The sequence below is a fragment of the Ophidiomyces ophidiicola genome, assembly GCF_022830035.1.
Source record: "Ophidiomyces ophidiicola strain CBS 122913 chromosome Unknown scaffold_5, whole genome shotgun sequence".
NCBI lineage: Eukaryota > Fungi > Ascomycota > Eurotiomycetes > Onygenales > Onygenaceae > Ophidiomyces > Ophidiomyces ophidiicola.
The window spans coordinates 550,270-611,217 of record NW_026054645.1 but is presented as its reverse complement, the minus strand read 5'-3'; the positions used below and the strand labels follow the sequence as shown (position 1 = coordinate 611,217).

Genomic DNA, 60,948 nt, shown 5'->3' with positions numbered 1-60,948 from the left:
CGGGCTGCATGCATGGTCTATGGGATGGATGTGTACTGTACAGTGTCTCTACTACACGCCTACCGCCGCATCGCATCGCACCGCTTCGCATTGCATTATTGTCGTTCCGGGCGACGACAGCTGCGCGGGCCAAACGGATCCTCCTCTCACGCCCCCTGCATGACGTCCGTTGCATCGGGGTACCGCAGGTCGGCGTTTTCTTCGAGGAAGTCCATCCACCGTTTGAGGAACGAACTGCCGCTGTCTCGAGCGTCAGCGCCATCCCTGCTAGTCACGTAGCTAACGTAGAGTCCTCGCGTTCGAGGCTCGTCTGGCGCCCGGCGTGGCAGAGACGACCCTGGCGTGGAGAGGGGGAACGGAGGGGAGGGCATGGGAGGGCATGGCCACGTTACATACCGGCGGATTGTTTCAGAATCCCCGCACACGCATAAGTGTCTTCGCGGACGTGTCATCGCAACTAATTATAGCAGGCCAAATTTCAGCATGTCGCAGAAGAGAAGAGAAGTCGCCAATTCGAAGCCGAAGAGCACGGCGAGACATGCGCGGGGGTACCAAACCATTTAATCTCCTTTTCTCGCTCAGGAACCCGACCTCGCGCTCGGCGTTGCTTCGCACCAGGCTCACCACGATCGCTTCTTTCTCGCGACCCTGAAAGCCGTCCACGCTTCCGATCTCCAGCTTGGGGTACTTTTCCTTCAGGAGCTGTGACAGGAGTGCAACCTGCGCATTGTACGGTGTGATGACGGCCACATCTTCTTCCGCCAGGCCTGCCGTGATGAGCCTCTCAACATGCTGTGCTACGATGGCCGCCTCAAGATCATTGCTTTTGCTGTCCGCTAATAGCAACTCGGCGTCTTCTGTGCGTTCAGGGAACTCTCCCCCCTGGGTGTCATAGAAGATAAGTGGTTCGCGAGTGTCGTCCGTGTCCTGGACAGTATAAGACAAGTCTGTGAGTAGACGAGTTTTGACATGTTCTGCAGCTATCAGATTCGACTCATAGAGTTCCTGAGAAGGAAACTTCATGATCTTTTCATGCATGCGGTATTGGGTGGTCAGCATTCGCTTGATGGTAGAGCCATGAAGAGCCAGAAGGCGGTCAAATAACGTCGTATCAAGGCGTGTGGTTAAACTGTTGGAACCTTCCTTGTCTTTGTGATTTTTCACGCTTTTTTGTTGGCTTACTGCACTAATAGACTTGATCGTCGGAGGCAACTGGAGATGGTCACCGGCAAGGATTGCCTTAGACGCCGACAACAACGGCACCCAACATTGTGCTTCCAGTGCCTGACTGGCCTCGTCAATAATAACAATATCGAATTTCTGGTTCCGGAGCTGATATCCACCTGCTCCGTGCAATGTAGTCAAAACAACCCTGCTCCCACCCACGAGGGTGTCAACACACTTGGACTCTCGTTCTCGAAACTCTTTGCGAAGCTCCTTTAGGTCTTTGTATATATCTCTTCTTTCCCTCCCACTCCTTGTTTTCCAAATACTTGCCTGTTTCTGTTCGATCTCTCGCCTCACGTCTTGAACAATAGCAGCGGCATCAGATGTCTGCGTGAGTGCCTCCAGAGACCGGTCAACCACCGATGATAGTAGACGTGCGGGATGGCCAATTCGTACGAGTGGGATTTTATGTGGGGCTAATCGTTCGACGATATTGTCGACTGAGATGTTGGACGGTCCGCAAACGAGGATGCGTAGGTTTTGGCGGAGAAGCTGAAGTATCAATTCAATGAGCGTGTGGGTCTTCCCGGTGCCCGGTGGCCCGTGGATGAGCGCTATTTCACGACACGCAAGAGCAAACCGAATTGCTTCCTTCTGCGAATCATTCAGATTTGGATTGATGAAGTCAATTGTAGATACAGAATCCCAGTCTGGACTGGAAGGAGAACTATGCCCAAAAAGAACTCTCATAAAGGATGTGTAGTCGGAATCGGTCATTTTCTCCATCTTAGTCATGACTTGTCGCATTCTATAGCCGTTCTAGCTTAGCCTTAGCTCAAACGTTCGCGAACGTTGATAGGACTCACCGGCGATATGTGATATCATTTGCCAGCTTTACCCTGAGAAAGCGTGTCAGAAACTATGGCAACTATAATTAACAAGGCAATCCTCACAACCATAGCTTTTGTGCCCATAAGCCATCAATTCCCTCGTCGTCTTGCGCCCCAGGCCGATTACGATCATCAAACGCAATCCATAGACTTTTTTCTCCAACTCTCGTCACAACACCTTCAAACCCTTTCACTCCGTTCCCATCTTCTTTGCCTACCTTTCGTTTTGAGCTCTTGCTTGCGGTACCACCCCTTGCCCCGGATACAGTAGCCTCGACTCTTACAACATCTCCTACGCGCACCCCATGTGCTGGCAGGCTAGCCCGATCGGAATCTGCACTCCGCGAGTCACTTGCACCCTTTTTGCCCTTGCCACTATTCAATGCAGCGTCAACTCCAAATTCGCCGACCTCTCGTCCGCCCAACCCTGTGCGGCAATTGGTGAGGACCAATCCAGTTAGGGCATGTCCCGCAGCCTGGAGGGCACGACGCGTGGCTGGCGACGCGAAGGATAGCGCGGCATTGCCTCCGCTGGATGAGAAAGTTAGGGCCGATGAGGCTATTTCCGCTTCGTGCTCAGCTAGGAGTTGCGCCTGTTGGGATTGGGCAAAAGATGTGATGGAGACGGATGGCATGGCACTGGAGCGGGAAGTCGGGGTTTCGCGGAACCAGTTCACGGAATCCAAAAGGAGCATTGCGCGTTCATGCGGGGATGCTGGGATAGTTTCACTGCAAAAATTCCACCTGGTAGCGACTGGCTGGGAATAGTTAGCTGAAGTGGGGGGCAGGACGGCTCGTCATTGAGTCAAGTGATTTGTTCCCAGTCATAAAAGCACAAAGATAGGCACACTATTTGCTGCACTATGGAGTAGCCGATCGCTGAGGTCCAAGCAGCACGCTCAATAATGGCGATGTAGTCGGCTTCTGTTGTGCGTGAGGGCGAGACTGTGCGACGTCGGTCCAACTTGAGCGGAAAAAGCAGCGGAACGGAACATTGTAACACCGATAAAAACACTGCAAACCGAACGGTCTTGGCCAATCGGGGGCAGCTGCCGCTGCGTCGGGCCATCACGCCGGTACGAAGTACACAAAACAGAAGTTTGTACGCCAAGCAGGCTTGAACGCGGTGAGTAACTATCGCACGCACGAAATCCGAAAGGGGTGGGCGAAACGGCGGTGAGCGCTGGGTTTCGAAACACCGCTCCAGTCTCCACGCCTAAGCAGCAAGAGGGCTACCGGAGCCGTTGTGGATGATGTCAATCGTTGACTAGCGGGCGCTTGACCTGAATGTTCGCGGGGAACTATGCAGATACGGGGGGCAAGCAGCCGTTGATATGCACACAATCCTTCGACAGCCATGGCGTCGCGATATGCTATCTTCCGGTACGCTTGGGCTAGAGGGTACACAGCGAAGAAGACGTACCGTCTCTCTCGTACCGCAGCCTCTCACAGCCGGCAGCGCGACTGGACGAGGGTGATACCGGAGATGCGCCGGCCCGGCCCCGATGCAGGTTAGCGCCCATGAGTCAGCCGTGGGTGGGATGCCACCGTCCAACCCAGAGCGCCAGTCACCCGCTAGCGTTTTCTTATTTCAACCTTTGCGCGCCGCTGCTCCACGCCTGGCCCCTCGCTGCCCCAGCCGGTCGCTTTTTCTACCCCCCTCGCCCAGCGCGTCTTAGTGTGCGTGACGACTCCCCCTTCTGCGTCTTCCTGCTCTCGAGGACTGTTCCATAAACCATGCTCCGATGTCCGAAGATCGCCAGTCTCTGAATTCGAACGAGCGGGATGGTAGGACCGGCTGCAATCACTACACCGACCTTTTGATTCCCAAAGAACCGCTGGCCCCAGGCGCACAGTCGCAGCCGCCAACAGAGCAGGCTCACAACCAGGCACAGGCACAAGCCCGGCTACGTGAATGTGAGCAGGATCAGACATCCGACGAGCTCTCTCTAGATACCAGCGACAAGGTCTCAGCCACTATTCAGGCACAACTGGCAGATATCCGGATCCGCAACGCCACGGATTCATCGCCAGAGTACCAGACTCCCTGCCAGGAATCGTGCAACGCGCAACGACAGGCCACAGCGGAACCACTGGGTATCACGGCAGTTAACAACGCAGAGTTGGACAGACCCAAAGCGGAAGACTTGGCGAAAATTCTTGTCGCAACCCCTATTCCCACGATCATTCTCAACTCTGACCTACATATCATCCACCTGTCGGACAGCTACCTCGCGATTTTCGAACCGCACAAGCCCGAGTATCTTGGTCGACACATCGCCAGCGTGGAGCCCACAACAGTCCCAATACCAGATATCAAAACTCTCCTTGATGTGATTCAGACTGCTATTTCAACTCACAATATCCAGATGATACCCGATACTGGAGACAGTGGGTCTCCCTTGAATTGTAAATTGCGGGTTACTCCGATATTCGAGGCCAACAGTCTCCTTTACGTGATTCTTGAAGCCCTCAACGTGTCCAGTCCGGAGCTACGGTCCAAAATCCACGAGCATGCCTACGCCACTGAAACGTATCGCGTGCTTGTTGACACGGTGAGCGATTACGCAATCTTTATGTTGGATACCAAAGGCATTGTTACCACTTGGAATGCAGGCGCGGCTATTCTTAAAGGTTATTCTGCCGTTGAAGCCATTGGCAAACATTTTTCTCTGTTCTATGGTGAAGAGGATCGTCAAAAGGATAAGCCGGGGAAAGAATTGGTTTTTTCATTACGTAACGGCAAAGTGGAAGATGAAGGCTGGCGTTATCGTAAGAATGGTTCTAAATTCTGGGCGAACGTCACTATCACCCCGGTATATGAAGCTGGCCACCACATTGGCTTCGTCAAGATTACCAGAGACCTGACTGAGAGAAGGACTGCTGAGGCTCGCCTAATTGCCGCATACGAGGAAACTTCAAAACTGAAGAATGACTTCCTCGCCCACATGAGCCATGAGATACGCACCCCCATGAACGGAGTCCTTGGAGCCCTGTCGGTATTAAATAGCACAGATCTCTCCGAGCAGCAACGTGAATGTACGGAGATTATTGAAAATTCGACATCGATTCTATTACAGATAATTAACGATATTCTTGATTATTCAAAATTGTCCTCGGGCTCTTTCTCTCTGACTACTGACGTCTTCAATGTTGAAGAGACAGTCGATGCTGTTATTCGGAAATACAAATCTAGCAATTCAGAAATCGAGTTAAAGAGTATAATTGACCCGTCCTTCCCTCGACACGTCCGAGGAGACCCCTTACGCTTCCGCCAAGTCCTTCAACACCTAGTTGACAATGCAGTCAAGTTCACAGAACGAGGTTACGTCCACGTCAAGACGAAATTCGAAGAAGACAGTGATGATTTTTTGGTGACAGTGGAAGTTATCGATTCTGGCATCGGCGTTACGGAAGAAGCTATGAGCACCTTGTTCTCTCCATTTACTCGTTCGGCAGATTCCACCACAAAACGATACCAAGGCACTGGACTTGGACTATCAATCTGCAAAAGCTTGGCAGAACTCATGGGCGGTACGGTAGGGTATGCCGTGAATCCTGATGGTCAAGGCAGTGTATTTTGGCTTAAAATTCATCTTGGTCGCATCGATCCTCCTGCGATCAGAACAGCCATTTTCCCATCATCCAACCCATGTGAGGACATCAAAAAAGTTGCTCGAAGTAAACATCTTCTGGTTGTGGAGGATAATATAGTAAACCAGGTGATACTGATGAAGATGCTCAAAACTCTCAACTTCCAGCGCATTGACGCCGCTTGGGATGGAGTGGAAGCTGTGAGCCTGGTACGGAAGAAACCCCTTGCGTACGACGTCATACTCATGGACATCAGTATGCCAATGATGGATGGACTTGAAGCCACCAGGATCATTCGTGGGATGAAAAACGAAGCTCCTATTATCGCGGTGACATGCAATACTCTCAGGGAGAATTTTGACTCGTATATTGCAAAAGGGATGAATGACTACCTTCCTAAGCCCATTCACCGAAAGGATCTCGCCCGGGCACTATTACAGTGGATCAGCGTACCAGAAATCGATAATCAGAAAAGAAGTTTGGTCTCTAGAGGGGGCCAAGAGTCGACGTGATACCGAGTCTCATTTGATGTTCAACTGGCACTTTGGATAAGGGGAATTGGAATTTTCTCACCATCCTATTTCCCAAGTTCGATTTCTTTCACGGGTGCCTTTTCAGAAAGAAACGTGCATGGCGGAGTTTTAAAATTTCTCGCTATTACCTACTTTCCTTGCTTGCCGCCTTATGTGGTCAACTCGAAATTTTCTCTTTAAAAAAAAGGGTCCATTCCAGACCATTAGGCTTGGTTCCCCGATTCCACATGTGTAGCGCAACAAAATTCCGTAAAAAGAAGACGCGGCATGGCACTATTGATAAGAAGCCGAAATGGCCTAATGCGGCCCTGAGATCTAGGCAGGTCTAAATCCCCGCCTAACCGCGGCCTGAAAAACAAATACCAGCAACAGCAATTGGATTAGCCCCAATATAACTATCCACAGCCAAATATTTCCGGATGCCCTGTATTAAGTTGCACCTACTATCCAGTTTACGAACACGATGTGCCGGAATCATCCATACATCTGCTTGTATTCAACAGGTCCTGGATGCTTGGTATGAATCGGGATGCTACCCTAGCTTTGGGGCTCTTACTGCCTTGTTGAATGATGGAATAAGGTGCGGAAGAAGGTTTTTGAAGGGGCCATGGGTATGTGTGGTATCTTGTGCATAAATGTATGCATGTGTGCGTGTTCAGTGTGCTTAAGTGGACATGACAATGCAGCCAACAAAGCTTAATACGGTTAGACAACGGCGTTCAAGCAGTTTGTTCAGAAGAAGAGCCCCATAATTTGCCTATTTTTTCGCCTTTTCTGTTGTGCCACATGGCTACCAGAATCAGGGGCATACTTGAAGGTGCTCGGGTGGTACAGGAAGAGTAAGATGCGTAATAGTCGGGGCCAACAGGGAATGTTGGAAAGCTGACCTGGGCCGTTTGCCAATAGACATAGAGTGCGTGTGGCAGAACACCTGGCAGCACCAGGAATACGGTGGCCTCGTCCCATTCGGTTGCTGTATTGGTGTTACACGCTATACAAGGGTCGCAAATGTCCAGTGGAGTCCTGTTCCCACCATTTGCCATGGCATGGAGCCAGTGTACACCACTCTCGTGCAGGGTGCCTAGACAGACGGTCAGCTGGAGCATGTCTGGCTGGTACTTATATGACCAAGAAAAAAGAGAGACCAAAGAGCCGGAAGACGACACAGGACAGGATGTCCACATTCCAGGACAGGTCATGCTCTTTTGGTCGTGGGCATAATCCCGCGTGTGGCGAAAAACTGGAAGTTGTTGGACAAACCAGGACATGGGCCTCTCCCTCTTTTCTTTTTTCTAATTTTTTGCCTGCGCACCATGGCCACCCTCATAAATGGCCCATATTCCCAGCACCCGCCACTGTAGATATCTCCATATCTACGGTCTGTTTGCCAGGTGAGCGTCGTGGGCTCCATCCATAACAACGATGATATTAAGCGGCCTGAGCTAAGTCGGTGAGAAAACCGCCTTTGTGTGTCTTGGAAAATGGCAAGCGGACAGCTATTCTCGTCTTTCTTTTCACCTTAACCTCTCTGAATATGGAATCTTGGCGGGCTGACGTTCTTTGCGTTCTCTTAAGGTCTTGTTTCTCAGTCGAGCTCTCGTTTTCTTTAGATAAGTCACACATACTGTCTGTTTAGTTTCTCGAGTCCTCTGTCGCATCATCCTATCGAGCTTTGAGAATGGATGTCGGTCCTGTTAGTTGGTTACGATAGAAACGCGCGGCTTTGAATGGCGTTTGAACGGTTTCATTTGGTCTATCAGGACATAGAGACTGTCTTGCGACCGGAGTCCGATTAACACAATGTGCTCTGCATAAGTTTTGGCCTTTGTACTCTGTATTGCCCTGTGCTTTATTTCGTGGACCGACACAAGCCATACGCCACGAGAAATTGGAAGCTATAAGGCAGAGAATATTGGGATTCTTTCAACAGCATTTAATCGGGTGATTGTGGTAAGCCACAAGGGAGCCTATTACCACTACTTTTCTTAAAAATAATTTTATGCAAATTTCTAGCAATTTTGGGCCACGTTTGGTGCTATATTGAGCGTGGGTTTGCATATCTTGGGGCTATGTGCTACTGACAGAGGCTTAAGAGCAGAAGGAGGCAAATATCCAAGGGGAAAAACAAGGAAACGCAAATTTAAAAACCTGGGATTGTTCATATTTAGGCAACCGCGTCTACGGAATACAAAGGTAGCATCGTGGACTTTCCCGCTGCCCCCTAATATATGTATGATTGCAATCCTTGCGGCTAGTATGTAGGCGCCATACTCCGTACGCGCCGCGCTTCGGCGATTAGGAGCAGACAGCCATTCGAGCGCGTGGCTGGCCTCAAGTCTTACGCCATCAAATTCGTCAATGACCCACTGTTTCAAGCTTTTCGGACGTCCGGTCTGTCGGCGCAGGCCTCGGTCGCGAACAAGGCCAACACGAGAGGGCGCCAAAGAATACAGCCGCCGGGACAGTGCGCGGCGCTGGCTTCGTTCAAAAAAAATTTTTTTTATAATCCTTTGCATCCTGCCAATATTAATGCCCACAGCGCAGTGTATAAGCAACAGTCGTTAAGTGCTCCGTACCCAGGCAGGCAATGCTTGGGCGGCGTTTCGGGCAGCCGGGGGCGAGTAGGTTTGGGGCTGAACCCTGGAACGGGCAAAACACACGCGTCGGAGAGTTACTGGCAAACGTGGGAGGAGTGCGGCGTGTTCCTGGACAGAACCAGAGCCTGTGCATCATCATCATCGGCGTCAGCGTTGTCTCGGTGATCTCGCGGCTTCGAGGCTGTGCAGGGTTCGCTAGCTTTGGCCCGGGCTGGTTAGCCGAATCGACGGCGAGCAAACCAGAGAGCCTTATCTGCCAGGCTAAATATAGCCTGGCGGCTTCACCCTCATAAGCTCTTCTTATTTCTGCTCTTCTCTTCATCCTCGCCTCGCGTCTTTGTCTTCTCGTCGTCCGCTCGTCGTGGTCGTCGCTGTTCTCGCACCGATCTTACGTTCGCTGTCCGTACCGTACCGTACTGTACTCCGTACGGCCTGCTGCAGCCAACCTCGCCACCGCTCTCCGCCGCAAGTACCACTCCGCCCAGTCCCTCGCCAGAGAATACTTTGCGAGGTGCTTGTTTCAGGTACCAGTACGCGTATTCCCGGTTTCTGCCTTGTTTTCCGTCTTTTTCGTTTCTTTCTTTGTCTTTCTCAGCCACTTCGCTCGCTCTCGCTCTTAATACTCTCACTCTCTCACTCTCACACACATACTCTCCCTCATCAACCCTCTCTCTCTCTCTCTCTCTCTCTCTCTCTCTCTCTACCTCCATCCAGCAGCTCTTTCTTGCTGCCTGCTGACTGTCCTCAGCTCTCTTCGCCCAAAATGGTCCACGCTTTCTTTCACAGGGCCATCTGCGCAGCCTTGTTGCTCTTCTGCTGCACCCTTGTCCATGCAGAACCCATCCATCGACGCCCGTACCGCGAGCCTCGGGATTCTCAGGATGACCCAACTGTAGCTGCTGCGTTCCACGCTCTCTCTTCCAAGTTCTGGAACTCCGTCTCCGAGCGGTCGCCGGATATCAGACCCGATCTCGGTGCTCCCGCCCAGCATGACCTTCGTTATCAATTGATCAAGAGGCAAGGTGGAAGCGGCATCGTCACTAATTCTACGCCCTCTGTGACCCCGCCCACGCCGACGCCCACGCCATCGTCTACCCCCCAGCAGACTTCCACGAACCAGCCAGCGTCGACCACTCCCAATGCTTCAAGCTCCCCGTCGAGTTCTCCCAGCTCGCCTTCCACACCTCAATCATCTGCGCCTTCTTCTCCCGCTCAGACTAGCTCGCCAGCATCCGCTTCCAGCACGCCGTCGGACAGACCATCGTCGCCATCATCGACTTCTTCTCCTCAGGTTACGCAGCAGCCATCTTCCACTTCTGCCTTCAGCTCCACCCTTGTCGGCACCACCACCAATGATAAGGGTGACCTGATCACCTATACCTCCGTCGTTCTCGTTCAGCCGTCCCGCACAACTCCCACGAGAGGCCCTACTTCCACTGCTGGACGTCCAGGTCTGCAGACCAACGGAGTGTCTGCTCCATCTGGCATGAAGAAAGAGATGTTTGCAATGCTGGGAGGAGCTGTGGTGGTTGCAATTGCGCTCTAGGTGCTCAGCAATACTATTTGGCTGTGAAAAATTGAGCTTTTAGTTTATGAAGTCTGAGTCTGTTTTATGCGCAAGCGGGTCCATTGCATTTTGCGGCGCCTGTTTATGTCTCTCCTTCTATTGATTCTAATCCCCCAATGTTAATTCCTCTCCCCTTCACCCATTGGGCTAGGATATTTCCTGCTTCTCCATATTTCTTCTCTCCTTTTTCTGGAGTGGTTTACTCTCATTACATACCTGCTACTTCTGGATGGAAATTGATGATTCTCGAAATAACAAATAGCTCTGTAAAGATTATATAGCTAACAGGATATTTTATCTTTGCGATTACCATCACAATAACCTCAAAGACAGTTCCTTACCTCGGACTGTTGACATTTCTCTAAATCTGGCTTTCGCCTTTCCAATGTTTGTTTTGTTTGCTTTGGCCATGTTAGGAATGCGCCACTGAGGTGTGGCGGTGCGGCCTCCAACGGCATCGAACACGGTCATACGTCAACTCCGCCAACTGCTGTTCATTTGCGATGCGCACTTCACGGGTCTCCCAGGAGACATCCCGCTTGGTGAATGCCTTGTCCACAGGCCGTCGTATCACACGACAAAGTGTAACAAAGTCGAACTACTTGGGCGCCAGAGGAACCACGAGGTCCAGTACGACTCGGGATACCAGAACGCTCAAGGACGAAGAGCAGCAGGAGGACTGTGTGCGAATTAAATCCGAAAATGGAGATCTAAGCGGCGAGGAAGGGAGCCCTGCTCTTTCAGAGACTAATACAACTGATATCGAGGACCTTTTTAAACCAGAAACGAGTCCTGGACCAAGCTCCCGTAAGCGAAAGTGGGAACACGGGCCTGCGAAAAATGGGGGTTCTTTACTGCGAAAACCACAAAAGGTTATTGTAAAAGAAGAAGAGCCGGGTCAGCCTATCTTTCCAAAGAAAAAGGCTGCGAAATCTCGGAAAGCAATCCCCCCGCCCGGATCTATCCCTGCCCCGGCAAACTGGGAGAAGATGTATAATACCGTCAAGGAGATGCGTCTACGAAATCCCACAGCGCCCGTTGATACCATGGGCTGTGCGGAACTCTATTGGCGCAACTCCTCTGAGCAAGAACGGCGCTTCCACATCCTTGTTGCTCTAATGCTGTCTTCCCAGACAAAAGATACGGTAACCGCCGTTGCAATGCAACGCCTGCACACACAGCTCGGCCCAGAGCATGACAACAGCGAACACGATACAAAGGAGCAGACACCAGCCCTACGATGGGATGCTGCCACCCATTCCGGTGCCCACTCCACTCTCACCATTGCCAATATCCTCCGTGTCTCCCCTACCCGCTTAAATCAACTCATTCGCACCGTGGGCTTTCACAACCAAAAGACCAAATACATCCAGACTACCGCATCTCTCCTACAGGCTAATTACGGATCGGATATCCCACGCACTGCCGCTGAACTCATGACGTTGCCGGGTGTGGGCCCGAAGATGGCGTACCTCTGTATGAGCTCCGCGTGGGGTGTAGATGATGGGATCGGTGTAGACGTACATGTACATCGAATTACGAATATGTGGGGATGGGTGAAGACAAAAGCGCCAGAGGAGACGCGGGTGCTACTCGAGGCGTGGCTGCCGAAGGAGAAGTGGAGAGAGATTAATTGGTTGCTGGTGGGACTGGGGCAGACGGTCTGTTTGCCGGTCGGCAAGAGGTGTGGAGACTGTGCGTTAGCGGGTACGGGGTTGTGTAAAGGGGAGGTTAAGGGCAAGAAAGTCATAAAGAAGGAGAACGTTATGATGAACGAACAGATGGAAATCAAGGTGGAGGAAGATGTCTGAGACTTAATTTACTTTTATTTTCAGGAAGTTAATGCCCACTTTGCTTCGCTCTAAAGAAATAGAAATTTTCGATGCTACAACTATGAAATGACTTTATATTCAAGAATATATTTTAATCTGAGAGTAATTTCAAGAACAAAAGAGGTAATATGTGCAAAACATTAAAGCGCCTACTAGTGTGGAGACCTTATACATACATACTTCATGGGCTAGTCGTCTGCGTAAGAGTGTTTCTAAATCATCAAGCGTTAAATTCCAGATTTCACAGCTTCGAGCTTCCCGGGCATCCACCACATCCTTGTGCGGTATCCTCATGTAATGAGGACTTATTAAATGTCTGAGATGATGGTGGGACATCCAGTGCTGGATTCTTTTCGAAAAATCCGTCGGGCCTAAGGGTAATATTGATTCTCTCGACAGGCATGACAGGGAAGTCCTCTGGCCGTGGATTGTGTGTTAATGCGAACGCTACATTGAAATTGCACGTTAGAGTAATTCGGCTACATTAGAATGTGAGAAACTTACAATGCCACAAGACAATATCTGTGTTCTCAATATTGTCATTGCGTGCAGTCCATACTTCCACGCCAGTCGACTGCTTGCTTTGATTGGTGAATTCACCAGCCGAATACAGCTCCCCGTCTTGATACTTGGTAACCCAGATGGGTTTTGTGGCAAACACTGCGCGGCGACGGTTGAAGCTTCGTTCTGACATGATCATAAGCTGAGTAGGCATGGCACCAAGTTTATAAGCAACAGGGTTTCCAGAGGTTGGATTAATCACATTGTCATTTCTGATCTTGAACGAGCGTGCTTTTTCAATGCTGAGCTCAGCCGTACCGGATGTCTTGAGAACAGTGGTATCCTGGATGTAGCCGACACCGTATGGGTTCATTGTTGGTTCATCAGGAAGCGGGACACTATCTTGGTAGACAACAGTGTTGTTATGACCATCGATAGCGGGATCAACACGCATGCTGAAAACATGTTGATGGTATCCAGCCATGACACCGGGACCAACATTGGTTCCCCATGGTACTTTGGTGCCATCTGCGTTGTCAATGGGCATAGTGGAGAGGATACCAGTTGCGCGAACCTCAAGCTCAATGCCACCGGCTTGATCGAAGATCCAGGCAAAGATATACTCGTAGTTAGACACAGTGCAGATCATTTGAACAACAAGTTGTCTGTTGCGGACTACCGTAGCGGCATTTGTTCTGTAGTTGGTGTGTTTGTGTTGCAGACCAGCGTCTTGTTCGTGCAAACAGATCACATTCTTAAGGTGGACAGGGTTTCCTTTGGAGTCAGTCCTGAACCCATCGAAGTATTTGATATGACCGAGACAATCGCATCCGAGGGAGAGTTGGTTGGCTGTATTTCCAAAACCGACATCTCCAACGTCAAACGCTTGTTTGCGGTGATAAGGAGCGCGTGGATCTGAAATAATGGTCAGCAGCAAATTTATCGTTTGGAGACTATTACGATACTCACCACCATAGGGAACAGTCATCTCACACAGGGATAGCCGATAGAAGACGTTGCGACCGTCGTATGTCGTATTGTAAATCACTAGGCCGTCACGGTAGTTAAACCCAACTCTGAATCTCCACTTCTGCCAATAGACATGGTTTCCATTGACCTTGAAAGAAGGCCCTTCTGGCTGCTGGACGATGTACGGCTTTAAGTCCGTTCGAAGTGGCTCTTCCAGAAGATCATGCGCGTACTGAACAGTCTTGACTTGCTTCCATGGTTTGGTGGGTGACGTAGTGTGATCAGTGCCTGTTGGAAGGTAGTCCATGCGGACAAGTTCTTTGGTAGTGCCGTCGAAGACTGGAGAGAATGTGCATGGGAGGGAATAATGATTGGTCTGCGGGTGATCTGTTTCACAGATGTACATATAATGCTGGAATAAACGACGTGTCTCGGCCTGGTTGTCGGTGCCATAAATCCAGGGGTCATTGCAGACAATAATATTGGGGGGCAGATTCATCTTCGCAATTTCAGCCTTAACAGCAGGGTGATCATTGCATACTTTCTCCATTTCGATCATTTCATCGACATCAGTGGGACCCTTGTGGCCTTGTCTTAGCTCTCTTCTTATGGTAACGGGTATCCTAGAATATTCTCACCTGGACGCCATTTGGAAGTTCCTTGCATTGTAGAAGAGATTTTTTATCCGCATTAATTAGGGCCTTTAGAAACACTTTTGTGTCCATACGGTGGAATAACGCCGTAAGAATACGAGCTGGTTTCGCAGGGAGGAGGTGGCCTAGGCGCTCAGCCTCGAGGTAAGGCACGGTATCCCTCTTGATGGGCTCCTGGACCTCGATGACCTTGTGGCGAAGAGGAACGCCAGGAAATGAGGCCTCAAGGACCCTCACCGCCAGGCGAATCTCATCTGGGGTCAACGGGTCAAAGGGATGAAGTGACATAGCGAAATTGGTATGGTCCCTAACGGGTATAAGAGAAGGAAAATACAATATAAGAAGAGATGGTCTCCCAAGGGTGATATCAAAAAGAGAGCGAGCGGACGAGGCCGTATTTGAAGGCCAGCAGTCGGCGTCACGAAAGCCATCATCGCGCCGAATCGGGCAATAAGCGATTGGCGGCTGCCGATTGGCTGGCGGAGCGATTTCGGGAGGGACTGCCGTAACGGGAAAGGCGCGCTCCCGAAACGGTCCAGAGCAGTGGGTCTGTTTGCCATATTGGCAAACATACCACGTGAACGGCGATTAGCTCGGTGAAGAAACGCAGGCAAGAGACGGTGAGGCAGGCCGCAGAATACAAGACGAGGGGCGGGAGGGGAGGGTTGGGGAGACAGGGGCTGCGGGCCAAAGGAGCGGAAGCAAATGCTGGCAAAGAGACCGTCGTTGGAGTAGTAGTAGCAGTAGTATTGGTGAATCGCGGCAAATGCTAGACCTAGCACCCCTGCGCAAGGTTTGTCCCCTGGAACAGAGCCGATTAGCCTCGCAGCCGGCTGAGGGACACGGCTTGACTCGCGGGGTGTGGGGTAACCGAGCCCGTCAACTCTTTTCTCCGCAGCACTTTGTATGCGGGCGGCTAGCTAACGGCTGGAGACGGGCCTCGTTCGACCAAAGGGGAAAGACGACGCGTTCTCGACCAACCCCGCGGCTGGGCGATTCGGCTCCGCTAGTCACCCGCGGTCGGCATGGCCTCACACCGCGGGTAGTTAGTTAACTAACTATACGACTCGCGCCGGGCAAAAGGAGCCCGCCGGTGTTTGCGGGAGCCGAGTCACGTGGCGATAACCGCGATCGATTGCTGGAGAGACGGAGGGGCAAAGAGCCGAAATGAATGCTGAGAAATCGTGTTTCATGTACATTATGCTTATGTATGTAGGTGGCTTCTATATACGTGCGGAAAAGAAAGTAGAGGGATTCGGAGAGGAAACAACAACCGTTATACTGCGGAGCTGCCCAGGCTCGAGGCGCGGCGGAAAGAGGTAGCTAAAAGTCCACAAAGAATATATATCATTGAGCTCTCGACGCCGGGTGGGAAGCGCTGTGCAGGTAATCGAACAGACCAGAACCAATGGGGTATATTCGAACATGATGACATATGTAACCGAAGTCAAACCATAAACAGTGAAATCAAAGATATAATAAAGTTGAAAAATGCGGGGGAGATAGTATGTGCTTAGCCTGGGCGACCAGGTGATGCAGGCGTGCTGTCACTTCCGGCAAGATACTCAACCGGAACTTTCGGCACCCGCGGCGAGTGGGCCAGTGCACGATGCTGGGCCCGGAGCAGGTCTCTCTGTCGCTCTTTTTCTCGGCCCGCATTGCCACCGGTCAAACGCCGGACACCACTACGTATGATGGCTTCTAGAGAAAAGGGCCCGTCCTGCCCGGTGCGTGGGCTAGCAGATGACGGATGGTGCATGCTTAAGCGATCTTCTGAGTCCGACAGAGCATCCTCGAAATAATCATCCGACAGGTCTGGAGATTTAATGTCGGGCATAGGTTGAAGGCTTGAAGAGGAGGTATTGATGGACGGGAAATTATTTGGCGAAGTCACTGATCGGACATGTAGGGAAGACCGAGGAGGCGCAGCCGTTAGGCTACTTGTAGAAGCTGCTAAAGGCGACGAGTGTACTTGAGCGGCCTCGGAGCGCTGGGCAGTGGATGGCCGGGACTCGGCAAATCCATTTTGGAATGATGTCGACGCAGTTCTAGCAAGGGATTTTCGGAGTAGAGGTGCGGTTTGTTGGTCGTATAAATGGGTACTGGCGTCATGGAAATCACCAGCAGTAAAACTTCGAAGCGTTGAACCACCAATGGAAGTCATCGTAGAACTGGCTTCTGTCTCGTCAAAGAAATCATCAAGACTGTCCAATTTTTGCAGCAGATCACCCATGTTTTCGTTTTGAGTATCGAATGACTTCATTGTGTCGGCACGAATTGGGAAGAAAGAATCCCCATAATCTTCGATTTGGAACTCCATCTCCGGTGTTGGGGGAGGTGGGCCTTCAGCATCTTCGACGTCCGCACACGTGTAAAATACGGCGTGGACGTTATTTCTTGTGAGGCCAGACTGGGCAGCAGGAACAGCGATTGACCAGCCAGTGGGTTCAGGAATCCCATACAAACTTTGAATGCGCTCGAATTCTTTCCTGATTGCCCGAGACGATGAAGAGGAGGCCATGCTCATACGCAAATGGTGTCGTTCCATCGGATTTCCAGAAACCGTCATAATCTGATCAAGTACTTCAAGTGCTTGGGGGCATAAGTCGGTATGGAGTAACCGCAAGAGAGGAGAAATCAGATCCGGTCCATGGCAAGCAATGTCGGATCTGCGTATATCGATTGTCGTTATGAGGATTCCAAGTATTCTCATGGTGTGTATGCGAAACCATCGAGTGTTGTTTGTCAATAGGCCCATGATAAACACTAGGCTCTGAACATCTTGATTAGGGAAGTAATATGCCGAGATTGACGTTGCCATCTCATTGAGTAAATCCTGGCTACTATGATACCCACCCTTGGCGAAGCATGAAAGACAGTCCGCTAGCTGGGCACAGCCTTGATTTTCGGCCACCGTTGCAAGCAAGCTGGCGCGAGATTGAAGCTCTCCAGAGGTGCTAGGAGAATCAAAATGATGAAGAAAACATGGTAAGTTAGCCCAAATAGCAAACAGGAGGCGATTTCCATCGCCTACCAGATCACTACCAGGTAACGGCGTTAGTCTGTGAAGTAAACGAAGGGTTCTCTCCAAGGAATCCGATGACTTAAGGCCCTTATAAGCCAACGCCTGTATGCCTTCGAATTCGCCTTCCCACTTGGTAGGTTTGCTCTCTTTGAGTTTGGCAATAATGGAATCGTCGGATAGGTCAACCTTTTCAATGTATGTCTCAAGCATCGCCATACTTTCCATAAACTCCCGTTCATGGATGGTATTTAGACACGCACACGTCGTCCAAAATAATTGAGGATACCTCATTAGGTCCTGGGTCGTCAGCGAATTAATAATTATTTTTAACGTTGTTAAAATCTCCATCGAAAACGTTTGATAGTCAGTTTCTTCCTCAGCAATTGTGTTGGACAACCGTGCTAGCATATCGGCTAACATTCTTGAGTCCAAAGATGTGGATATACACCTGTATACTTGAAATGACCGGCAGGCCAGGTGTCTGACAGGGCAGGACGTTGCCCAGTTCAACGCCTCCTTTGACCATGCGTCGCCCACGCCCTCATAGACTGCATTGAATATGCTTGCAACGCTGTGGGTTACATGCAGCATAGATTCAGGAACCCGACTATTGTTCTGCTCTACTTCCTTTCCATTGTTGTCATCATAGTCCCATATCACAGTAGGATCACTTTGACGAATACAGTCAACCAAATCTTCAATGGCTTCTCTCTTTTTATCCTGGGAATCATTGTCTAGTTTCGAGGCAACAAGTTCATGAATCAAATGAACTAACATTTCACGAGCCTGCTCCTGAACAGCCAAGATATAATGATCCCAGAAAATCAGCGCAATATGAATAAGTTTGATGACGCTGTCGAAATCGAGTGTAACAGGGCCAACCATTAAATCAACGAGAAATATCAGAGCAACTTGCCCTAATGATAGTCCGGCCTATTGAACTGTAAGCAAGGAGTAAACTCATGTTGAAAGTCTGATGGACAAACCTGTTTATTGCCAACTGGCAAAACAGTTCCTAGATCTGCAACATAAGGCAGGCTAGCTATATCAGGCGGTGGCGCCAACGGTTCTCTTCGTTCATGAACCATATTTTTGGGGGTTAGCTGCATCAGGAAAAAATCTATAACTTTTGAGCCAGCCGGAGTAGACGCCAGAAAGACCACGATTTGTTTCGCGTAATCCACGAAATTTTGCTCCTTGCGCTCCAAACAGAGGTTGATTATAAAATCAAGTACAAGTTGGACGTTGCCTCCATGCGGGCCCGTGGCAAGAGCTTGCCAAAGAGCCTGCACCTCATTTGGTAAGATATTCCCTGACTGAATAGTAATCTCAAACAGATTCGCAAGAAGCATATAAGATTTCGCTGTTGGGCCACCATTTGGATCGAGCTGGAGCTCAAGCACTTGCACCCAGGGTAATATAGCAGCAACCATGTTTCGCTGTGTATCTGGCCGGATATTTCGGAAATGCAACGAGAACTCAGAAAAAATTATGAACGCGAGGTCGGAATGTTGTTGAGCTAGCCTCTTTGAGGTTTCGAATTGTGCCAGCTTATACACAGCAGTTGTTTTATCTGAGATGCTAATGTCGAAATCTTGTAGCCTCGAGTTCTTCTGCTGTCGCTCTTCAATTGTCCTTAGTAAACGAGCGGATTTCATTCTAATCTCGCGTTTTGAGTTGCCGAGAGTAAAGAGAACCGCGCCAAGAACTCTCCAGAATGCGATAGGGTAGTCAATATGTTCAATCAAAACTTCTGAAAAGACTTCAAAATAGCTCTCAAGTGCCTTGGGGCGCTCAGACAAATAACACATCTCAATACACTGCTCCAAGAGGTAAGGCAAATCTTTGTTGTAAACAATCAGATTTTTGAGCGCTCGCCGGCCGATGGCATGTAGCTTGTCGCTGACAGTTTTCAAAATGATGTCAATCCAAGCAAGCATTCTCCTAACATCGAATTGAAGAACCGCCCTACTCTCAGTCATAATCCGAATAGGACCACCCTATTTTAACTTTTTTAGCTCACAATACAGGACTAAGATATGTAATACGTACGCAAAGTGAAGCCATTGCACTCAATGCAGCCGTCCGTAGATTTCTTTTTTCTATTTCCATAGCGGCCGTGCTCCGAAGCTCACCATGGTCTATTTGCCTTGCCAGCACAAGCTTACGCATATTCTCTTCTCGAATGTTTATCTGAGGTTGGTTGGGGGAATATCCACACCAATCTTCCATGAGAGAAAAGGCAGACTTCCTAGATTCAAATGGCATCCAACGCAAAGGATCTTTGGACCGTTTAATGCCTTCAAACAATTGTTCTACTAGACCGCAATAGTGGAAGCGGAGGCTTTGAAACTCTAGGTCGTTTTGAACCTCCACATCGCTAAGGAAAATTCTTAGGTCTCTTGTATACGTAACCAGATTGTTAAGGATCCAGTCATCGTGATATATTTCGGGTTCTTTTAAGAAATGCGCGGTTGCTTTGTACACATTTGTTACCTCTGTTCGAAGACGATCAGTTTGCCTATTCCTTCTAGGGCTACTGGGGGAACGGTGATGGTTTCCGATGCGAACCCGAGCCTCTTCATTGCAAGTCGTCACGGCGTATTGGAGTGATTCGAGCAACGTTCTGTATAGATTAATGTTAATAGAGCCAAGGGCGACGACAATGGCTGTGCGAATTGATTCGTGGCTTGCGGAGAGAAGCGGAATAACGAATGCAAACAGCGATCTTGCCGAACTTATTTTATCCTGTGACTGCTGGCCCCCTTTCGAGGTTTTGCGAGCATGCTGCGCATTTGCGAGCTGACTCTGGGATTGAGCACCAGCACTATTAAGCGTAGTACAAGCCATAATGAGATATAATTTCCATTGCTCGATGGTAACTTCAGGCGAGGTGCTAGGACTTCGCGTGATTTGACGAGATGCAATATAGTCCAAGGACGCATACTGAAACGCCTGCGAGCCCTCTGCAATCGCAGTAATATACCTATGCATTTGAACCAGCCTAGCGCAGACGATTTCACGGCCTAGGGTTACAGCAAAGGGACACATATCAAAGCTGATTCGAATGAGATTCGGAAACAGTTTCGACCACAGAGTCGAGTCGTAGGACACCTCACTGCTGCACAGTTCAATGAGTGTATTATGGGGGCCTTTGCCTTGTCTTCCTTTTTGCAATCTGCTCCGTTCGGCGACCGTCAAAAGATCGTCTTTCAGATCCAGAACTTTATCAGAATCGCCTTCTAGAATTCTGATAATCCTAGTATTATTCTTCCCGAGTGCACTATCGAATTCTGTCACAAGACGGAGAACGGTAATAGCGAAGGCACGGACCCGCCTTGACTGTGAGCATAAGAAAAAGAGCCCATGCGATTCGATTTCTTCCACGTGAGCCAACACACTCGAAAGATCCAGCTGCAACCCTCGACTCCCAGATATATTCTTATCCAAATTCTCCGCTGAAGCTTCTCTCGTTTTTTGTCGAATTTCCTCGATCCAGATTCGGATAAGTTCCACATACAGTTTCAGGGTCGATTCAATGTGGCCTGGTCCAAGCATGCCTTCGTCTGACATTGTTGAATACCTGGCGTCAAAATTGAAAATAAAGCGAGCGAAACCAATAGCAACATGTTGGGCATGGGATTGACGAGCAATGGACTTCAGAGATTCTGCGGAAGATGCCGCAATATTATTCTGCACATGTGCTGTTCCGGTGCACAGCAAGTTGATTAGGGAATTGAAAGGAATGTGATCAGAAAGACAGCGGGGGAGAGCTTGAACGGCGACATGAAGAAGGTCATAAAATGCTTGTTTCTGATCCGGCGTATTGATATGATCATCCCGTCTACCAAAACTGAAATGTTCAGTAATCGGTGTTTTCGGTGTAACCCCGCCGAACTTTTCATCTAAGGCAGCCTGGCCGCCAAAAGTGTTATCACATAAGAGTGTTAGCTTTCCAAGAACCTCGCAAAACCTGAAATAACATTTCCGCGTATTTTCACTGAGTTTCGAAGCATTGACGGGACGACAGGTGTACCGAAAATAGTTTGAAGTAGCTTGGTCAGTTAAGTTACGGAAGTCTTGAACAGGAAAGGGAGAAAGCAAAACCTCATTGCCAAAATCTTGCGGAAATGGCGGTGGGGTTTGGAGCTCGCCATCGAGGTCAGCCATAATGGCAAGAAACGAGCGAATGCCAATGACCATTTTCTCGGGTTCCATCTGCTCTATTCTAAACTCCTTGCCGGACATAATCTGATCTGAACTAACCAAAGGGAATATTATCATCTTGAAACATAGCTCTGGATATCTATGTCCAATCGTGCGCACAAGATGGGTAATCGGCTCTACCACATAGTTATCTGTAGTGATATAGGTCTTTTTCCCCCCTGGCAAAACGATGCGAATTATTTCCTCAATCTTACGCAAAGGGTTGCTAAGAGTGTCTGAATGACGATAGAGATACGTCCATAAAAGCCGGCATATAGCCTGTAGGGCAGTTGCTCGTGTGGGCCGATCCTTTAGCTTTGGAGGAAGACTGTGAATGACCGACATCCATTGAGCTAGAAATATATCTCTAGGGGATGCACATAAAAGTAAGACTTGGAACGGGAAAGCAATATTCCAGTGCCTAGGCTTCACAAGGATTTGCCCCAATCGCGGACCGATGAGATCGAGAAATTCCTTCCATTTTAGTGACGACAGGTTGCAAACAGGATTTGCTGCGATTGGTAAAACAAATATTTCAAGCATTTGACAATATGCCTGCTTCAGCCGTTGACCGTGAGCATCGACAAGGAGCTTGGCAAGGGAGTATAAAAAATCACAAGTTCGATCCCAGGCATCTTCTGGAAGGATGCGAAGCCGTAGGTGCCTCATTCCATATATAAGCAGTTCGGCTCTCGCTTCGGCGTCTTTAATGGATAATAACCGCCCTTCTTCCTTTTGATATTGATTAAGCTCTGTGAGGAATCTGATGGTCACACTAGCAAAATTATTTTCACTCATGATTCCCAGCAACTGGCTATATATACGCCAGTTGGCCATTCGAAGAGAAGAAGCTGCAATTTGGTCAGGATCCACGGTCTTAAGCTGTCCAAAGACGATATCTTCCAGCCGATCTGCCATCTCAAACGTAATAGCATCCATACTACTTTGATTGAAGATTTCAATTAAAACCCGACAAACAAGATAGACGGATACTGTTGCCCGCCTTTCGGCCAGAACAGCATCATCTTGACGAGGCGGAAGTGAGATAGACGTAGTGCTGCCCATTGGGGAAGTATCAGAGACGTCAAGGCCAGGCGGTACGGGTTCAGTGTTACGTCGAATAACAGTCATCCCGATAGGTAGCATAGTTGGCTAACCGTGTCATGTTAGTGCGGGATTTGAAAATAGCAAGTTGAGAACTGACTTGGGTAGCCCTTTGCTTCGCGATTGCAGCCGCCTCGCCTTTCGACTTTCTCCAGAACATAATGGTGTCTATAAGGGGTTTTGGTTTTTGTTTTGCTATATGTCCCAGTGCAGCAATAAGCTGATCGAATGCCAAATCCGCACCAGGACCACACACATGTTCTACCGGTGTCTCTAGATCTGCCATACTTAGGATGCATTGGTTGATTTTTTCGTCCGCTTGGCCAACAAACTATTTATATGCTGGTTAGCATAGTTTTATTGCATCAACGATAGAAGACACAGACCGAGTTGAACAGATGATGAAGAGCATATTCCTCAACCGTTTTTGCCTCCTGGACATAACTCCCCGAGCGGGATGCATGGTGAGTATGCTCGCGCCGTGATTTCCCAGATAGCGTGCTCTTTCGGTGCAAAGCTATTTCACTGCCGGGGTCCAACTGGTTGAAATCTTGCACTGTAGACAAGGGGCTATTTTCTCGCTTTCCGTTCTGTTTGGGTTCCCCATTATTTGTAGAGCAAAAGCTAGCGGTAGACATCGCTTCTGGATTCAGCGGACCAGTCGTGCTAGGAGGAGCAAGACTGGGGCTCCGAGTATGCTGAATGCTTCCGTGTACGATTGACGCTTGGCGGTGATGACCATAGGAGTTTGAGGGTCGTCTCTCTACGACATCTTCGTCTATCACGGGCCGACCAATTCCAGGTTCTGGGCTTTTTGAGGTTGATTGAGATCGAACCTGAGATTGCGGCTGTAAAGTGGGATGGGCGCCAGGGCCAGGTGGGTCAACGGGCCGGCCTCGGACGATGGAGATGTCACGGCTATGAGCTCCGGGAGGTAGAGGAGTTCTAGAAGGGAGGCGGTCGGGAGATGTTTGGGTATTTGGCGGCGAGGCCATAACAGCGTCAGGGATAAGCGGGAGCTGCTGACCATGACCTGTCTGACGCATTGACTGAGGGCTAGCTGAATAGGGTGGAACAAGTTAGCGTCCGGTTTGATTCGCAGGGGTTGCCCTGAGAGTCATGATGCTTTGATGGACAGTTTGTCGGATGGTGAGACTAGACGGCCCCGCCTGGAAAGCTTCAACTCACAAGTGTGTAGCATATTCTCACGGGGAATGCAGGAGTGGTGTTCTAGTCTTCCTCATCATTATCGACTCAGGGTCCTACTGGCGATAGTGAAGCCGGAAACAAACCAAACCATGTCTGCCAGTTGAGGCCAGCAGTATGCCCATAGCGACGTCGTCTATCGGCCGTCGCTTTTTCCAGATCCTTGCAAATTGAAGTTGGTTGTCCAGGTCAGATCCCAAGTCTGCAGCTTGAGGTTGCGGCCCCTGGACGGCCGCGCCCGCTAAACCGCCCTTGGTCTAGTGCAAATGCTGAGGGAATATTTCACGTGATATAGCCATCGCCACGTGCTTATGTAATACTTCAGTTGGTTATTTGGCTTTCGGAGCGATATCCTGTGGTCAACGTAAATGCCAAACCATACTCCGTACTGCCTACCTGCTCATAACGAGTGTGTATACTCCGTACGGAGTAGGTATTCATATAACCAACACAGACATGCAATAATAGGCGCTGCGGACCACGCCTCCGTATCTACCCCTTATAACCGCGCGTAAGTATACCCCGTGCGTACGGAGTACTCCGTACAGAGTATCACTCCTACCTGAACGTTCTTGAGTATTTTGGACAGCTCAAAGCCAAGGTCCGAGACAGCTACTAGCCCATGACATTATCAACTCTACCACAGCATCTGTAAAAAGGAAGAATTAGATAAGTAGACGGAGAACAAGACAACACTATCTTCATCCATGGAGGAATGGGATCTCTGGTGGGAGTCATTAATATCACGAACTACTCCGTACTCCGTACTGGCTAAATAAATACCTATGGTGTTGAAGTACTGGTGACTAAAGCGGCTCCGTCGCGTTCTGTGGTTCCGTTTCGCCGGTCGGGCAAATAATAATAACGAACTGGCCGGGGAGGCACGGAGTCACGAAGCGCAATCTGTTCTTTTTGCGGTGCGAGGGTGGAACCATCTGGAAGCCGCGGGATCTCGACTGTGCATGTGTTGGCTGTATTCCGCACCGAAGGTCGGCGCTAGGCTGCCCTTGGTCTAGCCAGCCTTCGGAACATCGAGGTTCCGGCCCGCCCGTTCAGCTGCCGGCTGCACACTAGGCCAAGCTGGTGAAAGCCCGCGCCGCACCGGCTGGAAGCGCTGCTTCTCACCTCGTTTTCGTTTCTTTGTCCTCAGTCGGCAATCATTCAGGTCCTCCTGTGCTTGCTACCAGCACTCGCTCTCCCTCTCCCTCTCCCTCTCCCCTTTGAGCAACAGCTTGTCGATTGCCTTGGGTGCTCCTGGAGGTCTGCTGGGAATTTTTATTCCCTTTCCTTTCTCGCTCCTTTCCCGCATACTCCTCTGGTCCGGACTCCAAAAACTAGAAATTCGTGGACGAACGATCGACCTTATAGAACCTGTTCGTTTGCCTTGTCGTGGCATATTGACCTCTCACCTTACCGTACTTATTTGAGTGCTGCTGGGGTGCACGTTATCTCGGCCCCCTGTCACTAGCTGCCGTGATCAAGTGCCCGATACGTTCAAAAGATGGCACAAGTTGACTCCCTGGACCTTGTGGTCCTTGCCGTGCTGCTCGTGGGCAGTGTAGCTTATTTTACAAAAGGGACATACTGGGCAGTCCCCAAATCTCCTGCCGTGACTACCTTCGGCGCTACGAACGGAATGCCAAAAGAGGGCAAGACGCGAAACATCATAGAGAAGATGAACGAGACTGGAAAAAACTGTGTTGTATTCTTTGGATCTCAAACGGGGACAGCGGAAGATTATGCATCGAGGCTTGCAAAGGAAGGAAGTCAGCGGTTTGGTTTAAAGACAATGGTTGCCGATCTGGAGGACTATGATTTTGAAAACCTGGACCAGTTTCCCGAAGATAAAGTTGCTATCTTCGTTCTAGCTACGTACGGTGAGGGAGAACCTACAGATAATGCAGTAGACTTTTACCAGTTCATGACTGGAGAAGATGTTTCGTTTGAAGGGGGAGCTAGCGCTGAAGAGAAACCACTCTCCACTTTGAAGTACATTGCATTCGGCTTGGGAAATAATACTTACGAACATTACAATGCCATGGTACGGCAAGTCGATATTGCATTGACTAAGCTAGGCGCGAAGAGAATTGGTACCGCTGGCGAGGGAGATGATGGTGCGGGCACTATGGAAGAAGACTACCTTGCCTGGAAAGAGCCCATGTGGGTGGCTTTGGCTGAAGAGATGGGTCTGGAGGAGCGGGAAGCTGTATACGAACCGACGTTTTCCATCACGGAAGAACCAGCCTTGTCGCCAGAGTCAGAAACCGTTTACGTCGGCGAACCCAACCAGAACCACCTCGACGGGAAAACTTCCGGCTCTCACAATGCCCATAACCCTTTCATCGCACCTATTGTTGAGTCTAGAGAACTATTCACGGTCAAAGATAGGAACTGCCTGCATATGGAAATCGGAATTTCAGGAAGCACCTTGAATTACCAAACCGGCGACCATCTTGCGGTCTGGCCTACCAACTCTGGCAAGGAAGTCGACCGTTTCTTACGAGTGTTCGGCTTAGAGGAAAAACGTGACACTGTTGTCAAAATCAAGCCTATTGATGTGACCGCGAAGGTACCGTTCCCAACGCCTACTACCTACGACTCAGCTGCTAGGTACTATATGGAAATCTGTGGTCCTGTTTCTCGACAATTTATTGCGACCCTGGCTCAGTTCGCTCCCGACGAAGACACCAAAATGAAGATGAAGCGTCTTGGTGACGATAAAGATCAATTTCACAGCAAGATCTCTACCCAATTCTTCAACATCGCGCAAGCTCTCCAGAGCCTGACCTCGGAGCCGTTCACAGCCGTTCCTTTCTCGCTGCTTATCGAAGGTATCTCTAAGCTTCAGCCACGGTACTATTCCATCTCGTCATCGTCGGTGGTTCAGAAGGAAAAGATTAGCATTACGGCTGTCGTTGAGTCCATTCGTATACCAGGGGCTGGCCACATCATGAAAGGTGTCACCACCAACTACTTGTTTGCCTTAAAACAAAAGCAACACGGCGACCCCAAACCGGACCCCCATGGCTTGACGTATGCGATCACTGGCCCAAGAAACAAATACGACGGCATTCATGTCCCGGTGCACGTTCGGCACTCCAACTTCAAGCTGCCATCCGATCCAGCCAAACCGATTATCATGGTAGGCCCTGGTACTGGCGTTGCACCATTCCGTGGCTTCGTCCAGGAACGCGCTGCGTTGGCCGAGCGAGGAGAAAAAGTGGGCCCGACGGTTCTTTTCTTCGGCTGCCGAAAGCGGAGCGAAGATTTCTTGTACGAGAAGGAGTGGGAGGTAAGTTGTCACGTGACTCTCTGCCCCGCCGAAAGGCACAATTCCGCACTCCCAGCAGCCGGCTAACTAGCTTTCTTTTCGCAGGCCGTCTCAGAAAAGCTCGGCGATAACTTCAAGTTCTTCACGGCGTTTTCTCGAGAAACTGACAAGAAGGTGTACGTGCAGCACCGACTCCGAGAAAACGCCGCCTTGGTCGATCAGCTGCTCAGGGACAAAGCCACTTTTTATGTCTGTGGTGATGCTGCCAACATGGCTCGTGACGTGAACAATATTCTTGGCCAGATCATCGCCGAGCAGCGTGGACTTCCGGTGGAGAAGGGTGAAGAGCTGGTTAAGAACATGCGGAACAAGGGGTTGTACCAAGAAGACGTCTGGTCGTAATGGAACTTAGGGCAAGTATATATCCCCCTTTTTCTATCCGCTCTCCTATTTCTCTGCTCATCTGCCTCATAAGGCTGTGAGACCCCTATATGGCTCCGCTTTTTCAATTTGACTAAAAAGACTCCGTACCTCAAATTACTTCTCTTTGTTGAAGCGCAAGAATCCTCTCCTTTTTGTTCATGCACTGCTTGGGCACTTTGCGTCCACCATGCCACTATTTTGGTGTTTAATTAGACTATCTATGATTGATGAAGAGCGTAAACAAAGGCCATTTTGATATGCACGTCTAAATGTATGTATGAATGTACTTGTACCTAATATAGACTTCTGTTATGATTTCTTGATGATGCCCAATATAAACAGTGGGAAGGTGTTATACGAAATGTTGCAGCGGCCTTTAAGGCCTCGCACAATTAATTCAACAGAAAGTTGCATATACGAACAACTTTACGCATTCATCATGCGCAGGTCATAGCTCCGTTACCTAGTTACAAGGATTTCGGGCATATCAAGGCTTGGCGTGCTGGAGTAAAAAGTTTAGCAATAATCAAAGGAGTTAATATGAAAAGCTACTATTAACCACATCTGAATATTCTCTAGGCACATGCTCCATTGGCTCCATGAAAAACTCCATACTCCTGAGTTTTAGGTTATGCCTAAAACTGTTTTTAAATCTACTTAAGCATCAGTGGCATACATGTTGTTTAAACAATGATTTCTGCAAGCAGCAGTACTGGTTGTCACTCACTGAAAGTGTGAGGGTGTACGGAGTACTCTCTATTTTTCAATTGCTTGAATATCCTACGTTAGATCCACCCCAGAGTTCACATTCCTCTTCTGTCGTGATGTTTATTGGAATTTATTCTGCAGGAAAAGGAAGCCCATCCCTGTAGAATGCTTCAGCAGCCGGGATCACCATAGCTTCTCTATAGGAAGGGCATTTGCGTTCTTGCTGTTGTTAGCGATTGCCTCAGGGCAGAAACTCGGGTGTTGGGCTAAAATGTCGTTGGCCAGACATAGAGCTTGTGGAAATTGAATGCTTTCACTAAATGAATCTAGGATATTGGAGTTTCTGTTCTGTTTCTATTTGGACAACACCAGCAATTTGTGACGGTAACAGTGCTCCGCCAGTGTATCGCCGCTGCGAGTTTGGTCCTTTCTTGACGATCAACCACCAAGCGCTCTTTTTCCGATACAGGATAGACACGAGTAACACTTTTCTCTATTCACCTGCATCTGATGCATCCTCCTTTCTCTCCCTTCCCATTGCCCTTTCTTTTCTGCTCTCCGTTGCATCCTGCTTCACTTGTTGGGCCTTGGCCTGGCCTGCATGTTGTCCCTGCCTAGGGTGCTGAAGCCTCACCCTACCTCCTTCCGTTTTTTGCTCAGAACTAGAGCTTATTTCAACATCCCGCCATCTCGTTTTTACTCTTCTTTCTTGTTTCCCATCACAAGTCGACTTATTCTCTCAATTTTCGCTGTTATCCGCGTTATTTCTCTACTGTCTACTCCACTGGTTCGCTTTTTATCGCTTTTTTTCTACATCTATTTCACACTCGCTAGTACCCAGCCTTTTCCATCCATATCTATCTCTGTTTCATCAGCCTTCCCGGACTCTTTTTCCTTTACATCTACTCTTACCCGCTCGCTGCATTTTTGTGCTCAATACCCCTTTGTATGTCCCTATATGATGTTTTCCATGTACCCACAGGAACTCGGATACCGTAGCTAACATGGGTTCTTTTGAAAAGCTTTCGGATCTCGTCAGGAGCTCAATTCCAGAAAGCTACACAATTGACGCGTATAGGGTATGCTACTTTTGCCTCTCGTGACAACTTTCCATTCCATTCTCCTACGAATGCAAAGAAATTGATCTTACGCTAATAGTATTTTCTTTTATTCGAGAAAGAAACGAGACGCCATGAGCCAGCCAACCCAAATTCAAACCAGTACCACTGAAGATGCTCATTACTTGGGCCACGAGAATCCGATGGGGCACCAGTACATGCCTCCACAGTGCTACGGCCCTCCTATTCACCCGGGTGGTCATACACGGGATGCTAACGGGAGCCTCAATCAAACTTTTGCTACCTTGGGTATTCATGGGCAGCGTCCAAATTATGCACCAGTCAAAGGTAGCATTCCAGTTACTTCCGGGGCAAATAGCGAAATGCACCATCCTCAGCAAGGACCATTTGTAGTGGTTTCGAGCCCCCCCATGTTTCGAAGTGGGATGATACCACCCCCCCATTTCGGTCAAATTCCACCCGATCAAGGTGGTTCTTTCCAGTATGTACCTACTAGCATTTATCCCGGCTTCGTTACCAAGGCTTCGTATTCCCCTACCTCCTATCCTGGATATCCTTGGCCATACGCGCTGAGCCCTGATCAGGATCCTGCAAAACACCATTGCGACTGGTCGCCAGTTGAAGATAAAACCGCGGCTAATGTTGTTATTGACGGTGCCGCACATCCAAATCAAACTGAATATTACCCTGTTGCTGGACCGGTTGATCACCCTCAACCAACGGCTCCAATCTACAACGGCACACCTCAGACCCCAGGTCCTTGCCTCCCATATCAGATGATGAGAGGTGCTGGAGGTTATGTTCTTCAAGATCTTGATGCGTTGGTGAAGCAAGATCCCCCAATTCCACCCGCTGTCCCAGCAATGTGGACTAACCCTTCTGAACTCACGCTTGCAAAATGTCTGGAGAACCGTGAAGGTATAACAAACGTTTACATTCGTGGATTTCTCCCAGAGACAACGGACGAAATGTTATACGCTTATGCTGCAAGATTTGGGAAAATTGACAGATGCAAGGCAATAGTTGATTTGGACAGTGGTCTTTGTAAAGGGTGAGTCTGTCAAACACATAACTATTGAATGATATACCCTAATCATCATCAAGATTTGGGTTTGTACAGTTCTTTAGTTTTGAAGCGTGTGAAAATTGTATCCGCGGTTTTTTCCATCTCGGGTATCAAGCAAGCTTTGCACAGGTAGGTCTCGTCAGCTCCATGAAATAAGATAATATGACTCTGATATGTATAGAAATCTCGAAACTCTCGACTTAAGGATTTGGAGGATAAGTCTTCTACAAACATTTATTGCACCAATGTCCCCATAGAGTGGGTTGAAGCTGTAAGCACTCTATACCTACAATATGTTTCTCGGATTTTTATAAATAGAATTACACCTTTTACTAAAAAAACTTTTCAGGATCTTCGCCGTCATTTTGAGCCGTATCGAGTAATATCTGAAAAGATTAGCCGCGATGAGAATACTGGGATTAGCAAGGAAGTCGGGTTTGCAAGGTGACTTTTTTCTTTTGAACTTTGAAAATTCCCTACTAATCTCACAATTGCGTAGGTTTGAAACTCGCGATATAGCTGAGAATGTGCTTGCGGAGTTTCATAATATCACTGCCAAAGATGGTGTAAAGCTTATGCTTCGTTTTGCTGACACCAAAGCACAAAAGCAACTTAAACATCAGAGTAACGAGCGACGTGCTTATCGTGCCGGGGAATATAGTTACTCTGTTGAGATGGTACAGGGCTCAACTCCGTCGCCTAGCCTTCATCGTCTACAACAAGCCGCATCTCACTTCAGTCCAAATTCTCAAAGCAGCTATGCCTCTCCTATCGGAGTCGGCCAAGTTTGGACTCCGGCAACTTCGATCTCCCCCCCGTAAGTTGGACTATGAGGGCATACACTGGCTATATGCAGCTAATTGAAGGTCTAGAGGCCCACTATTAAATAGATCTGTTAACAGTTTACGCGCCACTTCATGGCCATCACGCGTACTGTCCAATATTGAGAATACCCCCAGTGCCCGGGGACGGCTAGTTTCTATTAGCAGAAGTTCTTTGTCTGCCGGTTCCACGAAGACCGTCATGCCTATTGCTTCTCTCCAGGGCAGCAGATCTGAAAATTCAAGCCCAAAAAAGGGAAAAGCGACGTCCGGTTCTATGTCTCCAACCCCTTCAGCGAAGGAGATAAACTTCTCAACTCCAAAATCCTGCAATTAAAGATTTCTTCACGGTAATATTACTCGTGACGAACGTCGTATTCCTGAGTATTCCTAGCAACACCTAGTACGCTTTATAACGGCACTTTCCTTTACTATTTGCATTTCTCGAGGCATAGACCGCCCTGTCCGGCTTTTCTACTCAGACAATCTATGGCTACATACCTAACTATATGCATGTTTATCTCCAAAGGGAAATATTAAAAAAAAAGTCTAACGACGAAAGGGTCTATGATGCTTAGCGATGACACATCTTATAACTAAACTACGGCTCGCTCATGGTAGCGAGCTGGTGATGATTTATGTCTTATTATTGCGCTTTTAACAGTGATAGAATAATCCATTCCTTTTAACTCGTTAAATATTGAACCGATAATCCAAATCTACCCGAAAGTATGATATAATTTATTCCGCTACGTTAGGATCATCCGTGACTCTGGATTTCTAGCGGTCTAGGTAAGTTGAACCAAAGAGACAAAGATAGAGCATTTGGTCGAGTTTTCTATTGTATCACGCATGAATGTAGGGGGGTATATAAGGTAAATGCCTTGGATGCCCGACAGGCCTGTCAACCCTGTTAATCACGTCCAAGTCTCTCCAGTGCATCTTCAAGCAGGTTATAGGCAGGTCGGTAGGTTGGGTTCTCGTTTGGTGAGCTTGATACCCGTAACGTGGGGTTAGGGCGGGTGTTGTCCGTGCCCCCCAAGCTCGTATAGCCTTCGTCGTACAAAGAGCAGTATTCTACGCCCAAGTGACGTATGAAAGTCCAGATATCACGGTAATTCCAATGGAGGACAGGGTGTATACGCACAAAATCTGGCCATCCTTGATCGGTGCGCTTGAAAGGTGTCAGATTCTCGCCGTAAGGATCAGTTCGACGAGTGCCAACAAAAATAGCTTTTATTCCAGGGTATTTTTCCAGATAGGAAGCGAAAGTGTCGCGGAGAGTGACATGGGGAGTGGGGGTGTAGCGGGTAAGAGAGAGGTGATAGATGCGAGAGGAGGAGTCGACAAAAGCTTCGACGGAAGGAAATGGGTGAGATGGGCGGGCGTATATGGCGGGAATAGAGGTTGGGGGCTCCGAATCATTCTTAACTTCTAATTCTTTCTGCGTGAGCAGCGAGTTGTCGGAGGGGTTGGCAAATGCCCGCTGTTCACCTTTATTGCCGGGCACAGAGGAAGGCTCTGGCAAAGGGTGGAGACAGGAGAGGAATAGGACAAGAAGGACGAGGCAATCCTTGCCGCCGTTGTAGGAGAGGGACAGCTCACGGAGCTTAAACTTGGACAGGGCCTCCTGGATCACTTCAAGAGAGCCGGTGGTCTTTTGCTGGACAAGGTGGAGGCGGGAAGACGGGGGATGAGACTCGGAGAGGAACGCCTCGATTTTCGCGTGGAGAGAGGCGGAGACGCTGGCGAGGGATGGCAGCAAGGGCTCATCAACAGCGCGATCATGGGTGTCTGAGTAACGGGATGCTGGGTGTTCTTTTGCAGCCCGCGACGGCGGCCCAGTGCTGTTGATGCTGCTCTCACCGTTCGGCACACTTGAGGACACGATATCGGCCATGGCGGGACGTGCAGATCTCTTTCTATCGTGTTGGCAGCGCCGTGCCCGTCTGGGAATGCAGGAGGCCCTCGGTCCCTTTTCACTGTGTCGGACCTGCGCGAGATCCCGGCGGTCTTCTTCTCTGATGGTCCATGGACTTCGTCTCGATTCTCGCCCCGCGGGCCGAAGTTAATTTTTTTTTGTCCAGCAGGAATGTGGCGGGCCTAGGTACGGATTACTGGCATGCCAGTTCGCCACGACAGCTTTGAAGAATGAAAGCAGATCGAGCAACTAACTACTTATGTAACTGAACGGGTTCAGGGTGTGGTGGTCGCTTCCAGGCGCATTGCTGATATCTCGCAGTTATTTACTGTAGCCAAATCTAAGATTTTCAAAATACAAAAAGTCAAGCCCCTGACACGAACAAAGCCCAGACGCTGGCTGAATAGCTCTTAATAAAAATTCTTAACGACTCTTCCTATGCCAATGCCTGCTTCCGTTTCACTCACCCGTGCTGCCTTGAGTAAATATCAAAATTTAGGAACCCCAATTGTGTTTGACGGTTTCATCAAGCCTTCTGCGGCAGAGCTGCGAATGCGAAGCCAAAAACTATATGAAGCGTAGTCAATAACCATATCGCAATAGCTCATAGCCATGGTCATGTTTCCAATCAGGACCTCAGATTTCCAAAATAGCCCAAGTGTTATCGTCCACAGTTGGGAATATCAAGCTGTGACTCTGCAGCTCTTCACTGGCTTTATACACGTCACTCAGAGGCATGTGCATAAGACCAGCCAGATGTTGTGCATGCAATCCCTCTCGGCTTTGCATGGTATTACTCAACGTATCGTATAATTTCCTCGCAATGGGGGACATATGCGGAAGGGGTTTGCCGGTGATAGCCATGTTCCCGGCAGTGTTTCCTGCTCCCATCCCCCCCTGATCCTTTGTCGCTGCTGCTCCATCTTTGCTTGGTGGAGGCCCGCGCGTAAAGTAAAGGTGCATGGCTGTAGCCTCGAGGAAATGGCAGTGGTATTCATCCATGTTCGTGAGCGGCCGGATTACGTGTGCTGTGACCGAACGGCGGTTGTTATAGACTCCCAGCTTCCCCCATACTTTGGCATACCCATTGACCACAATCTCCTTCTTGCTGGAACGACGCGTCGCAGCTTCCGATGTATCCATGGGATCCTCCATGCCGTCGTTACGATCTGCATTGTCTAACCATCTTTTCACCTCAATGTCCCCCGTTCCATCGTCTATTTTGTACGTGACGAAGGTGGTCAACTGCGAGATGTTGCGTACTTGTCCAACAAACGATATCTGAGTGATTTCCGTGTCGTCAATTTTAAAATCCGCCTCCGGGTATGCTTGTGTTGCTTCGTTTATTTGTTTAATGGTTACAGCTCTGAGGGACTCCTTGGCATATTTCTAACAAGAAGTTTAGAATCATAGTATCATCTTACAGGAATAAAACACGTCAAACTGCAAGAGTAAATACCTTTCCTCCCTGACTGCTCCCAGCTTCATTCATGTAGCCCCCTTCCCCGCCGCCCTGCCCGTATGAGCCTGAGGGGTACTGATTATCATACCCGTAATCTGCATATCGTATAAGTAATAAGTAGCCCGACTGGCCTAGGCTATAACTCACTCATCGTAACTGGGCTTCGTGCGCCGCGACAATGCGAATCAGTGTTCTGCTCCCTGTTACTTTCGAACTTCTGGTCCTTACCATCAATGCTTGGCGCGTTTTGGCGCGTCGGCTCAATGACGACACGGATTATGTAATACACAAATCACGTGCCAATAATTGTTAATTGTATCGGTGAAATATTTATCCGATTCAACTCACATCGGAAATTTCAAACTGCCATAGGAAGACACAAGGGTAAAAGCCATGGGCGAACCTGCAAGGGAAGAATTGTGTTTCTAATATGACTGGAATTTCTGCTTCTTCCTCCCGCAGTACTCACCAGTCCCCAACATCACAGTTCAGGACGGTTTCTCGGAAAAAACCTGCACAAACATGCCTCGCCGAGCACCCTCTCCCGCGGGGTCCGAACAGGAGTTTGATATAGCAAATACTCTTTTTGGAAATGCCGATACCTCCGATGTCGAGACTGTTCCTACTAAGGGAAAGCCGTCCAATCTGCTCAGCCTTGATGTTATGGCCGACGGGATCAACGATGGAAACAGTGAAGCAGATGAAGACGCCGCGTTTATTGCAGCACATCAAGCTGTCGCTAACCGCAAGGCAACCAATCTCAAGGGCAGAAGTGTAAGAAAGGGGGGGGGGTTTCAAGTTATGGGCCTCAATGCCAATCTTTTGAAAGCTATTACTCGCAAAGGGTTTTCGGTACCTACGCCTATTCAGCGGAAGACTATTCCGCTATTACTTGAAGATCAAGACGTAGTTGCTATGGCACGGACAGGTTCTGGGAAAACAGCGGCTTTTGTAATCCCAATGATCGAAAAATTGAAAAGCCACCACTCGAAAGTTGGATCTCGAGCCTTGATACTGTCGCCTTCAAGGGAGCTGGCGCTACAGACAATGAAAGTGATTAAAGAGCTTGGCCGAGGAACGGATTTGAAATGCGTATTGTTAGTTGGCGGAGATAGTTTGGAAGAGCAATTTGGATACATGGCCAGCAATCCTGACATTATCGTTGCTACTCCCGGCCGGTTTTTACACCTCAAAGTTGAAATGAATTTGGATCTGCAGAGTATCAAATACGTTGTGTTTGATGAAGCTGATAGGCTGTTTGAAATGGGGTTCGCAGCTCAACTTACTGAAATTCTCCACGGACTTCCGCAAGCGCGCCAAACATTACTTTTCTCTGCTACACTCCCAAAATCGCTAGTTGAGTTTGCGCGAGCAGGTTTACAAGAGCCTACACTTGTACGTCTTGATACTGAGAGTAAAATATCACCGGATCTCCAGAACGCTTTTTTTTCGGTGAAATCAGCCGAGAAAGAGGGTGCACTACTCCATATCCTTCATGAAGTGATAAAAGTTCCTACTGGTGAAACAGAAGCGGGAAAACGCGCAAGAGATCAGTCTGATTCAGCAAAGGGCTCAAAGAAGAGGAAGCGACAGGAAGGTATTTCGAACCCACAAGAGTCACCAACCGAGCATTCTACTATCATTTTCGTCGCAACGAAACATCATGTCGATTATATATCCTCCCTTTTACGAGAATCTGGTTTTGCCGTCTCCTACGCTTATGGTTCCTTAGATCAAACCGCTCGCAAGATGCAAGTCAGCAATTTTCGAGCTGGAATTTCCACTATTCTTGTTGTTACCGATGTTGCTGCCCGGGGAATCGATATTCCAGTCCTTGCAAACGTTATCAACTATGATTTCCCTTCCCAAGCAAAGATATTTGTGCATCGGGTGGGACGAACTGCTCGAGCAGGACAGAAGGGATGGAGCTGCAGTTTAATACGAGATTCCGACGCCCCCTATTTACTTGATTTGCAGCTATTCCTTGGTCGGCGGCTCGTTTTAGGGAGGCAAGGTGAAGATAACCTGAATTATACTGAAGATATGGTCGTTGGTAGTATACCTAGGGATGGGCTAGCTCGTAATTGCGAATGGGTCTCTAAACTGTTAGATGAAGATATTGATATCCAAGGCCAGCGTGACGTTGCTATGAAAGGTGAAAAGCTCTATATGAGAACACGAAACTCTGCCTCCTCTGAAAGTGCAAAACGGTCTAAAACCGTTGTTTCATCCGACGAATGGACGATGCTACACCCTCTATTTAACGATGCAGCGAGTCACATGGAAGTACAAAGGGAGAAGATGCTAGCTCGAATAGGGGGGTATAAGCCACAGGAGACGATATTTGAAATCAGCGGCCGACGTGGTGGTAAAGCTGGTGACGATGAAGCCATAGATACTATGAGGAAGATTCGTTCATCAATGGAGACCAAGCGAGCAAAGAAACAAAAAATCAACCAGCCAGATGCAGGCGCAGATACCTCATCTCAATTTCCCCCTTCTCCTACATTTGAAGATGAAGACTGCGATACAGCGGCTGATATGGCCAAGAAAGATGACGCTGAAATGTGCATGGCATCTGATTCAGAGCTCGAGGTGACATTCTCTTACTCGTCCGGAAAATCCAAGCCCAAGAAAGAGGCTGACGGGAAGGGGCCCGGTACCTTCCAAAACCCGGAGTACTTCATGTCCTACAAGCCCACCTCTCATTCTCTTACTGAGGAACGTGCATATGGAGTACATTCTGGTTCCAACAGCAATTTTGTGGAAGCATCAAGGGATGCTACAATGGATCTATCGCGGGATGAGGCTAACCGTGGTTTCGCAGAACCCCGTTCCATCATGAGATGGGATAAACGGCACAAAAAATACGTTTCACGGCGAAACGATGAAGACGGATCTAAGGGATCCCTCCTTGTCAAGGGCGAGAGTGGCGCTAAGATTGCAGCAAGCTTTCGTAGTGGCCGATTTGAGGCTTGGAAGAAATCGAAACGGCTAGGACGGATGCCCCGTGTTGGCGAAACGGAGGATCCAAGTCTCGCCTCCTCGGGACCAGCGGGAGGAAGGAGATTCAGACACAAAAAGGAGCAGAGTGCGAAACCGGCTGACAAATACAGAGGTGACTACGAAAAGAAGAGGAGGAAAGAGCAGGATCTGCAACAGCGTCAAGCCGAAACAGGGATGATGCAGTTTGGTCCCAAAGGAGGCACAAAGAAAGTGAAGAGTGAAATCAGAAGTGTGGATGACGTGAGGAAGGCAAGGCACCAAAAAGAAAAGAGAAGAGAAAAAAACGTGCGGCCCTCGAGAAGGGGGAAAAGCAGGTGATTCTTCTTGTACGGAGTATTCTTGGGTTATCGGGATGTCTCGATTTTATTGACGCGAAGGTTTGGACCAAATCATGGGGGTACTCTGTATGCACAATATAATATTACATACATACATGCAAATGATTGCTGCAGAAAGCAGCTGCCGAGAACTCACAGACCCTATTAGACCAAGATAGCGAAGCTACTGCCAACCCTTTCAAGTCAGCAGACCAATTTCTGAACACCTCAAGAGGTTAGTTATGACATGCCGACGGGGTAATCTTCCGTTTGTCTGTCCGGCGCAGGGGTGGCCCTTATGGATGGGGATGATGCTTGCCAGTCATTTCACGCAGCTGATTTGCAAGGGGCCAGGAGATTTGGTGATCTCATCTTGAGCAGCACACTCCCATGTTCAACTTATTCAATGTTTCACCTTCGAACACACCTCTTTTGGGCGTCAAGGATTAAATTTGTGATTTCTCGAGCGGGTGCAGTCAACACCTCAGCTCTATTATGAGAAGATCTCCGCGCCTAAATGTTGCCAAAGGTAGGTGGCGGCTAGGATCCCGCTCTCCCCAAGCTCTTTTCAAAGCTTACTGCCAGCTTCCGCGACCCTAACGGACAAGGGCAGGGTACTCTCATGGCCATTCAACCTCAAAATAGCTCGGTGATGAGAAAGCTTTGCAGCTTCAATAATAGTGAGCGTGGGCCTCGGTTAGACCGCCGTTGTTTGCCAGCTTTGCGTGATTTTTAATCGTGTGATTTTACCTCTTTCTTTTCCGACTACAGACGACTCTTAATGACCGTAACGGTACATCTTGGGCTGATAGACTATCGCCACTCCTGTCATCATGTCGCTTGTATACTCAGGTTAAGAAGGATCGACAATCTGGCATTATCTTCGCCTTGAGATGCAACACGGAACTCTCTTGGCTATTATTAAGCGAGCACCAAGATATCGCGACTCAGGCGTGCGATCTTGGGCGTTACAGCCCTTTTCCATAACCCCCGTCCGCGGCTCAGCGGGGCGTCTTGAACAGTGAAGCTGAGGCTTGGAAAGAAATTCCATTGTTTGTTGCCAATCGGTCTTGGATCTTATTCAAACCTGTTCGTGACGTACTCTAGACTCTCCGTGTGGGCATGTAGTTACAGTATTTAAGGCGCATAAATGAATAGTGTGTAGATAGGTCTTGGCTTTCTGGTTTACAAAAGCACGACATTGATTGTGGTTATTTCAACATGTCTCGTATAGTCATGGGTTATGTTCCGGAGGTGGCTTTATGCGATACAATTGCTTGGAGCTCTGTTTCTCCAAGGCGTCCTCCCCCGTTGCCACGCAATGTGGCTGGATGGACGTAGTCTGATTCGTAATTTAGCACCGAGACCGGAGTGCTATGTCTGAATTCCTGGGTAAAAGGGATTCGAGAGACCTTGCTCGCGTTGTTGGATCCGTTTCACCGGATCAGAACGTGGCTGTGACGTTCATGGCCCAGCAGTTTCATTTGCGGAAGTATGGATTATTGCCTGGATTGTAAGCTCAATCCAAGGGCAGCGGGCCCAGCCAAAGCACTTGGTTTTGGGCCATTTCTGGTACGGCTCAAACCCTGTGGTTTCCGCCCGGCTCCCCTTGTAGCAGCTACCAAGTCAGAGGTTCGTGTCTTCGAGGGCAGAAAAACAAAGCAGTAGTAAAGCAAAATAAGAAGCCACACCGTGCGCAGAACCATATTGCACGTGGAAATGGGAAAACGAGGTCCCTGCGGGGAGGGTGGCCTTCAGCAAGGGGAGCGTCGCCAATAGTCACATCAATGATTGAATGATCAACACTTCCAACCTCTGTTCAAACCCTTGAAATCTCACGCAAGGATGCAGCTATGAGAAGCGTCGTTGAATAATCTCGGGCGGACTTCCGGATGCGAAATGAAAGCCTGTTCGACCAAGCGGAAAATACAGTGCCGCTTTCGTTGAGATCCAAACCCCTTCGAGTCCTGGCTATCAACTCACCTAGCGAGTGTTGTTAGGCAAGACGCAATCTTTATTCATTAGCTACTTAACGATCGGCTTGAAGAATCTTAGTGGTAGGGGTCTGGGCGCACGGTACAGAGTACGAGTGTTCTGTGCCTTGTGAGAGTATGGGATGAGCGATCGAGAAACTCGCCCAGAAGAGCACATAAAAGGTGCAACTTACGGGGTGCATATGGATTTAAGTTCTCAACTGTCAGGGTCCACGAATTCCCCGAGGACAGGGGTTCATAGATTTCCTTCTGACCACCATTGGCATGGACTCCCTGGTCAGCCAAAATGCTACCGTGCATGTTTGTGTCTGGGGCAGCATTGCGGCGCTCCCGCATGGCCACCGCATTATTGGATATAATAGTATTTAATAATTATTGGATAATGGCAGGCATAAGGCGCCTGAAGTAGCATGTAGGTTAGGTATGAACGGTGTCGACAGTACTTACGAGCTTGAAGGAATTAAATTAGACCCTGGCACTGTGAAAGCGCAGCACGGCTTGCCCGTGTCGGCCGAAGAGACTGCGTTTCTCGTGCCGATATATGCCCGTCAGGTCGACTTGGTTTCCGCAGAAGGTCAGAAGGTGATGTATCCGGTCAACCCAGCAAGATGCGGTCCCACCGATTGTCTGCTCAACTTCTTAACCATTTTCTTGTTTCCTCTGCATTCTGCAAACTAATCCTCCCCGGGAGCCAACCTTATACTGTATTGTTGGCAAACGAGTATTTTCGCCCCAATTCATGTATCACATCTCGCCTAATAAAAATGTCCCCAGCTTTGTCAGATCTTGATTATGATAAGATTTTAGACGATACGGGCCAAAACGCTATTGCAGTGATACGACCGAGATTCCCGCCTGGGCGACATTGCTTAAGCGGATTACCGTCCTCGCTGGATTCCAAGGCAGCATGGCAAAAAGTGTGTTTTGTAAACAAGAGTTTCAAGCACGCATAGCGGGAAGGGATCGTTGTCGTGCATGATTCTCGTTTTCGAGTCTGTTCAATCAACTACGAGACGGCCTGCCTATGCCGCTTGGTATTATTCCGACTTCGCGGGCGTGTACTATCCATGTGGACATGCATACTGCGCGCATTGCCTAGTCGAGCCTCTGCGTGTCAAGCCGCAAGCGGGTCGTCGATGAAACGACTGTTCGGCCGTCAGGCATTCACGGGCTTTGAGCGTAAAGGTGCACCGCATGTAGCAGAATAATGTGTGCGCTGTCAATAGGCCCGGCTCTTTAGACTTTGTATCACGTCGATAATACGGAGAGATATGATGCAGTTGGGTTGGTACGGAGATTAAATACCCTTAACCCAAGCCACAGCAAATTAAACCGGCGGACGGAGAACGGAGAGGACACAGGATGGAGTACATCGACAGGGATGCTACTATATGATCGGAGTCCTGCCCATATGCAAGTCACCCGTGGTCATTAAACCCCAGCAGGGGTGGTAGCAGGGCATGTATGTATGACCGAGCGAATGTATGATTTACCTGGGAGGCAAAGACCTCTGACAGGTCAGCATGCGGGAGCGGGAAGGGGAAATGCCCAGGAATCCAAAATAATGACAAAGGATACGTACTCGGCGTCTGCTTTTGACACGGCACGAGGGCTGCTGAGCCCACGCTGGGTCGTGGAGGCTCGTAGTGAATCGAAAACCATGCTTGGCCTGCAGGAGAGCCGCCACAGCACGATGTCTGGTCGGCATGGAGCGCAAGGGGCCGCCTGGTGTGCTCAGCGGCCCCGCGTTTCGTACTTGGGATTGAACAGACGGAGCTGACGGTCCATCCAGTAGTTAGTTAGTAGTGATGTGGTGGGCGACAGATCTGGAATCGGGTAAGGAATATGGAGTACTTATACAGATGCTTGGTTGGTTATAGCAACCAAGGCACTGTGGCGGAGCGGTCTAACGCGCTAGACTAGAAATCTAGTTCCTTCGGGAGCGCTGGTTCGAATCCAGCCGGTGTCGAGTCTGAGTAACTTTTTACGTTTTTTTTTGTTTTTTGCTCATTTCGAGTGGCGTTTTTCGAGTTGACGGGTTCCCAACCAAGAAAGGATTATGAGGCCAGGAACATCCTCTTCTTCTCGCCGAACAAACCGCCGAATATGCTACATACCTCCCTCCCCGGCACCCCTTTCGGCGGCAGATCCTTCACTCACAGCTGAGACTCTTCATGTCTAGGCGACCTGCCTGTTCCGGCTAGTCGCGAATAGCACAAGCTAATATATGTACCGTAGCAGCCGTGAATCTTAGGGCGGCATTGATCAGGGCCCGGCGGCCGTTGAAAATGTTCCAGGAAAATCACAGGAGAACATACTGGCGATCCCCCGGATTATCTTCACAAAATGGATTGCGTGAAGTGGGGTCCTTCTTAAGAGCTCGGGCCCCTACCTTATCACTCGTCAGGCAGACAATCAGGAAGGGTGTACGAAGTAACTAGAAACAGTTTTAAAACGTGGAGTGGCCCTTTTTCCAGAAGGTTGCTATCGACGAGAAGAATCGCGGAGCCTTGATCCAGCCCCCTCTCTTGACGTTATAAAGTTCCGCACGTATCACGTATGGAACAAGAATATCTTAAGATGACATGCTCGTGGTTTTCCGCGGCAGGACAGGTCGATGCGAAGGTTTCTCAAATGCAGTGTGAAGTCATTATTCTCTTCACTGGCCGCCCCTGGCGCAGTGGTGTTTAAGAATGCTACCTTCAGCGAGCCTCTTCCCGTCGCCGGCCTTAATCCCCATATGACCGGTGTTCGGGCGCTTTTCACCAGGTAGGATCGAAACGAGGTGCTAGTGTCGATCATTATTTGGCTAGCCGGCCATGTTTCCCCAGACCTCTTTTCCCCACTCACTAGGTAGGCCTGGCCCTTCGGGTCTCGTGGCTGCTATCGGGGGAGATGATTCTCAAGGGCGTTGAACTTAAACGGTTTTTCCCCATGGTGAGGGCGCCAAAGGCCCCAGGACGCACTGCTATGTAACCCTTTGCGACACGCGACAGGCGACGATATTTATCCTTGCGGCCTGGGGAAGAATGCCTGCAAGACATGTTTTGGTGTTGGGTTGCGAGTAAACAGGGCCTTGCGCCAGGGTCCCCGAGTGGCGCTTCCGAGTAATAATATCATTACTACTGACACTCCGTATTGTCGGAGAGAAGTGAGAAAACGAGCAGATGACTAGTCTCCCGAGTTTGCTGTTCTAGCAAGTTTCAGGGGGTTTAGCTACTTTCCATGCAGTATACACCGTAAGGATTTATATATGTATATGTATGTAGGTACAGTATGTGTATACATACGGAATAAAAGAATCAGTCGCTATGTAGAAAGGGATGGTGGAATTGAAGAAATCTTGTGCGGCAATGAAAAGATTGCTTCCGACAACATCCGTGAGGAGCACTTCAAGAGAAGTTGGAGAAATCATTGGTCAGCTCCAGAATCCGGGGAGAATGTTCGAAAATAACTGGCTTGTTGGCCGGTTGATAATAGCAATAGTATTATCAGCACATACTATTATTCGAGGATCAGTGTTGGAATATTTTTTTTTAACCCTGACTATTGGCTTGAAATGGTTTGAAAATGCCGGGATGTAATCGGCGCGAAGTTAAACTCGAGCCCATTATTATCTGTTTCGATACAATTGATTCACCGTCCCATAGTTACTCTGTATACAGTAGCCAGTATCGCATTAATACTCCTTGAGCAAGGGAGAATGTTTTGCTCAGGACTTGACAGAAGAGCCGCTCTGTCAAAGGTCGTTATGATAAGAGTGGACAGTTAAGAAGGGGGTCCGCTGTTTCTTGATGGGGCCATAAACGTGAGTGTGCATGGATTAACTGGTTAGTCGTGCAGAGTGGCGGCTTGACTTCTGCCGTTTCGAGATCGGCAGGTAATTTGCCCAGCAAGGAGAAGGGCGCTCGAAATTGTGCTCGATAAGTGGCTTTTTTTTGTCGCGAATAATGTGTGCATCCTGGTGTGCTCCGTACTCCGTACTCCGTAAAAAAAATCGAATATCAGGTTATAAAATTAGATGGAGGTCAAAGATGCCCATGTTTTATCTGGAGTCGTGATGTCTAGTAAACCACAAACGGGTGATCCGCCAACAAACCTTGCTGATCCTGGCGGCAGCCATCTGCTTGGGGACTCGAATGCCTTTCTTCCGTTGGCCATGGCTGCCGAAACCAAGGCCCGAAATCCCAAGTTCAAGGTTACGAGACACAGCTCTGCATGCGCTTCGGCAGCCGCCTTGTTGTTCGGTCTTGAGGCGCTTGTCCATCGAAGCCTTCCTTCTCGCACCTTGTTGCTAGCATCATATCACTAGTTCTGCCACCATTCGAGGGGCGGAGCACAGTATGTTACCCTATTCGGGGGTCCCATAGTATAATTGAGCTGATGACGGGCTGGGCTTCCACCTCAAGAGCCGTAGTGCTGGTCCTCTCAGGAGGGGGTTGTAGCGGTTAGTCAAAGAAGGCATCATTCTGATACAATGTGTGCGTCCACTCGTGGTGGAACCTGAATTTGCGTCGATGCGTAGTTGGTAGCTTCGTCAGTGGAATGGGGAGAAGACCCCTTTGCCGTTTTGGGTAATGGGAACATCACCTCTATCCCCTCTTCTTCCTCGTCCTCGTCCTCCTCCTTCTCCCGCGGCACGCATGTAACTATGTATGCATACACATGTACATCGAACCTCAGCGCAGAACGTATTGCAGTCACACTGCCTCTTCCCTGCGCAGTCAAACACGGCTACTCACTTGGCTCGTGCATAGAGGCATAGTTATGCCCTGCTGCTTCTGTTCCACCCTCCATTATCATTATTTGCCAGATGAGCTAAAGCACTAATTACTTCGGCTATGACTCAAATTTAAGCGGCCAAGCCGACGAGGTGACGGTGAAGAGGTCAGTGCCCTCGGCAAGCAAGACAAAAATAAGAGGGCAAAAAACGCCCGATTGGCTATCCCTGCAAATTCTTCAATATTATTCAATTGCAGCCACTCAAGAAAAAAAACAAAGCGCATCTCGCCAGCATGATTGGCGCTCGGAATGTACCTGAAGTGATCGACGCGAGATGAAGGAGATCAGGGCAACTCAATAATGAATAATACTCATGAGCCCAGAGGCTCGGCAATTATAAGCAGAATTATTAGCGTGAATCAGGGAGCAATTGTTGCCAGTGGTGTCTCGAATCGCCATGGGTTGGTCCTGTGGCCAAACTCTTTCACTTGAGTTTCAACGGCCTCGAATTTAATCAACACGCACCGGCCCTAGCTTTAGATGGGTCCGTTTCTTATCTCTGAATAAGAACGAATCCCTCCCTGGCAATGCACAGGCCATGCTCTCTGCAAGTCGATACGACGTTTTCTGGGGAGCAAGTGGAATAGTTCGCCCTCTTTGCGCTTGATATTACGAAAAATGAATTAACTATTCTCTCGAAAAGAGCGATCGGCCGCCTTATGCCACAGGGCCATACGCATCGGTCCCGAATACCTCTGAATGCTACGATGTCGCCGAAACGAAATATTCAAGCCACGCTGTTTCTCCCTTGACACATAATTTTGCTCCTATGAAACAAGAAAACTGTTTCTAATTCTTTTTTTTGGTACAGTACCGACTTCCAAGGTATTATGGACCAGCAGCATGGGTTGTTCCAGATATTCGAAACAAGTTCTCCTGGCCTCCGGGACATTTGCCCCATCTCCAGTGTTGAGACAGGTGGTCCGGACCCGCCGCCGGGATGGATATATACATTATCATAATCCATTAACGCATCTTCTATGAACGGAAGATGATCATAAGAAAGGTCTGCAACGGATTTGCGCCAGAAGTTTATGTAGCAACGATCAAAAACCTTCAGGCCCTCTCGTAACTCTCGCATCCCTGATCATAATCTACGGTTACCTCTCTACCGAGTACGACTCTACGTCGCGATTTTTTCCTACATATCTTTCCTGATTTCCTTTCTATCGTTTCCTCACGAGGAGTGCTTTCTGGCTTTCTTCTTCTGCAATTTCCCCCCTTTCATCTCGAATCTCCTCTTAGAACCCTCCACTTACATATAGATATCTATACCTCAACATCTTGCTCTTGCATACTTTTTTTGAGAGCCGCCCTCCATCGTGCACTTACGGCCCCCATCTCCTGTCACCCGATTGCGTCGATCACTGAACCCCGAGTTGTTGGGTGATCTTCAACCCTATTCAGTTTCGAGCCCAACTGGATAGCATCGAAGGGAGGCCTAGCTGGCCAGCTTGATAGTCCACCTGTCACATCACACGGCCCGCGTTTGCACAACATCTGTGACCCACCATCGGGTCATTTTTCTTTCAGCCTGTAACTACAGGAACTGCGGGCTGCCTTCATTTTCCAGCTCTGAGAGCACACCTGATCCAAGACGACAAAAGTGCGTGGATAATACACGGCTCCAAACACACCCATACCTTTTTATCTGGCTATACAGTCCATCCGAATAGCCATTGTTTTGGTGCAGTACCTCTGCGTTAAAAAACACTATATCAACGGTCGGCGGGACGGAATTTTCTCGGCGGGCGTGAGCCATTGTCTCTCCACCTGTGAAAATCTCTGTACTTTGAATGCTTGTTCGAGATTGGCTTTGCGATCGACATTTTCCATGACTTGCTTTCCTGATTGCTATTTGATTACTCGGAATTGAAAGGGACGGCTTATCGCTACTCCATATCGATCACTATTGTCATACTTCGAGAACCGCGCTCACTTGACTCTTGGAAATTTTGAACACCTATCTCTCATTCCAGCGTTACAAATGCAGTCCCTACGACCCGTTGAACCGCTCCCCTTCACGGCCTTCCGCCACACCTACGGATCTAGCTCTGACCCGCTCAAATTCTCATTGCATCGGAGCGTGTCGGATAGTTTCTGTGCCTACGTCTCTCAGAACCCTTACCCCTCCCCTCCTATGCCTGGGTCTCCCTCCCTGCGAGGCCACTCAAGTCCATGCCAACAATCAAAGCGCAAGCGTTCAGAGTCCCCTACTACAGCTTCTAAGCTCTCTGTGAAGTATGACAGTTATACTTCTAAACCCCAGGGAATTTCTAGCAGCTCTGTTAGCGAAAGGTCTCTTTACACGGGAACTCCAGCTACTTCATTACTATCTGTAAACTCAGCAACGCCTGGACCACCGCAGCTACTACCTGCTCTTACTGCAGTGGCGCCCATCCCACCAAGACCAGCCGCATTACCACCGAGATCAACTCGCCGGGCAAAGGCCCATGTTGCTTCCGCCTGCGTGAACTGCAAACGTAAGCATTTAGGGTGCGATTCTGCACGACCATGTCGAAGGTGTGTTGTCGCCGGAAAAGAAGTACGTAACCCCCATATTATACCCCCAACGGCCCTTATAAAGGTCATCATGAAACAAAAACGACACTTACTAACGTTTATCTAGTCTTCTTGTGTTGATGTGACACATAAAAGGAGAGGAAGACCCCCTTTGAAAGCTGAGGAGGGCCCTATACGGGGCTATGAACCAGGGTTTAACCAACCATCCAATTTGCCACATTCCCATCAATCTACTGCTCCAGATGGGCATGGACGAGGATCTTTATCCAGAGAGATTCGCCCAAATACCGAATTTCGCAATCCTCCCCCTGCTCATACAAATGGAGATCAGATCATGAGGGCGAGTCCCCCAGCTCACATAGCAACACGCCAATGGGGCACCTCAATGCTTCCTTCACCATCAGCAACTGTACCGCCGTCATCGCCTCTAAGCACTGTACTTATACAGAGTCCGCTATCGAGGGAGAGTGGGCCATTTTCTGTCGATCGACATACCTCTGTTTCTAGCCCCGTGCTTCGGGCCCCTGTTCCTCCACGCTCCTCAGATGATGGTTCGAATCTTTCTCTTTTATCCAGGGACCAATTTCCTCCACCACGCTCACCTCGACAATACAAATCAATTATCTCTACGCCATTATCTTCTGCTCCAGGACAAACTCAATATGGAGCCAACTCCGTGATTAGGCTGCCGCCAATTCCTCCACTTCTCACTAAACTGAAGGTTGACTTCTCATTTGATAGCCAAGTACGGAGCAATACCTCATCGCCATGGTCTGTGAGGGGAGAGCCGCGCAATGAGAAATCGCATGATATCCATCAGTACCCGATTTCGCCCTTAACACGAGAAGAGAACGGATGGATTGAACGGAGATGGAGTCATGAACAGGCACTGGTTTCCCCATCCTACTCTCTTCCGCCTCTCAGGCAGCCGTCAGAGCCGCTTCAGCGGCAGCGATGCTTTTCTACGTCTGCTGTTGCCACCGGCGGCTCCAGAGATATCACTTCGATGTCAGTTAACGAAGGTGTTTTGATGTGCAAGGAAACCCAACCCGTAAAACGGAGAAAGATGGAACTCGGGGAGATGGTCAATGGCTGAAGTCTCCTGTCTTTACTTTTTGGATGCAATGCGACGTGTGTGACGGCCATTCATTTTTAAAGCTTCATTTGGGCTGGAACCTATACGAAGGCTTAGTTAGCATTGTGAATTTGTGGCTCAATTCAATATTGTGAAATACAAGAAATCCTAAGTTTTTACTCTTGTCTATGTACTGTATATAACATCCAAAATTGATAACTTGGTTTTTTTGTTGGGGTTGCTTCTAAATACTATCGACGCTTTCGAGTTTATTCAAGAATTACCTCCATGGACGATCGGGCCCATTACCCTGGGATCTTGAAAATGTATATCACACTTACTATCACTGTGGCCGTGTATATTTTTCTATTTGTATGGTGGGACGTGTCTAAAAAGCCGAAAAACATATATACTGCCTGGACGACATCTGAAACCCGTTACTGTTTCAACAGTGGGACTTTATGCCGAGCGTAATGTGTACTGTTATAGTGCTCCATTCAGTGTCTAGACCCATTAGAGGAACAACCACTGCCCTGCTCTCTTAGCCTTTTCGCTCCAGGGCAACTTCCAGAACGGCTTTTTGCGGCTGGTGCCAGTCCATGTCGTCTCATCTCTCCAATCATCACCTCTGGCGGCAGCAAGAGTAGCCTCGGAGCCACTACCTGGCCCAAAACGACCTCCATCCCACCGATCAGTGACAAGATCCATCTCTTCAATCTTCACCCACTTCGTCTTTTTCAAAACCTTCCACAGAACATACAACCCCGCCATGATGGGTAACTGAACATAGAAACTCACGAAATCCACGCCCTTAAAACGCGGAGAAAAGCTTGACCAGCCTTGAACAAGAATCAGAACACTATTCAAGATGATAGATAGTATAGGCCCGTATGGGTAAGTCCAGTTTTTGAAAGGGAGGAGATGCGTAAGACCTTGGGCATCGATAGCGCGGCGAAAGCGGAGGGAAGCGACGCCAATGAAGACCCAAGATAATTGGTTGGAAACACCAACAATGCTGATTAAAGGGAGATTTGTTAGCTTGGCGTTTCCTTACATAGCAAAATTTGGTGGGCGAAAAGAGAAATGAAAAAACGGGGAATAATAAAACTAACTTTTGCATCCACGTCCATAACTGTCCTGCACCAATGTAACTCGCGCCAAAACATAATCCGCTCAAGGCAGAGGTAGCCAGAACGGCTACCCACGGAACCTTACGTCGGGTTAAAAGCCCGAAAAATGCTGGGGCATGCCTGTCCACAGCAAGGGTATAGAGCAATCTTGCACCCGCAAATAAGGCATGGTTTCCTGCTGAAATGACACTGGTCATAATGACCGCATTGATAAAACTCCCTGCAACTTTACTTCCGACCATCTGGAAGACAATAGTAAAGGGACTAGTGCGAGTGTTTTTTGAAGCCAGATTGGGATAATTGTACGGGACGTTGAGACCGATAACAAGGACCGCGAGGATATAGAATATTAAAATGCGCCAAAAGACATTGCGAATAACACGAGGAAGATTGCGTGTTGGGTTGCGGGTTTCACCGGCAGTGATGGCAATGGATTCGGTACCACCGCTATATAATGTCAGCAACGGCCATAGGAATTTATCCATATTTGAGGACATACTAGGCAAAAGAAGCGGTGACAAAGACGGAAGCGAAACCGCCTATGCCTCCAACAAAGGGGGCCTCTCCCATGTTCCAATACTTCCCTCCAATATATTCTCTATTGGTATTGGCACCACAATTAACCGCAATACCAAGTATGATGAAGACCTATTGAAGGATAAGCAGGGGATAATGTGTTTCAGAAGTGGCAAACATACAATAATAGTAGCGACCTTTAGAATACTCATCCAGTATTCCATCTGTTGCGGGACAGTTAGCATTGGCCACTTACTTGAAGAAGCAGGTGATATCTATACCTCGCCGTATACCCGGACACTAACAATATTCAGGGCAATTAGGATAAAAAGGAATATCAGACTGAAAGCCCATGCGGGCATGCCGGTGCTCCAGTAGGTCAATAATAGTTGCAGTGCAACTAGATCAGCCGCCGTCGCGATAGCATCGTTGAACCAATATATCCAAGTAAGCGCAAAACCGACGGAATCGTCAACGAAGCGCCTAGAGTAACTAAATTAGTTTCTATTACAGCGATGCGGGCAAGTGAATAGCCCTCACCCCGCATATGTGCAAAAGGAACCCGCGATGGGCATGAAGGACGCCATCTCTCCCAGTGACAACATAGTCACGAATACAATAGCTCCCACAATGGAGTATGAAAGAAGCATCGAACCCGGTCCACCCGTGGCCAGCGACTTGCCTGATCCTAAGAAGAGACCAGTGCCAATCGTGCCGGCAATGGCAATCATTTGCACTTGCCGCGCGGACAACTTGCGAGCAAGTTTATCAGCGACAACGACGGGCTGCGCCTCTTCGATCTGGTGTCGCTCTGTCGACGATTTTTCGACATCTTGTGCCTTTTCATCGAGCGCGAATTGGGGCTTAATGTTATCACCAGGAGAAGCCATCTTGGACAAGTATCTTAAGAATGTTTTTGCCAACAGTGAAAAGAGAAGAGACCCGAGAGCCTGCTAGATAGAAGTTGGGGAAATCCTCCGCAGCCAAGTGAATCCTGTGCGGGCGTCAGATCAAAAGTGCAGGCTAAGGGCAGAGAACGCATCGCATACAAGATGGTAAAGTTTCTTCCCCTAATAACCGCGCGATCCGACCATGCCGCGCAGAGAAACGAACTTGCTAGGGTGTTGGGTCGAATTCAGCGGCAAAGCTGCCCAAGCACCATCGTTGTCTTGAAGTCCACGGGCCGTGAGTGAGGTCTGGGTGAAGCAAGTCTGGCGCCTAGGGAACAACAGCGGACAGGGAGCAGAGCAGGGCATATTTATTTCTTATGTGTCACCAGGTTCCCCTCTGGCGACAATCCTGTGGGTAGGGATCAGCTATTATTATTGCCGTTGGATTAGCCACGGTGCTCCATCAGAGACCGCGAGTTCCCGGTAGATACGCGGCAGCGCAAGAGTCTTGAGTCCAGCCAAGCTATCTCTGCAGATGTCACATCGATGCTCCATACCGGCCGGCCAGTCTGAGACGCCCACTTCTCGAAGAAGAATGGAAGGCCCCATTCCAGCTCCATATTTTTGGCCTTGTAAACGCCGTTTGGCCGTCTTCCTGCGTTGTGGGCACATGAGCGATTTGCCACCGGGATGGCGAGCTTGCCGGCCTCTCACCAGATACGGGCTGGCCACCGCCCACTGCAGTCGTCCATATCTCCCAACGACTGTCAGCCATCTCAATGCATGAAACAGGACCGGGTTGTTTGTCTAGGGTCGCAGAGCTAAGGGACTCGCATTCTTGGCACTTCCCCGGATCCAACCGCGGGCCAAAAACAATGCTGGCTTGCAGGGACTCCGTATTAAGCAGCGAGCACACAAAGAGTGCACGCCGGACCAATGCTTTATACTCCGTAGAGGCGGGCAATTGCAGGGCGCCATAATCAGCGAGCCCGATTGCGCGTCCAAAATCGGGTGCAAATATTCTACACAGAGACTACACCCGCAGTGTGTTATCCAAGCAGCCCAGCAGCAAGAGTTTCTAAATCCTCCAAAGTCTCAACCTGCGCCGGGCTCTGCAACCGTACTCTCTTGACTTTGCTACCCTCCTCCATACCGTCCTCAGAGTCGTTCTGGAACCACTTTTTCTGCTTCTTACCCGTGGCACCCGCACGCTGATCATCGGTGAGATACACTTCTTCCTTCGTCCTAGGGACCTCTTCGCCCTCCTGGTACGGAGCAAGAACAGCAACAGAGCCGCTCGCCAGTTCCTTTTCAGCCCGTGCCATTTCTCTTCTCTTCTCTTTCTTTTCCCTCTTCTTCTGCTTCGCTATCTCCTTGTCTCGAATGTCCGCTAGCCTCGTCCGCTCTGCCTCCACCTCCAAGAATTTGGCACGCTGATCTGCCGAAGGGCCTTGGGCCTTGAACTTCTCTTCGTCCTCCAATTCATACAGCTCATGTGCGTTACCCTCCTCGTCATAAACTAGCTTAGTGCCCTTGCCTTTGTACTTCAGAAGCTTCTTTTTCGACTTGAGAAGTTTCTCACGCCGGTTGGAGTCGATGAGCAACGCCTCTTTATTATTGATCTGGACAGCTTTGACCGCCGTATTAACGTCATCAATCTCGGCTGCCGATTTAAAATCGGCACCAAGACTTTCATCTCCCGCGCCAAACCGTCGCTTGACGGAAAGAAAACCATCGTCTTCGTCAGCATCGGCTGTTGGATTATCTTTGTCATCGGCATCTTCATCCCTGATCAGATTCGTATAGTGCTCTGTCAAAACGTCTTGGTTTCTTCTCTCAAACATGCGATCGTACTTCGTACGCACATTATCTTCTTTCTTACTCTTCTTTTCGCCTTCCTCATCGCTGTCAATCAAGGTTGAAAGAAGACGAGGCGCGTTCTTCCGAGATTTAGTATCCTCGCCCTTGATGAACTTAATTCGTGGTGCCCCAGGAAGGCCTAGGCTAGATGCAAACTCTTCCAGCGGCAGATTCTTAACATTAAAAATTTCCTTGTCTTTCTGGATATGTATTGACTTTGCATAGGACGTGAACGCCTTCTGGCCAAGGTACTTGAGTGCGGGGTCTTTGAAGCACATGTTTTGTAGCTGGTCCTTTATACTTTGTTGTTTTTTCTCTCGAATATTAATCCGCTCGATGGGTATCTTCTTCTGTTCGAGGCGTTTCAGCATTCCTTCCTCCTCGCTAGGCTCAAGAAAAAGAACAGCCCGCCCATCCCGCTCGTATCTTGCGGTTCTTCCGACCCGATGAATATAAGTATCTGCGTCTTCAGCACAGTCCAGCTGGATAACCCAGTCGACAGCGGGGAAATCGAGTCCTCTGGCCGCAACATCTGTAGCAAATAAACACGAATGTTTCGATCTTGAGAATTTGGTGGTTATGTCGATTCTTGCACTCTGCTTTTGTCGGCCATGAAGATGAAGCAGCGGAATACCAGGTTGCATGTGTCGAAATGCTTCGTAAACAAATCGCACCTGTTTACTCGACGAAAAGAATACAAGTATCTTAGATTTCAGCGTGCTTCGGATAAAGCTCCACAGGGTATCCAACTTATCTGGCAACGGCGTAACAATATAGTGTTGTTGTAGGCTGGCCGGCGTCGCACTGACCGCCGCTTCATGCACAGAGATATATTGCGGGTCTTTCAAGCTCAGTCTCGCCAAATCGGAAACCCGCTTCGTCTGAGTGGCGCTAAATAGCATTGTCTGCCGTTCCTGAGGCAGGTGACCAATTATCGCGTCCACCGTACTTTGAAACCCCATATCCATGATCCGATCGGCTTCATCGAGAATGAGCATCTGGATCTGATTCGTGTCAAACGCCGCGGTTTGGTCCATGTGCTGCAGCATCCGGCCTGGCGTGCACACAAGAATATTCATTCGGCCCAGCCGCTCCTGCTCTTCCTGTAGACTCTTACCGCCAATCACCAAGCCCGCGGAGAATGTATGGAATCGTCCGATTTTGCGGAGAACCTCAAAAATCTGAATGGCTAATTCACGGGTCGGTGAGAGAATGAGTGCGCCCAGCCCGTCATATTCCGTCCATTGTTTTCTGTATAGGTTTTCGAGCATGGGTACCAGGAAAGCAAGTGTCTTTCCGCTGCCCGTTTTGGCGGCGCCCAGAATATCACTTCCTTTGAGCGCATGAGGGACGGCTCGGGCTTGGATATCGGTCAGGGTTTTGAAATGCGAGGACGAGAGGCCTTTAGAGGTGGGGTCTGAAAGTGGGAGTTCGGAGAAAGATTCGACAAGCGTTTTAGGGTCGAGGGCTTCAACAGTCTGGCTCAAGTTGCTGAGATCGTCTTCGTTCCGCTTCCGCTTAAGGTTTCTGCTATTCTGAGGCAAGGGAGGCCGTGCCCTCCCAGATCGTGGGCGAGTCGAAGCCATGAAAGCACGCCAGGACTGCTCTTGGAATATCGATTGAGCTCCCTTTGTTGCCGTCTTGCGTTTTTTCCCAAAACTTTTTGTTGTAGCCTCTGCTTAGTCATCAATCCCGACTATCGATAAGCTCCTCCGCAGCGGCCAGAGTAACAAGGAGAAAGCAACAGCCACAATGTCACTCAATGAAGACTTGGAGGCACTTAATTCTCTTGAGAAAGAGGCGTCGGAATTTACAAAAGTGTGCTTTCTATCCTGATAGCTTGAGCTACGCTTCTATCTACAAGCTTGCGCTAATAGCTATCATCCTAGGATTCAGAAATTGACCGCATTAGAAACGCTTTCCAACTCGATGCGTAAGCCTGAGCTGAAACATGCAATGCAATCAATGGTCTTCTAACTCGTGGTACTAGATATGCTGTTCTCGACCTCCAGCCTGGCATCACAGAATCTGACATCAAGATTCAGTACCGGAAAAAGTCGCTCCTAATCCACCCCGACAAGACCTCCAATCCCCTTGCGCCTGATGCATTCGACCGCCTCAACAAAGCGCAAACCCTCCTTCTTGACGAAAAAGCTCGCGCCAACCTAGACGAATGCATATCCGACGCCCGGCGGCTTCTCATACGTGAACATAAATACAATCTAGATTCCCCAGAGCTCAAAACGGATGAGTTTAAAAAGGAGTGGCGTAAAAAGACTGTGGAAGTGCTTCTAGAAGAAGAGGCAAGGCGGCGGAGACAGCTGAAAGCAAAGTTACAGGAGGAAGGAAGAGAAAGAAGGAAAGAGGAGGAGGAGTTGGAAGCAAGGAAGCGAAAGAGGGAAGACGAGAAGGCGTGGGAAGAGACCAGAGACAGTAGGATAGGGAGCTGGAGAGACTGGCAGAAAGGGCAGAAGGGCAAGGGTGAAAAGGAGCCAGGGAAGAAGAAAAAGAAAATGAAAGTCCTTGGTTGAGAGACTAGCAATTCCGTCCTGACTTCTTGGAGTTGGCGTTTGTGTCCAAGGGGGTTTTTTAAAGAGGCTTCTAGCAAAGCATTGGACTGTGACTCTATTGGCTAAGTATTCGGCATGATGGTTCAAGCTGCATTTCGATATACGATCGATATATTTAGTAGATTGCGCCAAAGTCATATAGTTAATTCATAATACTGAGCATCATAATTAATTAGACCAAGTAGTAGCTATCGTAGTTCTAGATCTAGGCGCTGGATCCCCTCAAGAAAAATCGTCAAAATACAGTACAAACGTGTAGATACAAGAGGGAAAGCGAAAAAAAAACATAAACTTATATCAGACATCCACTGCCGTTGTAAATCCACCAAAAGAAATATGCACACGTATTCTTGACCGTAGTGACTTACAGTTACGGAAAGAATACTGCCATCGTTTTATTTTTTTTAGGTCATGGCATTTCGCTTCCTCGCGTCATCGACAGACCGTTCCCAATCCACTCTGGTCAGGTAAACGCCTTCGATCAACGACACAAGCAATAAGCCCACTGCAACACCACCCCAAAGGCCCCAAAGTTCCCAGTGGAGTCCGAAGGCCGTTGCAAAACTAATTGGAAGCGCAACACCATAGTAACAGAATAGCTGAACGTAACCACCGATGGATTGTCTGCCAAGGCCACGGAGAATACCATTGCAATTCGTTGCGAGTGCATCGACAAGTTGGAATGATGCGCAAAGCGGGAGGACCTGGGCCACAAGGCCTGCGACTTCGCTATCAGAAGTGAAGAGGAATGGAATATAATTTCGCAGAGAGGAGAGTATGGTAATATTAGCTATACCCAGAATAACGGCGCCAGCCATATTGACAGCGGCTGTAGTACGCGCAGCGTCAGTCAAGGTCGCACCAATCAAATTCGCAATACGGGTACTGCCGGCGATAGATAGCGGGAACGGGACCTGGAAGGCAATACTGGAGATGGTCGCAAGAACAGACTGGGCAGCGAGCGCCGTGGTTCCGAAATAGGAAGACGCGAGAGTAAGTAGCTCAAATGCAAGGACTTCCGCCTCAACCATGAGAAAGCCTGGGAGCGCGAGACGTATCATAGGGCCCCAGTTCGAAAAAGCACTTCTGGTCAAGCCATTCCAACACTCACGGCCCCCAATGAAGCACACATAGAGGAAAAGGAGCAGAGGAAGAAGGTTGTCGGTAATAGCCACGGCCAAAGGGGCGCCAACAAAGCCCATTTGAAAATGCTGCTCGTACGTCAGAATTACACCCAGGAGAGCAAAATATAGGACTTCTTACCCAAACAAAAAGCCAATTCAAGAAAGCATTAAGAGGCGCGCATATGAGTAGCACAAAGAGTGAAGCTGAGAAGAGACCCTGGGCTTGCACAAACCGTTTCCCGGCTTCAAAACAGGCGTAACCCGGAGCACCCAGCAATACTACCTTCAGGTATTGACCGGCGAGGACTGCAACCTCTTTCTCCGGCACAATCATCTTCAGGATACTTTCCGCAAAAAACCAGACAAAGCCAATTGGAATGGTAATGACCCAGAGAAAGACCACCATTCTTTGCATCTGCAAGCCTACCAAATCCTTCCGGCCTGAGCCGTATGCCTGTGAGCAAAGAGTGTCCAAGCTCGTTGCAAGACCTTGGTATATCGCATAGCCGGTGATATTGGCAGTCATGCTAGCTAGGCTAACGGCACCAAGCTCTACTTTCCCCAGGTGGCCGACAGTGAAAATGCTGGCGACAGTAAGAGAGTACTGTAGAAGAAAGGTGACCATCAACGGAGCTGTGTATTTTGCCAGGACCTTTGCTTCTCGCTGCCATGTCGTGTGGATTAGGCCGGCGGCTACGGCATCCTCCCAAGTCTTATCGATTGCATCGATACTGGTGCTGGTCTTGACACCCTGTAATGGAGGACCAAGCAAGGCTGTTGTCTCGCTTGTTCCGGCCGCAACGGGCAGGGCAGTGGGGTGTGGCAGGCTCGCTTCCGGCGGTTCACCATGCGACTGCCGAAGGGTCTGGCTGAATAGACCATTCAGGCTTCGGTGTTTTTTCGGGGTAGCGTCCGTGGAGAGGACGTGATTGTCGATGAGCAAATCACGCTCTTCATCAACCGCCTCTTCCCATTCTTGCTGTGTGAGTCGATCGTGGTCGATTGCGTGCGGGACCACGGTCCCCCTGCCGCCCATGGTGAAGAAGCTCGGTCGTCGGTAGGAACCAGCAAGGGAATGAGAGGTCGCACTGGTGGTTCGCATTATCGGAGAGGTCCCAAGCAGAGCTTCGTTCTCTACATCGGTATCTTCGGCGTCGTAACGGCGAAGAGGCCGGGACTGGTCAAGAGGTGTGTGGAAGGGGCTCATCTTGTCGAAGGAGGTCTACCACTCGCCAGCGTAGATATTAACTATACGTTTTCCCAGGCATAGGGAACAACAGCGGCAGCAGTAACACCCCTCTCAACACGGGGGGCTGTAAGAGAAAGCTGGGAAAACAAGAGGGGAAAAGCTGTACAAAGCCAAGAACCGAAGGGCGCCAGGTGAAAGAGCAGCGAACTCAAAACATCCCGCTCAATGGGGATCTAGTAGTTCCGTCCCTAGATAGCCCGCGTGCTGTTGGCAGCCAGGTCGTTGTTCAGCACTCAGTGCGGCTCGCCTCCGCAGACGAAAAACTCTCACGCCAGCGGCGGTCGCCACAGGCTCAGCGGAGCCGCGCCGTCATTGCCGGCAATCCCGCCGCGTCGACAAAGCAAGGTGTCACGTGAATACTAGCGCAAACTCGAACGGCGCACGGTGTCACCTGACGCGGAGCTCGTGTGGAGCGGGAAATCGTTCCGCCGGCCCGCGTCGGCGGAGGATGCTTGGCGCGTTGCTCATCGTTTCCCGACGCTGAAGCCGCTGTGCGGCTGCCATCTCTACACCAACCACGCCAGCGTCTGGCAGACTGCGACCTGTGGTGTTGTTACTGTGCTATTCATCCAGTGTGAGCCTTCAAGCGGACGCTGCATCAAATGCTTCGCCATGCCGCGAGAACCAAGCCCCGACGTTGAGCATGACGCAACACGCCATGTGTACTACAACCCGCTCACCAACCCGTTCAACGTCGAGCCAGTGCATGTAACCGGGTACCTCCACCAAATCCCCCCATTCCCATCGCCCCCACTTGTCACAGTCACTGAATCCCACATCTTACTAGTAACCTTCTTTCCTCCTCGCGCCCGCTCATCCTCTCCCGCCCGCTCCTCGGCACCCTTGTGCTTGAGAACAAAGCGTCCGACTGTCGTGACCACTGCGCTAACGAGCGCACCTTTCTCTCATGGCTGCGTCTTTCTATGTACTTGTGCATTGTCTCCGGTGCCATCGTTCTCTCCTTCCATCTCCGTGCCGAGCCCACTCCCCTTGAACGCCGCATGGCCCTTCCGCTGGGCATCATCTTCTGGGTACTTTCACTCGTATGTCTGGCGAACGGTTTTGTCATATATGTCAGCACCTTGACGAAGTATACTCGGCACAAGGCTCTAGTACAGAGTGGGTGGCGCTCGCAGGCCGTGTTTGTGATCGTGGCCATTGCCATCGTTGGGACATGTGTGATCCTGCTTAGCACCAACAAGACGGCCTAAGAACTTGAAGGGATCGACAGCTTGGATTATTTATTTGGGTTCTATACTCAACATAGGCGATATGGCGTTTTCTTGAATTGTGGCCCCGTTTTTCCTGCGAAACTTTATGTTGTGCTACGTTTGACAAAGCCTTGCGCTGTTCACATCCTGATCTTGTTATTACCAATTCTAGGCTTTGTTAGTTGGTGTTTTCATGATGCATATTTCTGGAGTTATGAAAATTTCGGTTATCTACTACTTCTCTGCATGGAGCACATTAGAGTCATATGTCAATGATATGCTGAAGCCTTTTTGCCAGTGTTTAACTTTTTGTGTTTATGAATCATAACCCGAAATACATTCTGGATATTTCCAACATGGAGCAAAACAGATATACCATCTAATATATCCAATGTGAGTATATCAATGTCCCACAAACAAAACAGGTATCACACCATCCTGTGCAATTCTGTGTCATTCAGGTGTTTTTTAAATGAATCAGTCCCAAAATTTTCCCACCACTCAAAAAGCATTGAGTTACATATGAGTTTAAACCAAGGTGTGAATTTCAAATCAGGCCGCTTGAGTAACTCTTTCAGCTCAGCCAAGGTGACATACATTGTATCGCGAGCTTCATTGGGGTTGACATCAAGATCAACATCGGCTTGGATGAAAAGAATATAGTCAACTGTGAAATGATCAGCACAAATTGATGAAAGAATAATAGGTGTGATGACTAACTTTCATGCTCGCCCCATTTCCCATCACTGGGAGCTTTGTAACAAATCCTCGTCAAAAAGTCGAATTTATCGAGCGGGACTTGTTCTGCTTTAATTCCTAGCTCATGGTCCAACTTTCTCTGTGCTGCTCTCCGCACCCCTTGAACGGAAGCATCCAGCCCAACGCCAGTCTCACCGGGGATTCCGAGCGGGTGTGAACAGCATGTATTCGTCCAGCAGTCGGGAAACGTAATTTTCTCTGTGGCGCGTTGTTGAATAAGAAGGCGTTTTTGAGAATCAAATAAGAAAACAGAAAACGCGCGGTGGAGCAGTCCACGATCAATATTGGTCATCAAATGGCCTGGAAGGCGAGAAAGATGGATGTTAATAAATTATACACTAAAACAATGGATCTTACTCAAGGAAGTAGATCGTACAGGTCTTTTTGCTTCCACTACCAATAGGTTGGTCGTTATCATCCACCACAATGCATCGTTCGTCCATCAGCTTGACCTGCTCGTCATCGTAGCCATCCAATTCACCACCAGCTCTGGCGGACTGCCTCGACTGCAGTTCGTTCAAGTCGAGGACGAGGCGCGTATCGACATCTGGAAATAATGAAGAGACATTCTCGCCTGTAATGCGCTGAACTTCTGTAACTGTGGCAGTAACGGACATTTTCCCATCGACCGAATGGCCCGTAGCCAATTAAATCTGATTATGATAAAGGGTCGAGAGCCGAATAATGGCAGAGGTAAGAGAAAGCCGCAGCGTAATAGTCTGGAGAATGGCGGTCGGAAACGAGTAATTTAAAGCCTGGCCGTGTAAGGCGGGGTTGCGGGTGGTTTATGTAGTTGGGCTCGTACTCAGTATGCATGGATTTTTCTGTGGCAGGGAAGGAGATTTCTTCAAACTACCTAGTTAGTTACTAACTAGTTAACTACTGGGAAGCTCGGTAACCAATATCGCACTTTGCTGGATACATATGGAGTATGTAACTACTCGCTAGCACCCCACATCCTCCTCCAGTCCTTTTCTGGCTCTCACTTCCGTGCCCGAGGTTCAATCATCGGCCACAAAGCCTGCAACCTTAACAGCACCCGAAATGCAAATACTTGCTGCCCCCGGGCACTATGCGCCGCCTACATCGGCTATTCTACCATCAAGTGAGCCTGAGGCTGTTTATCGCTTCATGGCAGGCTTTTGTGTTCTTTAAGTACTATGATATAATTCTAGCTCTAGGAATTTTCTTCCACGCCGGCGTAACGGCCGTTCTGGCGGTGCGTGGGAAACACAATCGCCAGGAGTATAGACGGCTATCATAACAACAGGAATATCCGTCAAACTACTTCATTACTTGAATGAGTCGTATTTCTCGTGGTCAAGTTTTTGGGTTACATTTCTATTA

General features: G+C 49.1%; 17 protein-coding genes and 1 non-coding gene across 18 annotated transcripts; 9 read left to right on the top strand and 9 right to left on the bottom strand.

The window, feature by feature from the left end:
• Positions 1 to 408: 408 nt before the first annotated feature.
• Positions 409 to 2,692, bottom strand: LOZ57_002070 (uncharacterized protein; the record flags this gene model as incomplete). The annotated part of the gene is made up of 3 exons (XM_049251151.1): positions 409 to 1,975; positions 2,034 to 2,066; positions 2,121 to 2,692. The coding sequence occupies 3 exons, from the start codon at positions 2,690 to 2,692 to the stop codon at positions 409 to 411; spliced, it is 2,172 nt and encodes a 723-aa protein (XP_049110001.1).
• Positions 2,693 to 3,802: 1,110 nt separating this feature from the next.
• On the top strand, positions 3,803 to 6,163 carry LOZ57_002069 (uncharacterized protein; the record flags this gene model as incomplete). Its single annotated transcript, XM_049251150.1, has 1 exon — positions 3,803 to 6,163. The coding sequence occupies one exon, from the start codon at positions 3,803 to 3,805 to the stop codon at positions 6,161 to 6,163; it is 2,361 nt and encodes a 786-aa protein (XP_049110000.1).
• Positions 6,164 to 9,544: 3,381 nt separating this feature from the next.
• On the top strand, positions 9,545 to 10,327 carry LOZ57_002068 (uncharacterized protein; the record flags this gene model as incomplete). Its single annotated transcript, XM_049251149.1, has 1 exon — positions 9,545 to 10,327. The coding sequence occupies one exon, from the start codon at positions 9,545 to 9,547 to the stop codon at positions 10,325 to 10,327; it is 783 nt and encodes a 260-aa protein (XP_049109999.1).
• Positions 10,328 to 10,851: 524 nt separating this feature from the next.
• NTH1_1 (alpha,alpha-trehalase nth1) lies at positions 10,852 to 12,159 on the top strand (the record flags this gene model as incomplete). The annotated part of the gene is made up of 1 exon (XM_049251148.1): positions 10,852 to 12,159. One exon carries the CDS (start codon positions 10,852 to 10,854, stop codon positions 12,157 to 12,159), a length of 1,308 nt encoding a protein of 435 aa, XP_049109998.1.
• Positions 12,160 to 12,421: 262 nt separating this feature from the next.
• On the bottom strand, positions 12,422 to 14,591 carry AMO2 (cytochrome c oxidase subunit 1; the record flags this gene model as incomplete). The annotated part of the gene is made up of 4 exons (XM_049251147.1): positions 12,422 to 12,627; positions 12,685 to 13,596; positions 13,651 to 14,230; positions 14,289 to 14,591. 4 exons carry the CDS (start codon positions 14,589 to 14,591, stop codon positions 12,422 to 12,424), a joined length of 2,001 nt encoding a protein of 666 aa, XP_049109997.1.
• A 1,225-nt stretch (positions 14,592 to 15,816) lies between these two features.
• TAO3 (Cell morphogenesis protein PAG1) lies at positions 15,817 to 23,633 on the bottom strand (the record flags this gene model as incomplete). Its single annotated transcript, XM_049251146.1, has 5 exons — positions 15,817 to 18,261; positions 18,315 to 19,328; positions 19,381 to 22,686; positions 22,739 to 22,969; positions 23,025 to 23,633. The coding sequence occupies 5 exons, from the start codon at positions 23,631 to 23,633 to the stop codon at positions 15,817 to 15,819; spliced, it is 7,605 nt and encodes a 2,534-aa protein (XP_049109996.1).
• Positions 23,634 to 25,345: 1,712 nt separating this feature from the next.
• On the top strand, positions 25,346 to 27,517 carry LOZ57_002064 (uncharacterized protein; the record flags this gene model as incomplete). The annotated part of the gene is made up of 2 exons (XM_049251145.1): positions 25,346 to 27,136; positions 27,221 to 27,517. 2 exons carry the CDS (start codon positions 25,346 to 25,348, stop codon positions 27,515 to 27,517), a joined length of 2,088 nt encoding a protein of 695 aa, XP_049109995.1.
• A 1,921-nt stretch (positions 27,518 to 29,438) lies between these two features.
• LOZ57_002063 (uncharacterized protein) lies at positions 29,439 to 31,549 on the top strand (the record flags this gene model as incomplete). Its single annotated transcript, XM_049251144.1, has 6 exons — positions 29,439 to 30,376; positions 30,430 to 30,520; positions 30,573 to 30,662; positions 30,741 to 30,835; positions 30,891 to 31,208; positions 31,264 to 31,549. The coding sequence occupies 6 exons, from the start codon at positions 29,439 to 29,441 to the stop codon at positions 31,547 to 31,549; spliced, it is 1,818 nt and encodes a 605-aa protein (XP_049109994.1).
• A 576-nt stretch (positions 31,550 to 32,125) lies between these two features.
• Positions 32,126 to 33,112, bottom strand: FAD1 (3'-phosphoadenosine 5'-phosphosulfate sulfotransferase; the record flags this gene model as incomplete). Its single annotated transcript, XM_049251143.1, has 1 exon — positions 32,126 to 33,112. The coding sequence occupies one exon, from the start codon at positions 33,110 to 33,112 to the stop codon at positions 32,126 to 32,128; it is 987 nt and encodes a 328-aa protein (XP_049109993.1).
• Positions 33,113 to 33,769: 657 nt separating this feature from the next.
• On the bottom strand, positions 33,770 to 34,746 carry ssb2 (Replication factor A protein 2; the record flags this gene model as incomplete). The annotated part of the gene is made up of 3 exons (XM_049251142.1): positions 33,770 to 34,522; positions 34,593 to 34,690; positions 34,743 to 34,746. The coding sequence occupies 3 exons, from the start codon at positions 34,744 to 34,746 to the stop codon at positions 33,770 to 33,772; spliced, it is 855 nt and encodes a 284-aa protein (XP_049109992.1).
• A 371-nt stretch (positions 34,747 to 35,117) lies between these two features.
• DBP10 (ATP-dependent RNA helicase dbp10) lies at positions 35,118 to 37,919 on the top strand (the record flags this gene model as incomplete). The annotated part of the gene is made up of 1 exon (XM_049251141.1): positions 35,118 to 37,919. One exon carries the CDS (start codon positions 35,118 to 35,120, stop codon positions 37,917 to 37,919), a length of 2,802 nt encoding a protein of 933 aa, XP_049109991.1.
• A 3,880-nt stretch (positions 37,920 to 41,799) lies between these two features.
• LOZ57_002059 lies at positions 41,800 to 41,881 on the top strand. Its single transcript has one exon. It is a non-coding gene; the product is annotated as a tRNA-Ser (tRNA).
• Positions 41,882 to 46,681: 4,800 nt separating this feature from the next.
• On the top strand, positions 46,682 to 48,313 carry LOZ57_002058 (uncharacterized protein; the record flags this gene model as incomplete). The annotated part of the gene is made up of 2 exons (XM_049251140.1): positions 46,682 to 47,239; positions 47,324 to 48,313. The coding sequence occupies 2 exons, from the start codon at positions 46,682 to 46,684 to the stop codon at positions 48,311 to 48,313; spliced, it is 1,548 nt and encodes a 515-aa protein (XP_049109990.1).
• Positions 48,314 to 48,805: 492 nt separating this feature from the next.
• ALP1 (Basic amino-acid permease) lies at positions 48,806 to 50,828 on the bottom strand (the record flags this gene model as incomplete). Its single annotated transcript, XM_049251139.1, has 6 exons — positions 48,806 to 49,307; positions 49,405 to 49,869; positions 49,922 to 50,070; positions 50,121 to 50,162; positions 50,220 to 50,421; positions 50,479 to 50,828. 6 exons carry the CDS (start codon positions 50,826 to 50,828, stop codon positions 48,806 to 48,808), a joined length of 1,710 nt encoding a protein of 569 aa, XP_049109989.1.
• Positions 50,829 to 51,877: 1,049 nt separating this feature from the next.
• Positions 51,878 to 54,274, bottom strand: DBP4 (ATP-dependent RNA helicase dbp4; the record flags this gene model as incomplete). Its single annotated transcript, XM_049251138.1, has 1 exon — positions 51,878 to 54,274. The coding sequence occupies one exon, from the start codon at positions 54,272 to 54,274 to the stop codon at positions 51,878 to 51,880; it is 2,397 nt and encodes a 798-aa protein (XP_049109988.1).
• A 166-nt stretch (positions 54,275 to 54,440) lies between these two features.
• Positions 54,441 to 55,219, top strand: spf31 (DnaJ sub C member 8; the record flags this gene model as incomplete). The annotated part of the gene is made up of 3 exons (XM_049251137.1): positions 54,441 to 54,506; positions 54,578 to 54,621; positions 54,679 to 55,219. 3 exons carry the CDS (start codon positions 54,441 to 54,443, stop codon positions 55,217 to 55,219), a joined length of 651 nt encoding a protein of 216 aa, XP_049109987.1.
• Positions 55,220 to 55,662: 443 nt separating this feature from the next.
• Positions 55,663 to 57,589, bottom strand: LOZ57_002054 (uncharacterized protein; the record flags this gene model as incomplete). Its single annotated transcript, XM_049251136.1, has 2 exons — positions 55,663 to 56,469; positions 56,522 to 57,589. The coding sequence occupies 2 exons, from the start codon at positions 57,587 to 57,589 to the stop codon at positions 55,663 to 55,665; spliced, it is 1,875 nt and encodes a 624-aa protein (XP_049109986.1).
• Positions 57,590 to 59,270: 1,681 nt separating this feature from the next.
• Positions 59,271 to 60,218, bottom strand: IDI1 (isopentenyl-diphosphate delta-isomerase idi1; the record flags this gene model as incomplete). Its single annotated transcript, XM_049251135.1, has 3 exons — positions 59,271 to 59,509; positions 59,563 to 59,901; positions 59,978 to 60,218. The coding sequence occupies 3 exons, from the start codon at positions 60,216 to 60,218 to the stop codon at positions 59,271 to 59,273; spliced, it is 819 nt and encodes a 272-aa protein (XP_049109985.1).
• Positions 60,219 to 60,948: the final 730 nt, after the last annotated feature.